Source organism: Helicoverpa zea, chromosome 5 (assembly GCF_022581195.2).
Source record: "Helicoverpa zea isolate HzStark_Cry1AcR chromosome 5, ilHelZeax1.1, whole genome shotgun sequence".
Lineage (NCBI taxonomy): Eukaryota > Metazoa > Arthropoda > Insecta > Lepidoptera > Noctuidae > Helicoverpa > Helicoverpa zea.
In genome coordinates, this window is record NC_061456.1 from 11,169,706 (window position 1) to 11,223,949 (window position 54,244).

Below are 54,244 nucleotides of genomic sequence, written 5' to 3' on the forward strand. Positions count from 1 at the left end.
TAGTATAGTAGTAGTAGTATAGTAGTAGTAGTATAGTAGTAGTAGTATAGTAGTAGTAGTAGTATAGTAGTAGTAGTATAGTAGTAGTAGTATAGTAGTAGTAGTAGTAGTAGTATAGTAGTAGTAGTATAGTAGTAGTAGTATAGTAGTAGTAGTATAGTAGTAGTAGTATAGTAGTAGTAGTAGTAGTAGTATAGTAGTAGTAGTATAGTAGTAGTAGTATAGTAGTAGTAGTATAGTAGTAGTAGTATAGTAGTAGTAGTAGTAGTAGTGGGATAGAAAGTTACCTATAGCCTCCCTCAATAAATGGGCTATCTACCGCTGAAATAATTTTTCAACTTGAACCAGTACTTCTCCTTAATACAAACAAACTTTTCAACAATCTCGTATAGATTAAAAACCGGATTGCCTTTTTAATTTAGATATGACTAGATTTGAAATACTCTAAATTATACTTACTTGGTAAAAGATGACAATATTTTGGGCACCTACACAACCAAGATAGCCTGGTATTATTTTCAACATTACTTTTAAGTATATAATCGCAAATAAAACGTGTTAAAGGCACGTAAAACGCCAAGGAAGCTACATGAACATTAACAGTAAGAGCTGAAGATTCTACGATGTGTATTATAGGTAATTGTATTAGCAATTAACCAGAGATTAGCTAATAGTCCATTACGTTGGTTGTTATTGCCGCTGAAATCATAACAAGCCTGCTTAGCCTTGCTTTCGAGAGCTTCTAAAATTATGTGCGGAGCTTAGCCACAGTACCTAGTATTGTACTTCAATAGTGTACTTACGCACATAAGTTGAGGTAAACAAACTTGATAAGACTTTGTATACAAATAAATAACAAAATAAATAAACGGCTGCTTAAAAAAAAATATTCAATAGATTAAGTAATTGTTATTGACATTGTTATTAGCGGACTTTGTTATTTAAACGTTAAGATTGTTTTTATCTTTAGTTAAGTGCCTTCTATAAGGAAGTAAAGGAAGTATAGTAACCACAGATTACTATAGCATTGCCTAGTATTTGGTTGTTGAACAACTTGAATAGCGTTTCAGGTGAAATGTCTTTGCAAATAATCCCTCTATACTTACCCACATAAACTACTCTATAAATTCCGGCAATCGATTTCTGGTTTCATCCATTTCAAAACTGAATAATTTTCGGTTAGCTTCGTCTATGTTCGCTGAGCTTGAGAAATGCAAGCTATTAATCAGTAACTGTCAAATTTTTAATTTCCAATTTTACCCTAAGAATTTGAATACAACAGGGAAAATAGATGAAATTAATCAGCTCCTACAGGAAACAGTTTTAGTGAATCCAGTGATTTTTTAAACCATAAAGAAGAAAGTGATTGTGGCGCGCCTATTATATTATACCTAAAGTTTTTCTAATTTTCAATCAAGAACTACTTTTTTTAGGACCTTCTGACATCCATGTACCAGGTACTCTGATAATATCAACTTCTTCATGGGATATTAAGAAAATGGACTGTCTGTTATTTAAGCATAATTCTAACCTCCATATTTACACACGTGTACACTCCAAGTAAATTCAAATACTTCAGACGCCTTCAAAAAACTGCGAACAAACTTGGTTCGTCTCCGCTAACGAGGCGTCGCGCGTCGCTCACGACTATTAAGCGAGTATCAGACTGACTTGCCTGTTATTCTCTACAATATTAATTTCGCGAAGCCGCCACCACCCCCTTTTAATTACATTTAATGAATAAGCGAAAATTACCTTTTGTATTATTCGAAAACCCTTTATGTGGAAGCTTGCCTATCTTAATGAGGTTTTCGAATTTTAAATACTCTGGTTTGAAAATTAACGATCCGGCTTGAATGATCTGAGGTTGAAATGATTTATTTTCGGTTATTGTGCTGTGGTGGTTATTGGTTTAAGGTGAGACGTCTCTCTTTATTAGCAGTCTTTTGTAAGATCAGCATCTGTTTACTAAAGAATTGCAAGTTTTAGGTTTATTTTAAACGTAGGCCTACATTTGTGTTTCTTACGAAGTTGTTCTGTTAGGTGATCATAAAGCTAAGGACGTATTTTTCTCGTACTAAAAGGGGTTATGATAATGTGTAAAGTAGAACAGCCCTTCAAAACAGACTTGGCTTACAATCATAACCTGAAGATTTATTCCGAGACAACTCGGTTCCTAACGGGTAGTATTATGAGTAACGATAATATAATGCTAATGTAGTCAATTTCTAGTAGTTTCGTATAAGCTTTTAGTCCATCATCGGTCTAGCCTTTTCCCAACTATTTTAGAAATGGGCAGCGATCTAATCGGAGGTAAGGTAGGTAAAGTAGGTATCAGTGTTCTACATTAAAAGACTGCCTATCTGACCTCCTCAATCTAGTTAACAGAGCACCCCGATACCCCTTGATTGGTAGTCAAGACTTTCTGGCTTCGGACTACCCGAAGCCCCCGCCAAAGATGTTCAATGGCAGCTTACATAATCCTTCATCATATAGTGAATGCTTCGACATCAATTATATTAAAGAATAACTTAAGTCTCACAACTTACGCACATCTTTACTTAGACGGCAAAAAACTCTCACTAAAATATCGCCCTCAGAATAAGTCCCACCTACGAGTATGTATCGCAACCGCAGCCGAAGTTATCTGTATAATTCGCACAGCAAAACCCGGAATATATAATTGTACGTAGTTAGGTACAGCCATTATTTAGATTTAGGCAAATCAGACCGCACAAAACATTGCTTTTCACTTACACTCGTGTCGTTTGTCACGAGTTTTTGGTGTCTTACGAAGTTAGGAATAGATTGGGGTTGTGTTCTAGTGGTAGATTCGCGATGGAGAGATATCTACGAAGCGATATATAGTTTTTTTCTGGGATATAGAACATTTTGGTGATGAATAATGATGTTTAGTATTTCTTGATGCAGTATGATAGTGACCAAAGTGTACCTAGAGTAACGACCAAGTATATGTTCTTCTCATGAATGCTGTTATAAAACACTGGTAACTTAGCTGCATGGGTGAGACTGGAAGCCGACCCCAACATACATAGTTTAGAAAAGGCTCGGGAGATGGAGTGCTGTTATAAAATCTGTTAAGCAAATAAAATATTTAATCCAGTTAAAATGCACTGAAGTAAACACAGCTTTGACAAATTAAGGCCATTTCTGCAAAACCGCAACAAAATACAGTAATTAAAAACTGGATTTAATTTTTACACGAATATTGGCGAGCTAATTAACAGCAAATGAGGTGGGTATTTATTTCGAAAATCTGTTCAAAATTCATCGCACATTATATTGAATTTTAACTTTAGTACAGGTGAAATATATTCGAGGTTTAATTACTGCTCTTGTCATTTCAATTGACAATGTTATGATGACCCGTCTCATGCAGTGGATGATATACTTTTAATGCAATTAAGGCGAGGAAGTGGTCAACAATAATTCCATAACCGGCACGCGCATCTAAGGCGCCAAAAGGGGTCGGAGCGTCTGAGCGGGGCGAGGATAACAATACGCGCGCTAGCTTATAACTAAAAGTCGTAAGCGACAAAATGGTTTTGTAATTTTAATATTTAGAAATGATAATTTAATAAAAATTCCTACTACCATTTTAAAGAGTATGTATATACTCAACTACTAAAAAAGTTAAGAGGCTTAAATCGGTCCCGTTTGCCCATAATATGTGAATCTCTTTTTAAAAAGAGGTATGTTTGATATATTTTTCTCTGTTATAAAAGTTACCTAATCATGTTTCTACAACTAACAAAATAAGGCTTATATCATGAACTTTCAGGTAACCAAGTTGTATTTTGATCCGTTTTGTATTTACTGAGAAAAATTGACATCCTTGGCGCCAAAAATTCCAATTCGTCCTCTTAAGTTTATTGATTTATATGGTAAAGAAGTGATAAAAAATTAATTGATATCTATAGGCTACTAGAAATAATCAAAGTAAGTTGTCAGTGAAATTCCAAAAAAATAAGACAACCACGGCAGCCAACCTATCCAGATAGTCTCAAACGGAAATATTTTGTGGGGATTTCTAAAGTTCTGTATTTTTGACAAGTACCTAATAACCGGATAGAATATTAATAAAAAAAAATTTGATAAATAATAAATGCCAGAATAAAATAATACATCTCCAAAACCAATGATAAGAAAATGATCTTAAACTTTTTTTTCATTTTCAGCTCGTCACTAAAACGTCTTCGCTATAAATTAAATCCATCGCCTCGCTTACACATCACCGCCTACCTTATTCCACCGAGCAATTATTTCCATACCGAGTGTGAGACTTAATTAACTCGAATACCATATCTTTACTGATTAACTTCGTCTCTAAACTCGGTTTGTATTACGAATAAATTACAAGTTTACTCAATTATTCTGATTAGGGGTAACGCGTCAAGTTTGAGGAGTTGAGGTCAATTTCGAAGGCGTTTGACGTGTGAGGTCTGAAGATAGGTAGCTGGGAGGAGTAATTTTGTTTGTGTACCTATTGATTATGAGTTCTGAATGATTTGTTTAATCGTTGGTTGGAAATAGACTGTATTTTAGAGTTAACAGTGTTTTCAGACTAGCAGATTTTTCAATCGTAAGGGACGGTGTCGAAATGTGTTGTAAAAAACTGAGTGAAAATTCCGATGGTGTATTGGAAGTTAAAAACATAAAACACTTGTGTCGATAGCTAAATCTATTTATTCTTTTTTCAATAAAGGCTATTTTCACCCTGTCAAAATACGATTAAATCTACAAAATCACTTTACCAAAAACTGGTGCCAACTAAACCCTCTAATCTTAACAAACAAAACACCCGCTTTGAATAAATCACAGCTGTTAAAACTAATCTATTGATTTTATTCAAAAAGTTTTATGATATCACAGGGAACACAAACAACCGAGCTAACTGACCGTATCAATACTGTAAAACAATTTCAAAACGCCTACGTATACATTAAAATTCTATCGATGGCCGTAGAAATCACATTCGTATATCGGCCACTATGTGCTCACAAATAACGAAAAAAGCGATAACAAAAAAATAAAAAAAATATCAGAGTATCACCAAAAAATTGTTCTCTTTTGAATATATATTTGATTTAGAGAGCGCACACTACACACTTTTAGTCGGCCGATAGTTTGTTTCGGCTCATAAATCAGTATGAAGATGAACGGTAGTACGCACCATTACAAAGATCTGGTATTTACCTCGTATCAGACCGACTGCATACTTTGATTGGAATCACGATATTCTTTACAAAAATAAAATGCCAGCCATCGGGTCAACTGTCGGCCGACTGTTCAGTCTACAGTATGCTCTTACTGTATAAAAAAAAAGAATACTAACTTGGTTAGTATGACAGTCAAAAGGCCAATTACTGCGAATAGAATTCGTAATGCTTAAGGTTCTGTGCAAATATTTGGATAGTGCCGTAAAGTGCTTTTGACTAATAATAATACTAGTGTTGTACTTCGGTTTAGTTTGGAACTCTTGCTATTTCAGTCGGCTCTCGAAGGTAGATGCTAGTTTTTAATGAATTAATTTAGTTTGGTTTTGAGTTGGTTTAATTTGCTGATATGTTTTGGTAAAGTATTTTAAGTTGGTCATTCAATGTGGACAACTAAAACAAAATGATGTTAATTAGTCGAAAGGGCTCAATGTAAAGAAATCAGTTGTATAATGAAATTTACTTACATCTGTTTTTTCTATTACTTAGTGGTGAAGTTGTAGCATATTTTTTATATTATTAGGGAAACTAATTGACTGGAAATCATCGCAACAGAGATTTCGATTCTGGACTGAAGAAATCCGGCATGAAAAAGCACTAAGTTACTTTGCAGTAAAGATACTCATCAAGACAGCCTGAACTAATCCACTGCTGGACTAAAGGCTCCTTCAAGCTGGGGGGATTAGCCCATACTCACTATGCTGGGCACACCTTCCTTTTCGTAACTATGTTGGGATCGGCTTCCAGTCTATCCGAATGCAGCTGAGCACCACTGTTAATGACCTAAATACCTTACTTGTATGTTTTAAATCGTATTAGCATTTGTTACTAAACCAAATCCATTATCCTTCATTAAAACAATCGCACGAACCGTTTACAAGGCAATGAATCCCATAGCTTGTTGAGACCTCTAATTTACGGTGACATGGCCACAGGTACATGCGAGTACACCGTAAATATCACTTTAGTGGAACACCGCGTCATGCACTGTTGGTCTCGTATATCCGAATTACATCATTTACGTTTTGCGTACTTTGGTACAGTTGCGTGCTAACGTGTTTCAATCATATTTCGGGTGAGGTTGGTAATGCAGAATTTGGTCTGATGTCTGGGAATGAGCATTTCAATGGTATACTATCTCGATAAGCTTAAGAGTACTCGCATACTGCAAACTTTTTGTCAGTTTTTTAATCCCAAAAATCAGTATGAAGATACATAGGTAATACCTACGCACATTACAAAGATCCGGTATTTAGCTGGTGTCAGACCGAATACAAACTTTGGAATAAAGAGTTTCTTAAAAAAATACATTTGACAACCATCGGATCAACTATCGGCCGACTGTTTAATCGGGTCATTCGTCATCTCGACACACTTAACTCACCACGAATGTGTCCACTTGGTGAAACTCAAAATTTTAACATTTATCATGTCGTCAACTCGACACGGCAAGATTTTGATGCGTGTCCAGTTAGTGAAACTTAAATAATTCACTTTATGTTTTCACCAAGACACGTTTTAGAATTTAACCCGATTTCAAGCGAAAAGTACAGTCAACAAATGAATGTATTCATTTTCTGTGTCACAAACATCACCAGCCACTGAACGTCCGCTTAGCAGACGCTTCAAACGCGAACATGGACACCCAAACTACTTAGTACAAGTACTAGGAAATCATAAGTGCATTGAAGCCAGATGCTAGCAACTTTTATTTAATACTGTTCTACAATAAAATAATGGAATTGAAATCGAATCATTGTTTGTCACAAGTACTAGGGTAACAGAACTGAACAGAAGATATTCTATCTTCAATATAAATCGGATTGCTAAGTAATGCATAATAGTCTGTTTTTTTACAATTTATCGACAGAAGACTTTTCAAGTATTGTCTGTAATTCATAATACTTTGTTTTTATTTGAGGTTTACTGAAAATCACCAACTGTTTGATTTTCATTATTCCTCACATACTATGTTCTTTTTCTTTCTCACTATATGGTCTACTACTGCCATTCCGTTTGCTTGTCAGGTTCATAATCGCAATCGTAATAATATCACAATCATTTTACTCAGACTAAGATAATAACTACACAGATCAATAAAATCAACATTAGAAAGAGAATATTTAAGTTATACCACAATCATGTCGTGACAAAGCAAACGAAAATTGAATGTAAGGAATAATGGAAATCAAACTGTTGGTGATTTTCAGTATACCTCAATCAAAGAAAAACATGATTAAAAAAACAAAGTATGATGAATAAATATTACAGAAGGTATTTGAAAAGTCTTTTGTCGATAAGTTGAAGAAAAAGTGCATTACTTAGTAATCCGGTAGCAAATATCTTCTGTTAAGTTATGTCACCCTAGTACTAGTGACAAAAAATGATTCGATTTCAATACCATTATTTGAGTGTAAAACATTATTAAAAGTTGCTAATGCATCTGGCTTCAATGCACTTATGATTTCCTAGTACTTGTACTAAGTAGTTTGGGAGTCCATGTTCGCGTTTGAAGCGTTTGCTAAGCGGACGTTCAGAGGCCGATGATGTTTGTGACACAGAAAATGAATACATTCATTTGTTGACTGTACTTTTTGCTTGAAATCGGGTTGAATTCTAAAACGTGTCGAGTTGGTGAAAACATAAAAGTTTATAATTTAAGTTTCACTAACTGGACACGCATCAAAATCTTAACGTGTCGAGTTGACGACAAGATAAATGTTAAAATTTTGAGTTTCACCAAGTGGACACATTCGTCGTGAGTTAAGTGTGTCGAGATGACGAATGACCCATTTAATCTGCAGTATACCTCTCTTAATGAGCATTTCAAATGAAACTATCCTGGCAATTTAAGGAGGAATACTGTAGGAAAAATAAAAAGTATTTACTTATTAACGCATATAATAAAATCAATACAAGTATTTAAAACAAAACAATGTGAAGACAATAAATTATTTTAAATATGGTAATACTTCATATAAAAATAATAGTTTTTAAAGTTCTAAAAAGAAGGCATAACATACAGGTGCAGCTGCTTATATGCTCCAATTATTCACATACAATTTAAATAGGTAATGGTTTCATTATTTAATGTTTGAATATAGAAAAAAAATACTTCGCGAAAAACGATAAATATGACGTTTTAACAAATGCAAGTGATTTAATTTATTTGTTGTATTTTCTTTTAAGAAATGACCTTGATTGGTTTGAAGTCTCATAAAAACACATCTTATTAACACTTATGCTTTGAGATACGTGGAGTATCACAAAAGAAACTATTGTTTACTGAGAGAAATAGTGTAAGTAAACATAGCTTTGAATAGGAACCTAACATAAACTAAATCTTAACTGTAGGTAATTCAATTTTAAACAAACCTTAGGATCTGAACCTTGAAGTGTCAAACTATTTGTACGCAGAAAGTTAACAAAGATCGTTCTGTACCATACTTCAAGGTCAAGGGCAAAATATCCTTTAGAATCAAGAGTTAACTATTAGCGAGACACGTGAGAAGACTTTAGTGAATTAACTGATATGTAGTCGTATTGTCTTTGAATAAAGTTCCAAGGTCAAGGTCAAATGGGGATTACATTTATTTTCGAGGAGAATTTTCTTCTTTATAATGTGCTTTAATAGTATTGTTTAAGCAGGAGCTACTGGGACATCTGCAGGCAGCGGCGGAGTATTGGGCATATTAATATTCAGTCTTTTCTCTTTCTCGTCTTGTTTGTGTTGATAGTAGAACCATCTGGAAAATAAGAAACATATATTAAATCATACATACATAATATTGTGGTGTCGAGTTATTCTTAATCTATATAGTCTTTTGTTTTTCTCGAGTAGGTACAAAACTTTAAGCTTAAGAAGATCTAAACCGCAATAGTGGTTTAAGTTTCTAGGATAAACTGTCGTGTTGCATCACAATCCTGTAATGAGAAGCCATCGTAGGTACGTACCAATTATGAAAACAACGAGCATTGGATTAGCATTTTGAAAACATTTGAAGTTTACAAATACTGCTGAAGACATACCACAACAAGACATACTTGACTTTATTATTGTTTTACTGTTATTATTATGTAGTGTGTGAAATATGATCAGTTCCGCCATACATTAGAGATAAAATTGTATTTATAATTTTCACATAACTTTAAAGTTATGTCTACTTATCACTTTACTGTCTACGATGTTTGTAACCTGTGCCATTTATCCACGATTTTACTCGTGATTTCATGTGAACTTGACCTTGAAACTCAGAAGAGCTTTTAATATATTTTTTCTCTGATAAATAAATGTAAAAATATACCGCAGATGTTAGCTCAATACTTAAGCTCTGAGAAAACAGGTCCTTTCGACATCTGGCGCCGAATAACGCATTATCAATTGTCGCCGAATAAATAAATGGATAAAACTTCTAGAGATTTCTGTTTACCGTGTGTTAAGCAACATTTTAAGGCTTTTTGGTTGTTAAGCTATATTCACTCGTGAAAAAATAAGTGTCAGTTGATGCCAATTTTCGAAAATGTTCTGCATACATGATCCCTTCTCTCATTGCTAAATATTTAATAAAACTTTCTGTTTAATGTAGGAAAGTTTACTAAACGAATTGCTGGGATGAGATATCTGCCTACTAGTAATATAACCAGTACGCCAATACAGCCAAAAAATAGACAGCAATAAATAGAGTTACTAGAAGCCATCATCATCCTCATCATCCTCCGAGCCTTTTTCCCAAACTATGTTGGGGTCGGCTTCCAGTCTAACCGGATTCAGCTGAGTACCAGTGCTTTACAAGAAGCGACTGCCTATCTGACCTCCTCAACCCAGTTACCCGGGCAACCCGATACCCCTTGGTTAGACTGGTGTCAGACTTACTGGCTTCTGACTACCCGTAACGACTGCCAACGATGTTCAATGACAGCCGGGACCTACAGTTTAACGTGCCATCCGAAACACAATCATTGGTGTCTAACGGCCAGTTTCTTCATCAAAAGTTAAAGTTAAAGTAATGTCTAAAGTAAAAGTAACGGTCAAATTCGATTTTTCAAGGCTAAAGTGACAGTAAAACTAATAGAAAAATTGAATTTAACCGTTACTTTTACTTTAGACATTACTTTAGCCATAACTTTAACTTTAACTTTTGATGAAGAAACTGGCCGTTAGATATATTTAGAAAGTACATACAAACTTAGAAAAGTTGCATTGGTACTTGCCTGACCTGGAATCGAACCCGCGCCCTCATACTCGAGAGGTTGGTTCTTTGCCCACTAGGCCACCACGACTTTTTACTACCAAACCAAAGACTACTTACGAAGAGAGTTACTAGAAGCCACAGACTACCAAAACCAAAGGTCTATAGAATACATCGATAGAATACTAAAATCAAAAGGATCCATTTCAGCTTCTAGGAAATAGGGATTATTTCCAACTAATCGGGTTTTTTGGTCTAAAATGTATACAAACAATGACTGAGTATTGAATCTGTCAAAGGGTACAACATTGCTGTTAGTAGCCTTATGGAATCAATTATGTAGTTAGGTTTAGTTATACATGATCAACTAACTATCTGTTAGGCTTGTATTGTTTTGAGGTACTCTGTTCAGTATATATTATGTATAATGTTTGAGTGTAGGTAAGTACAATAGGAGGAAAATGAATCCCAGTCAGTCACTATCTCACAAGCAATATTGGGGTATTTATTTTTTGGATAGATAAAGTTACCTCTACTTTTTTATGCCAAAATCGGTCGTGGAGGTATAAAAAGTATACTATACTCTATGATTTCCTCATAATATTACGTTACTTCTGATGACATAACCACAAAGTAAATAAATGAATGCTAGCCATATCTCTTCCATCAAAAACAATGGTAAATAAATAACAAAGTACATATAAATATATAAATTTAGGAGTTCCATCATTGCTTTGGAATGCGACAGTCCAACTTGTTTACTGTAAAGTTATGCTTATTATATACTAGCCTCTGGCTGCGGTTTAAAAGGGAACTACTTCCCGTCCTCGGATAAATAGTTGACTATATTGTAATTCTGATATCCCACCCAAAACAAAAATGTGAAAGGTTGCCAAGTTCGATAATATGGGAATGCTTCGCCTATAAAAGAAGTGAGATCTGAATAAGTACCAGGTTCCATACAAATACCTCAGTTAAAAATAGTTACTTTTTAATGATGGTTCTTGGCAAGTTTTCACACACCTTGTTATAAACCTACTAAACGCAATGAATCAAGTATACTATTTTCTATTAAAACTTGCCAAGTAACATCATTAAAAAGTAACTATTTTTAACTTAGGTATTTGTATGGAACTTGGTACTTATTCAGATCTCACTTCTTTTATAGGCGAAGCATTCCCATATTATCGAACTTGGCAACCTTTCACATTTTTGTTTTGGGTGGGATTTCATTTATTTTTGTAAGGTTGTTTATTTTATTTTTTCCTTATGATTAAGTTACTTAAGGAAATGTCTCATTTATACTATCTTTCAGATTTTTGAATATGCACTATGCTTCTTACAAAGAAATGAACTAGATTAACTAAATGGACTAGATTTACCAACTGACTGACATGACATGTTATCATATATTATGTTCGTGGATCAAAGTTACACATTCGTTATTTTCGAAAGTGACTCACACTTGGCCGTTTTCAGATTTTTACTTTACTTTGACTAAATACAAACCTTTGTAACGAATTTCAGATCGGTACGACCATTCGAAGATATATTATATAAATATAGATAAAGGACAATGCCAGGGTCTGGGCTCAAAGTTTGCCCAGCAGTGGGAGTAGTTCCAACTGGTTCCATAGTGCACTCTGAACATGAAATCCAAATATTTTTGAAATCGGTCCCAGAGGTCCCGAGAAAAACCGGTTCAAATGTTCTCCATAGATAGTCACTTAACAAAGCCTGAGCCATTTGCCCAGTAGTAAAAGTGGTCGAAATAGGTTCTTTACTGCACTGTTAACACGAAATCTAAATATTTTGGAAATCGGTCCAAGAGGTCCCGAGAAAAACCGGTTCTAATGTTCAACTTGAACAGTCACTTTACAAAGCCCAAGCCGTTTGCCCAGTAGTGGAAATAGTTAAAATAGGTTCCTTACTTCACTCTTAACACGGAATCCAAATATTTTTGAAATCGGTCCCAGAGGTCCCGAGAAAAACCGGTTCAAATGTTCTCCATAGATAGTCACTTAACAAAGCCTGAGCCATTTGCCCAGTAGTGAAAGTGGTCGAAATAGGTTCTTTACTGCACTGTTAACACGAAATCCAAATATTTTTGAAATCGGTCCCTGAGGTCCTGAGAAAAACCGGTTCAAATGTTCTCCATAGATAGTCACTTAACAAAGCCTGAGCCATTTGCCCAGTAGTGAAAGTGGTCGAAATAGGTTCTTTACTGCACTGTTAATACGAAATCCAAATATTTTGGAAATCGGTCCCAGAGGTCCCGAGAAAAACCGGTTATAACGTTAAACTTGAACAGTCACTTTATAAAGCCCAAGCCATTTGCCCAGTAGTGGGAATGGTTAGAATAGGTTCTTTACTTCACTCTTAAGACGGAATCCAAATATTTTTGAAATCGGTCCCAGAGGTCCCGAGAAGAACCGGTTCAAATGTTCTCCATAGATAGTCACTTAACAAAGCCTGAGCCATTTGCCCAGTAGTGAAAGTGGTCGAAATAGGTTCTTTACTGCACTGTTAACACGAAATCCAAATATTTTGGAAATCGGTCCCAGAGGTCCCGAAAAAAACCGGTTATAATGTTAAACTTGAACAGTCACTTTATAAAGCCCAAGCCATTTGCCCAGTAGTGGGAATGGTTAGAATAGGTTCTTTACTTCACTCTTAAGACGGACTCCAAATATTTTTGAAATCGGTCCCAGAGGTCAAGAGAAAAACCGGTTCTCATGTTAGCCAGCCATTGTTAGCTAGCCATTTTAAGCAGCCACAAACCTAACAACCTTCTTTTCTTGAAATAACATTCAGATAGTTAGTGGTTTCACTGTTAACAGGATAAAATAACAGAAATAGACGTTTAAAGGTAATTGTTGTTTCTCTTGCTTTTCAGTCTCTATCTACTACAATCAGTCCTAAGTTCGTGTAGCGTCATGCAATTAATATCCGTAATGGCAATGGAAAAATCTTATCAGGACGAATTAAATAAGCTCGAACACGAGGTAGTAAATAGTTATCGTTGAGGAGTTCCCTCGTCTCACTGTCGTCTCCATCGGCAGGTCAGGTCTTAACCTCCACAGTTTTGTGGTGTCGGAGACATATACCCGAATGACAAGTTTTTATTCGATATGTGCTTACAATTTCCGAGAGTTCCCTATTGTTTTAAGGTTTCTATCACCAGACCCTGGACCGAATAACAAAGGAACTATTTGGAAAGTAAATCCTTTCAAACAATAAAATGATTGTTTAAATCGGTTTTTTTTACTTACGTAAAAAGAATACAAACGAACTGAGTGAGAAACTCCTCCATTTTTTGAAGTCGTTAAAAAAATTCTCGTTCAATACCTCGTATTTGTCGATTAATATTATAATGCATTTCAATTAAGGTAATAAAAGTGGAATAGTTAAGAGTTCGTAAGGATGTTTTTCGTAATATTGAATAAGAGTCAAACCAGTTTTTCTCAGGACTCCCGGGATAGATTTCGAAATATTTCGGTCTGGGACCTATTATAAGCCTATGGAACATAATACACTATGCAGTTACTGTGGGCAACTCTTGAGCCCAACTTCCATACAAAGAATAGCATTGTCCTTTAGTTCGTTTTAGTTCCTTAGGGGTATAAATTTACACCGGGTATAAAACACCCTCATTATTTTGAAACTGACTCACACTTGGCCATTTTCAGATTTTTCTCTTTACCTTGACATAAAGACCTACCTCCATGCCAAATTTCAAGTCAATTCGACCATTGGAAGTGGTCTAGGTTTTTGATGAGTGAGTCAGTCAGTCAGTCAGTGAGTGTATAGTAAAAATAGCAATTTTCTGACGTCAATATCTCAAGACCTACAAAAGATATATTAATGAAATTTTGTATTTTAGATAAATGAGGGGGTCTCAACAGATACTAGAAATTTGATATGCGTAAATAAAATAGATTTTGAGTTATAGGGGGGTAGAATTTGGCCCGAAATGGTTCGTGTAATATAACCCACGGCCGGTGTGTCGCTTTTTTTTGCTCGAACTTGGCGGACACACTGCCGTGTGTCTAGATATGAGGTATATTACTGACAAGTTCCATTTAACTTTATTAGGTGGTTTTTGAGTGAAAGAGGAACAAACAAACATCCATCTATAGACATACAAACTTTAGCGTTTATAGTAGGATTATTTATGCTATATGAGTGTATTTGTGCTCGGAAATTAGTTACGAGCCGCCATAAAGATTGCTGTTAACTAAACAAAGGTAAGAAAAGTTCCTCACCCAAATATGCCAAGAGCAGGTATAGTAGCCGTCACACTCACGAGGAACACAGTTCCTGGCAGCACATTCAGTGTAGCGATGTATACCCTGGAGTATAGTGGAGCGAATATTATGGGCATCATGGTTTCTGCCACGCCGAACAGCGAGTATACTTTACCTGGAAGAAGGATTTTGTGTGTTAAAAGAGGTTTTTACATAGGTGCTTTAGTTAGGACATAATTTCACGCTAATATTTTATCTAATGAATTAATTGGGATTAGAAATTATTCCAGTCATAGTAATAGTTTTTATCACCGCCAACTCCCAGACTTCAGGCTTCTCCGCTCAAGTTTCGTAAAAATTGACAAAGGTGGCCCGACCCGGGGGTCAAACCTGAGACACCGTTCGGTTTGGCACTAGAAAAGTGGTGCCTAATTCCCTCATACCACATTTGTAAATTACACATTAAATATACTTGGAAGTTTTATTTAATTGAATCAGTTTTTGTGCAACTTACCTAATTCTTGAGAGGAGACTAGTTTGGATGCGATCGACCTAAGAGCGATCGTTGTGGTACCGTTTAAGATTTCTAAGAGTGGAGCTGAAAAATATAATTTAGACTTCAAAAAAAAAAAACGATGTGAACAATTAAGCCGATTGGTAAATTTCATGAAGAATGGTTAGGGTTTATTAAAAAAAATATAATGTTGACTTGTAATTGCTGCCTTATGTTTTGCGCTTTTCATACAAATAATGTTTTTACTTTCCATTATATACTACACAATCATGCTCAATAAGGTATACGAGTAATAGATGTGCCCCGTGGTTCCACCAGCATCAAGAGGAAACACTTTATCGTTTCAAAATCATTAATCGAAAATCAGTTTAGTACCTAGTTTAGTCATAATACTGTAGAGACAGACGGTTACATTTTCATTTATGACATGAATAAGGAAATACCAATAAACTTACATACTGTTACCGCCTTTTTATGAAGAGAGTGATATCGCACGAAATCAATTCGGTTTTATGCCTGGTCGGAGTACAACGGACGCTATATTCTGTATTCGCCAATTGTGCGAAAAGTACAGGGGTGCACACAAAAACTTGCATATGGTGTTCGTTGACCTCGAGAAGGCATATGACCGGGTGCCTCGTGAGGTTTTGTGGTGGGCCCTTGAGGAGAAAGGTATACCAGGGAAGTATGTGCAGTTGATCCGAGCGATGTACGGCAGATGCCGTACAGAAGTCCGGTCCGCAGCGGGCACTACCACCAGCTTCAGTGTAGGTGTTGGCTTACATCAGGGGTCGGCCCTCAGCCCGTATCTCTTCCTGCTTGTAATGGACGCGCTTACGGCAGATATACGGGAGGAGGCACCCTGGTGTATGCTTTTCGCCGATGACATTGTTCTGGTGGGGGAGAGTGGGCCAGAGGTCCAGAGTAGACTGGAGGCATGGCGGCTGAGACTGGAGACAGTGGGTTTAAAGGTGAGCAGGAGTAAAACCGAATACCTTCATTGTGATTTTGGCGGTATTTCGGGACCCATGACCATAACCCTAGCCGGCATGCCCCTACCAGTTTGCTCCGACTTCCGGTACCTTGGTTCACTCGTCCAAAGTGACGGTGAGGTGAACAGGGACGTTACGCATCGGATCAATACTGGATGGATGAAGTGGCGACAGGTAACTAGCGCTATTTGTGACCCGCGGATGCCCCTCAAACTGAAGGGCAAAATTTACAAATCCGTCATTAGACCTGTCGTCCTGTATGGATCGGAGTGTTGGGCATTGAAAAAGAGGGACGAGAAGAGAGTGCATGTAACAGAAATGAGAATGCTGAGATGGATGTGTGGTGTTACAAGAATGGATAAAGTGAGGAATGATTACATTAGAGGAAGTCTGAAAGTAGCGCCAGTTACAGAAAAGATGAGAAGTAGAAGATTGTCGTGGTATGGACATGTAATGAGGAGGGATGATACGCATGCAACAAAGTGTGTGCTAAGTATGAATGTAGATGGATGGAGAGGAAGAGGAAGACCTAAGAAAAGATGGATGGATTGCCTGAAAGATGATATGAATAGGAAGGGAGTGAGTGTCAGTATGACGAGTGACAGGGGAAAATGGAAGAAAATGACATATTGCGCCGACCCCAAGTAATATTTGGGAACAGGGCAGGAGAAAGAAAGAAAGTTACCGCCTTTTTATCGTCTCACTGCTGGGCACAAGCCTACTCTCACACGGAGAAGGATTGAGCATTAATCACCACGCTTGCTCAATGCGGGTTGGTGATTTCAGACTTTATAGTCCAGGTTTCCTCAAGATGTTTTCCTTCACCTTTATATCAGCCATTGGTGACCAATACTTAGAAATTACATAAAAACTTAGAAAACTCACATAAGTACGCTTCAACATCAGTCCTAGCGAAGGCCAGCATCAGGGCGCCACAGATTTTACTGCTGGTGGATATCATGCCCAGCACCGCGTCATCTGCCTTCAGCTTCCTACTGAACACGCTGATTGAGAATAGTGTGCCTAAAAAGAGTATTATTCATATTATTTATTTGCATTCCACAATGTATAGGGTACGTGTGACAATATGGCCTAGAGCTAAGTACAATTGTGGACCCTGTAGGGCACAACAAAATAAATTGGTAAAATCTGAATTTATAGTCCAGGTTTTCTCAAGATGTTTCAATTCACCTTAACTCACTCGTTAGTATTTAAGATATACTTGAGAGTACTAAGCACTTTTGAAAGTTACGTTACGTTAAGTTTTGTGGCCGTATTTTTTAATTAAACGAAGTATAATTTTTGTCTGAAAAACCTCAAAAGGTTGCTATTTTTTTTAATATCTTCTGCTACTATTTACTATCAAAAAAACTGCTAATTAAAATCGCCGATTAACTTTGTTCTAACTACGAAATGTCTTCTTACGATAAATATTTATTTGGTACACTTGTACTAAACTGAGATATAATGTTGTTATTAGTGTCGAGAGAGTAATTTGTTTCAACTCGACCTTTTGGGGTGAAACTCTACATTATTCAGAATTAAGCGATGTGACAACTACTAGAGGCAACAGATGTTGCGAAAATCATGGAAGATATTTATTTATTAATATTTGTAACAGTACTTGTTGTATTAACTATTTCTTTAGTTTTTTATACCATTTTGGGAGATCAGATAAGAAATACAACGTGGAAAAAATGAGATGAAATATGGGCTTGAGAATGAAGTGAAACATCAATGGGCAGCAAAATGGCTGGGTCTTGGAGGCCGATTTTTCTAAAGACAGTCACCGAAAAGCATACCATCCCCACTTCCTATGAGTTTTTGATGGACAGAAGAATAGTGGAACAAACTCCCCAGTTAAGTCAGTATATATAACTTTACAGTCACCTATGCAGTTCTGTGTGTATGGTGACGGTTCTACAAATAGAAATACATAAAGCATACATTATATTAAAATTTTAAACATAGGTATTGGCTCGCTCCTTTTGAGTTAAGTATTCGAACACATACATACGGTAGAGATTTCAATAATCTGTACGAATAACAACAAGCCTGTCGGTCATTGATGACCTTCACTGGTACTTACCAACAGAATGCGTGATGAGACTATACGTGGAATAGATGCTGTACTTCACTTCATCCCAATTGAACCGGTACCGCGCGAATATGTACATCACACTTAGCTCACCTGTAAAAACATCTATTGTTAATATACATAATAGGGTAGGTAGTTTCGCCAGTAAATTCAGAGTACGCATTAGCCTTCCGCACCTTTGCCACTCATTGATCTTAAAATAATATAGAATCACTTATATATAAATTTCAAACGGCTGTTTAGGTATCTGATCTATTCAACCCAGCTGCCTGAGTAAATCTGTACTACTACCAAAAATCATCATCATCATCATCTCAGCCATAGGACATCTACTGATGAACGCAGGTACCGATTGGAAGCGACCAAAAATGTAATGAAGATATTCCTCAGTTAGAGCTCTTGCACACTGCAAACATTTAGTCAATCGATAGTTTCATCGGGCATATAAATCAGTATGGAGATGAATGATAGTGCGCATATTACCATGATTATGTATCTGACTTGAAAGTTGGATTAGATTCACGATAACCTTAAGATCAAACTGTCGTCCACCCATCGGACTAACTATAGGCCGACAGTTTAGCCTGCAGTGTGTGGTCTAATACTCTTATTATGAAAATACAATATTAAAGAGTACCTACAGTCTGTTATTATCTTTCGACAAAGTGATAACTTCATATTATAATAATATAGGACCTAGTTGTCACACGTATTGTCTCAATTTAATAGAAGATAAATCTATACAAATATGCAGATAACATTAAAGGGTTTGTGTGTTATCTAATCTAATAGTTTCTTGCGCTTTTCTTAGAAACCTTTTCTTAGAAAGATAGTCGCGAGTCCATAGACACTATTCGTATCAATGCTATAAAAATTCAATTTTGGATGTGTTGATACTTCGTTACGGGATACTCTTTTTCGAAAAAAAATGCAAAGAAATTAACAAAATTTGGCAATTATACCACCTGTATTAACAATAACACATGGTAACGTTTTAAACCAGTTCCCTTGGGTTTCAGCGAATCTGAAAAAAACATTTTTCTGAAATTGTACGCAGGATGTGTGTCTACAGTCACTTACATAGAGAATTGCTTGCACGACCTAACCTTTAAAAGCCGTCAAAGACTCAATTAACAAAACATTAAATTCCCAAACCAATTTACATCTTTCACATCACATAACCTTACAAATAAAACTACAAAGAAGTTATGAAAATGTAAATAATAACTAGTACTACCGTATGATGTAAATTTTGAACTTTAGTAAAGCAATCACTGCCTAGGTCGGCTCGCTAGTAATTTCCCATGAGGTCCTACAAACTAACTCCACTATGAATGACGACTTACTACTTTAAAGATTTTGATATATTTTCTTTGGTTCATATTTGACTTATCCCCCGGTAGGGGAACGGATTAAAAGTTGCTCAATTTTGTATATTTCCTTTTCTACTGAGATTATTTTTTCAGACCTTTTCCTAATCTTGTAGTGTGTAAAAAATATAGTAAAGTCAAATACTACAAAGCCACTAAGTTATTTATCTGAATCTTACAATATTTTCACACAAGTGGTAAGCATTATAGTGTTTGTAAGGTTTGTAATAATACATTTATTATCTAACGAGCATAATGATGTATACACACAATGCATTTTGTTTACTTTTACTTCATTGTTGAAGATACTGTTTGTAAATAAACTAATACTAATCCTCCTATATCATAATAATTTATCGACAATATCATTTAAACGAATAACTTCCAATGATGAGCATTTTATTGTTTTTTTTTCATGTATTTAGTTACCGAGGGGATAAACAAGTTTTTTTTTTACGTATAGATTATTAAGTAAAAACTGCACGTATCGATTGATCGGAAATGTAAGCAACACGGGGCACGGTCGGACCATCTTGTCATAGAAAGATTAGATAGGAATCCGAACACAATATATTTGGAAAAGGCTAGGCAGATGATGATGAAGAACCATTCGATAATGTGACAAGAAGTATCATAATGAGTACAGGAAATCAGTCATTGTCGTTATGAATGAAGTCATCGGAAATTGTCATTACGTAAGTAAATTATCTAGAAAACCTCTTAAAGTTGTCTAGTTTCTGATAAACATGTATTTTGAAATAATAAGTATAAGATAGTTATTTGTCATCATGTTTTTATAGGTATTTTGTGGTAAAACGCAACAGTGATAGGTAGTAAGGTATTTTTTTATTATGAAATACGATCAATATTATTTTTATAGGTACTAGTTTATACCTCTATTATTAAACTTTATAGATGGCCTAAAAACTGACCACAAATAATCATACACTGGAAATAAAAACCAAGAAAATGGTGCAAGAATTTCATTGTTTCTATAACTTTTTAAGAATTATTACTAACTTTAACTTGCCTATGGCATTTTTTAATAGTTTAAGAATAAAATATACATGTGACAAAAAATATTAAGAATCTGGTAACATACATCATCTTCCGAGCCTTTTTCCCAACTATGTTGGTGGTGGCTTCCAGTCTATCCGGATGCAGCTGAGTACCAGTGTTTTACAAGGAGCGACTGCCTATCTGACGTCCTCCACCCAGCAACCCGGGCAACCCGATACCCCTTAGACTAGAGCTAGACTTACTGGCTTCTGACTACCCGTAACGATTGCCAAGAATGTTCAACGACAGCTGGGACTTACAGTTTAACGTGCCATCCGAAACACAGTCATTGGTGTCTAAGATAATCTTGTAACATTACGTAAAATTAAATTAAAATGCCTATTGAAAAATGCTGCAGAACCATATTATTTTTGAGTGCATACTTCATATTGGTTTATTATATTTCGCTGACCATATGTACAAATTCTGAATATATTAAATGGAATGGAAACATTTAATTTTGGTTTTAAATAGCGGCAGTATTTTAAAACCAGATTCATAATTAAGTCGGGAAAATGTTATTAATAAAATTGAATTTTAATATAGCCTCAAAATACCGATGGAAAGATCTTAATTATCATCTACACTAATATTATAAAGTAAGTATCTTTGGATCCACTGAACTAAATTATAAAATCTTCTACCAATACATTTTTTTTACTGGAAATAAACAATATTTGTTAAAAGAAAGCCGTTTTATTTGGGAATGTCATAATATCATATAGCCTATCCGGGTGCGGAAAAAGGTCTCTTGGGACGCGGGTAAAACCGCGAGAATTATCTAGTTTAAACGTGATGCAGACATTAAAATCCAGTTTTAAGGATTTAATGATTTTTATTATTTAGTTGCCATAATATTGTGAAATACTAAACTTCAAGGTTTCTAAAATAACGTGGAAGTCTAGAATATTCAAAGAAAAACAAAACAATAACATACTGTTAAATATGTAAATTCTTTCGTCCTAGTTCGAACCGGCCAGACAGCCAATTGGAACGTCAACTGTCAGTATTCATTCATCAAAATTCAAATGGCTTATAGCCAATTATTTAATTTAAATATATGAATGATGGGTCTTTATACATATACAACATATGTATCTAAGATTTATCTGGGAAGTTAGAACATATGCTCACGAAACGTTTGACATACGGGAAGGTTCATATCTGAAGGAAAATGCGTTGAGCGTATCACGAAAGACGTAAAAAGAAGTAAAGGTCTCTGCACACAGCGGGCGCGGCGCGACAGTTACCGTCGCGCCGAGCGGGACGGCTCTGTGTGACGTCGTCCGTAATATCTAGTACATTACAACTGCTCAGCGTCGCGTCGCCGTCCCGTCCCGTCGCGCCCCGCCCGCTGTGTGCAGCGACCATTAGGGAAGGTTCATATCAGACGGAAAATGCGTATCGTAAATGTATGATCGACGCACTAACGCATCATCGGTTAGGTGTGAATGATCGAATGTTTAAACGTATATTGGCGTTACGCGTCCGACAATACGCGACTCATGTTTCATTAGATATGTACCTTTCATTAAGGAAAGGTAAGATTTGTCAAGCCGAAGATCTTATAGTGGCGACTTGGTTGAAATTGTTCGCGGATATTTGCACGCAAATTGAAAACTGGTTATTCCAGTAATATTTATAGAAAATTAATTCTGTGGAGTATTGTTGTTTTCTGACATAATGATGATAATTAAACTGACTACGTCTATAATGTCTTGTTATATGTACGTAGACTAGAATATATCTTATTATCAATCTCGTAAAACGTCATACACCCTGACTGTCTGTAGAACATAGTAGACAGAAAAGTATATTGTGATTACGATATATTTATTGAGGTGGTAGGTAAAAGTTAGTAGGAAAATATGCCAAATACTGGAATTTCAAGTTTGCGTAACATGTTTTTTTCATTAATTCGGTTTAACGAGAAAATATGATTTCACAGTAGGTAGTAATTTTATCCTTTTATTAATAACCATTCGTATGTTTTACATTGTATGATTCTATTCACTTTTATAGGTATTTTTTTTGTTTCGACGAATGAAAAATAATATAATTTGAACATGGAATGAAAAACAAAAAAAAAATCGCGTTCAAATCGATGTGTAACATAAGGTTTATTTACAACTAGCTTCCGCCAGCGGTTTTACCCGCGTCCCATATGAACTACTAAGAGCACCCGGATCTAAAGAAGCTTGTAGTATTTTTCAATAAATAGGCTAACGAACACTGAAAGAATATTTCAAATCGGTCTCACAGTTCAAATTAATAAAATCCTCAGCTTTATTAGATACGTATGAATTCAATATTTTATTTATAAATACAATAACGCATCTTTACAATATGTCTAATTAACTTGAATGAATTGAAAATTCTTATCTGCCATGTTATTCTCAATATACTAATAAACTTATATTTGCTTGACAATCATAGTAAATATTACACAACGACAGACAAACGAACGAGTACCTGCAATGAGAATTTATCGCATGTCGATGATATTACGTTTTATTTAATGTTCGTATTGGTTTTAGATAGAATACAGCTGTGGAAAGTTTTTTCGATACTTTGGGTACCAATTTTTAGTTTTCAATGATAGATGAACAGACAAAATACTAGAGAAAGTTGGGAAGAAAGGTTGATGTAGATTTTTATCATCAAATGACGCCACCCGCTGTGGGTGCAGAATGAGGGAGTGTCCAGACTCTTACTGGCTTAAACCCACCATGTTCCTTCTTCAGCCCTTTATGTACCAGCCCTTTATGTACCAGAAAATCCTCGCAGCCCTGGCTCTTTTGGAATCTACTAAAGAGGTTGATATAGACTTGTATACACAACTTTACGTACAGAAAGACGGATAGAAGGATAGCGAAGTCTTAGTAACAGGGTTCCGTTTCATAGTTTTATGGAAATATCGATAATACGGAAGCCGACCCCAACATAGTTGGGAAAAAGGATCAATAATAATCATCAAAATCTCGATAATAACAACTAGGTATTTCGGTATTTTATCTGGGGAAGCCCACCTAAGCTAATAGTGACATAGCGTCTAAGCGCTAATTGGACAGATGTATGCCATCATAGTTTGAACAAATATTATTCGTAGGTTTCCACACTTAAAGGTCAAAATAACGTATTCTATGAAGTCTTCAAATTAAGGCTCTTTAGCGATGTTTGTGTAAAATGATTAGGGACCTAGTGGTCGAATGGAAACGAAAAATAAGTTATTCCCTTTATCAACTATAAAGATTAAAATAATTGCTAGGTAATTAAATTGTTATTTTTGTTATTAGTTTTCTTAATATTAACATTGCGCACTGAAAGTTTTAAGAATGTTCAATCTTTTGTACTGCGTATATATTTCACAATATTATCCAAACCACAAAATATAATAATATTATAGATTCTGTAGCGACTTTACAAGTTTTGAAGAAGGAGCATCGATATCAAATAATCATTAGGTATAGACTTTATTTCTAGAACTAATATCTCATTATAAGGGTAATAATGTTCGGTAGTAAGGAAGCTATATTATTTGTCTAAGGAATCTATAGGTACCTAAGCACATCATAACATCGGTTAAAGACAAAACATCGTAGGATATTAATGTACCTACTTTCTAGGTGTTTCAAAATATTTTCAAAGACCTTCACATTTTCTTTATATATTGTCATTAAATAGGATCTGCGATCACCTGCATTCTACTGCCGGTTAGTCGGCTGATAGATCAGGCTCATTATATAGTATCGAGATGAATGAACACATTACAAAGGTCAGGTATCCGGCCAGTATAAGGCATAAGGTATTGAGAATATGATAAGTTTAGGCAATGGCTCTAATTAATCATCAATATGCATATATCGATACGTTCATATTTACACTAGTATCTATCTACATACAAACAATGCATAGTTTACATACCCCACATCGGTCCAAACACCAAACAGACCACAGTCAAAACGAGACATATACGCAGTCTTCTATTATTCGGGCCTTTCTTGAAAGCAATCTCAACGGTCTCTTTTAGACTGTGGAAGTCGAAAAACTCCAGAAGAAAACCGGTACAACCAGTTCGTTTCACCTAAAAATTGTATGAAAGTCTAGTAATTTTGTCTAGCAAAGTGCACTCAAAAGATTCGTCAAGAAATCATAAGTACAATAATAGTCTAGGTTCGTACATAAGAACCGTTATCTTTAGTCATAACACAATAATAATAGAACTGATTGATAGCAAACTATCTGAAGAGTAAGTAACAAAACAAATAGATACAAACCTTGTCTTTGTTCTCGAGCCAAGTGTGATCGTCAATAAAGAACAACACATAACAGAAATTGATAAACTGCAATAGAGCAGATATAGAGAATACTCCATAGTATCCTAGATATCGTAATAAGATGCCACTCAAGCCCATTCCTATGGGAAATCCTACTGTCATACATAAGTTCAGCAGCCCCATTCGGAATGTCCTTGTATCTTTAGAAGTGATGTCGCCTAAATAACTAAAAGTACCGAGGAACATCGTGTACCATCCTCCGGTCAGAGATGGGAATATGACCTCCATAAACACCGTCCATTCCACTGGGACTTCATAGAAGAAGTACGTGTTTATCATGTTTAATACACACGTCATGAACTCCCCGAAGATTGGCATCAACATACATATCTTTCGCTTCCCTGTTTTGTCGCTCCATGCTCCTATGAAGAGCATCAAGAGTGTCGGTACTGCTGTATGTACAACACTTTTCCATGCTTGCACTGATGCTATCAGTTTCTGTACTTCTTCTTCTTCAAATGTGTAATTGGCGCGCTTTCTCAGCCTCAGAGCAGTGCACGCTCCATCGCCGAATCCTAAGTTAACCATGCATGCTTTCTCTAAATTCAAATTCTGCGTCGCTAACATAGCCAACACACTCGGCATCACAAATAGAGCTAAAACCGGTTCTACCGTTATATTCGATTTAATGAATTTCATCTTCTCAAAAAAGGTCATATTTTGCGTGTCATTCTTAGCTTCTGTTTTAAGAGGCAGCTCCTCCGTCGTCTCTTCGCGAGACATTTTCTCGTCAGTCTTTTCTGTTTTATCCATTTTCGTAGTTTTCTATCGACGTGCTTTATAAAATTTCAAATATAAAATCAATACTCACTGGAGATTGAAATACGGAACAAGGAATGTATACCTCGCCTGAGATCCGAGTAAATCTTCAAAGTTGGGTCACATTGTGGTTATATTGGAGAGCACATCCTCACAGCACCAAGATAAATACAGTATAATATTGAATTACTGGTAAGCCGGCGGCGCTGGGTCGTCGCTAGCGTCCTATTGTTCGTCTGTATGTAAGCAAACACTCTTATGTTGCCATATCAGTCTTTAATGCGTCCACAAACACACTCGGAGAAATCGAAAATAAACTTAACACGTTACTGAAGTCAAACAGTGGGCGATCCGTCGCGTACTGTCACTATGTTAATGTAAACATCCGATTGTTTTCGCGTTAAAAATTCGAATAAAAGCCAAGTTGAAACTCGACAGGTTTTTATTAAACATTCACACTTTATTCAAAACACTGTATAATGTCCAATAACACTTTCACTAATAATAAATGCTTTGAGTTGGATGTCTGGCGCTATACGTCTTTATTGACGTTCTCCATCTCGGCGACTTGTTTGGTGTCCTCCCTTTGTTCGAAATACATCCATCTGAAACGAATGAATGGACTATTATCGTTTCGAGAGGAAAATGTCAATAGTACACTTGTGACGAGTGTAAGGATCGATTGTAAAATGCTCTGATGGACAATTTCGAAAGCGTAATATAAAATGTGATATCGTGTACAGTCGCGGAGAGAAGTTTTTGTACTGAAACCTGTTTGCGTTTAGTTGTTATTTTTTACTTCCTCGTCGCGTGTTTAGCATTGTAATAAAAAAGCTACTCAGTGGTCATCACTAGATGTTTCCTATTTAATATTGAATGTCGATTGGTTGTGGATTGTAGCTATTAATGTAACGATGCAATTTGGAGGTTTTAAAGCTAAATGGATTTGAATGTTCCGAGTACTAATCATAGTTTTTTAGTTTTGTTTTTAATTCGGTAAAATAATGCAGTCTCCCATTAAAATTTAGCGAGACCTGTTTGCGTCGAAACCGCAAATAATTTTAGCCGCAAATTATTTTCTGCCAGACCATGTTTCTAATAATATTTTGAACAGATTGTAAACATTTTGAACTAAGTTTAAGCAGCCAGATGTGGCCTTAAGTTTCTTGTTTTATCACTTAAATCGATATTGACAAGTACAGGGTTATACTCTTACTACGTAGATAGTAGTTTTGGCAAACTTTAGTACTAAGTTTGTTGTTATTGGGCCTGCATTGACCACAAATGCCTATAAATAGCGAAAGGGTATAGTTTACGCCGATTTTAGAAGCTAACTTTATGGAGGTATTGTTATGTTTTCACATAAAATCGGTGTGATAAATAAAATATTATATCTTAAGGTTTAGTAGTGTTGCAAAAGGTTATTTAGTTAATTATTAATTTTGACTCAAACTGAGTTTTAGGGTGGTAAGGAGAGGTGATCAAGATACAAAAGTTTCAATTTACAAATTATAAAGTATAATAGAAAATTGATATTTTAGCGCTCTTTACGTTATTATACAATTCATCTTGATTATGAGGGACATATAATTATTTCTGACATGCTCGTAACCGTGAAGGTTAATGAGCAAAAACTATACCTAGCCTAGGTATTGCAGATTTTATTTCATGTTGTATGTTATTTTGTTTAAAAAAAAAACACCATAATTTTATAACATTGTGATTTAAATAAAATTAAGTAAATATATTTTAGACACCAATGGCTGATAAAAAGGTGAAGGAAAACATCTTGAGAAAACCTGGACTATAAAGTCTGAAATCACCAACCCGCATTGAGCAAGCGTGGTGATTAATGCTCAATCCTTCTCCGCGTGAGAGGAGGCCTGTGCCCAGCAGTGAGACGATAAAAAGGCTGTAACTATAACTGTAACTGTAAGTAAATACATAAAAGTGGTGTATGAATTCTCTTCATAACTGTACCTTTCTACAAGTAATGCACGGTATTACCCACTTAAAGTAATCTTTTAAGGGAAATGACGAAATGAAACAATTGACCGTTTATGTCTCATAACATTGGCATGTTCTACCGCTGGTTTCAAACGTTGGCTCCAACATTATTTGTCCAACGTGTGTATCTACCACGAACCGACTAATGTCAAGGACCAAGAATATGGTACATAGTAGGTCTCAATAATCCAAAAATCTAAACATACCAATTATATTGTGTAAGATTTATTCAAAATTTGCATTAGATACGATGTTTCAGTAGTTGTTCGTGCTACTTCTTACATCTCTATGGTGGTATCCTAAGAGTCTGAGAACACAATAAAATTCTCTCACCAACATTGAAACATTGATAGTTGGCCATTTTATTGGTTACCAACAGTAGCCATTTAACAGCTTTGGAATATTATTGGCGCCAATATTTGGAGTGTTTCGGTCATTGTCTATTACTGATCTATGTGGCTATCAGAGTAACACTTGAGTGGACACAAGGCTGGTATCGGATACCGTGACGATACTGTACCAGTACTTAGTACATTTGTGATCACGTCTGAATTTAATTAAGCAAGATTTTTAAACTGTTATAATTTCTTCTGTGCTGTGCTCCAGGCAACTGAAGAAAAAAAAGGTAAAAGTACTTTAAAATAACCTGGTGACTTGAAATCTTGAGTGTCTATGGTACCCAATCTTTAGGTGGAAGACCATTGAAAGTAGGTACTGAGAACCTCCTATTTGTTACGATGGTTACATACATTTTAATTACCTCTTTTTTCTAACCGAACCTCACTACCTATAAGTAGAATTTTTTTGTATCTAGTCATAACATACCTCCGTATAGACGTCCAGTTTTTACCTCTATTATTAAATTGTTCATATAATACACAGTAAGTACTTGTCTTTGTTTGTGCATATACATAACGACTTTACCGTGTACTGACAATCAAATATCATCAGTACACATCAATATCATGTGCGAAGGTCAAAAGCAAAAACGTGCAAAAACATAGAACGTCTTCATTGTATGGGAATTTTTAAATTTAATATTTTTACGTAAATAGTCACCTAGTTAGCTTAAGGTATAATTCTTATTATGTTTTTGTGGTACTTTCAGCTCTTTCAGCTCAGTTACTAACAGAGAAATTTCTTCGATTTTTCTTAGATGTTTTTCATTTTGTTGCAGATCAACATTTATAAACAAATGTGGTACCTAATACGTGTTAGACATCGCTGCGAGGGATTTGCTAAAGTTTTCTAATCTATTTTTCGATGAGGAAATAATAACACCAACATGCTAATTCTGTTAATTCCTAGTAAATTGAAGCTATAAAAACCGGATCTAAGTTTTTTCTTAGAATTCCCACCATCGCAGGTTTTTAAAGTAGGTATACAGGATGGTGTTAATCGTAAGTGTTTACAAAGGCTTGCAGTTATATTTTGGCCCGGACGATGAATAAAGTCAAATTAAGAATTATGTAATTAATATACCTACTACTATCTGACTAATAATAATATAAGTTTTTGTTTTTTTATGACAACTGTAATGGTACGTTCACACGCGCGCGTTCAAATCGACATTCAACGGGCACAGTCACGTTCACGAGCGTGTAAACGGTACGCCCGAGCCCGTGAACGTGCCCGTGCCCGTGAATGCCGCGAACCGGTCGAGTGTCGGTTTTTTGGCAAAGTTCAAAGGATGAATGTGCGGGCGCCCGGCGACTGTTTACACGCGCGCGGGCAGTCAGTCTCTCCTGCGCTTTCGTGACGATTAAACGTTCTAAGAAAGTCGCTACGATCGGAGATTACAACATGGCGGAATGGTTAACGTCGTTCATCATTTTGATTCTTTTTCCAATAAAAATAAGTTAATCCAAAGGCTATGACAGCAACAACACCGAGATCCTCTCTGCTCGCCATTCTTGCACTGACTGACATGACGGCGCGCGTGTGAACAGCTTGAATGTCCACCTGCCCGCGACGGGCTGCACGCCGCGCAGCCCCCCAGGCAGCCCGCCGGGCTGCGCGGCGCGCGTTTAAACGTAGCATAACATTTTATTATGTCAGTGTTATTTTGTAAATCAATTAAGTTGTTCGAAGTAGAAGTCTTCGTTGAAAATACACAGCTGAGTTCTCTCGATCACGATTTGATGAACGATTCACAGAATTGTAGGGATCGACTGAGATATTGCGAACGATTCCGATAAATCTGTTGATCTTTCTTGTTTATACTGACGCTGTATTAGAAAAATAAAAGAATATAATATAGAGGAATAAATAACAGAACCAATAAAATGCGTTTTCGTCAACGCACAGAATTTGTTTTTGTAAGAATTCAGTTCTTTTTCGAGTTGTTTTTATTCTGATTCAATTCAACTGATAGAAACAGCATATTATTTGATTGTCTATATAAGAACATCCTGTATATGATCTTGTTGTATGTGGACTGATCAAAGTGTGTTAATATAAACCACAGAATAAGTTAAGAATGATGCAGCATTTTTGGTGATAATTTCGTAATCATGAATTAATTAATTATAACAAACTATGGAACTTTTACAACATTATAAAAAGAAGCATTTTCCTCCTTTTTATTTTTGTAAATATGTAGGTATGTATTAGATTTAATTTGTAATCCAAACTAATATTATAAATGCGAAAGTAACTCTGTCTGTCTGTCTGTCTGTCTTTCTGTCTGTCTGTCTGTCTTTTCTTCACGCCTAAACTACTGAACCGATTTGTGTGAAATTTGGTACAGACATAGTTTGAAACTTGTGAAAGGACATAGGATAGTTTTTATTACAAAAATAAAAATAAAAAAATAAAATTTATTACGGACATACAGTGCCATCTATTGGTCAAATGTCGAACTGTTCCTATGCTCCGTAGATAGATGGCGTTAATCGCGCAATGGTGTCATTACACGTGTTCGGTTCATGTTATTGTTTTAATTCGTCGGAAAATCCATCAGAAAAATGCAAATAAACAGTAAAAAGGTGTAAAAAAATTAATATTAATTTAATAAAAGTTTTACTACAAAGAACTAACGGAGTATAGATAATTCTATTAGTCTATTGGATGAAATTTGGTACAGACATAGTTTGGAACTCGAGAAAGGGCATAGGATAGTTTTTATCCCAAAAATCCTGCGGGAGCGGGAACTTCTCAAAAATCCCGCGAGATCGGGAACTATGTGGGTAAAACCAAAAATCTGCCGGAAGTCACTATTCCACGCGAACGAAGTCGCGGGCAAAAGCTAGTATAGGCATGAATTTAGAAGAATAATTGCTTGGTTTGTCTCTGCCCTATAGGCTCCAGACCTACTGAACCTAAAAATCTTTGACGGTTGGAAAGCTACACTATCCCCTATTGACATAGGCTATAGTATATCCTAGTACGGGTAGAGGATCACTGGGACGCAAGTAGGTATACAATACACAGCTAGTATCCAATCATCCAATAAAATTTATAGTGATGCAGAGGAATACTTCAACGCCTACTTGTTGTTCTTAATTATAAATATTTTAGTTTTTAAAGATAGTTTCAGTTTATTTATATAGTGTGTAAATATATAAAATAAATAATAATTACCCAAATATAGCCACAGCAGGTACAGTCATGGCCGCGCCCAGCAGGAACACAGCGCCCGGGAGTACAGTCAGCGTCGCCATGTAGACCCGGGAGTATAGTGGACCGTAGACCAGAGGCATCATGGCCTCTGCTAGACCGAAGAGGGAGTTCACTTTACCTGTGGAGGGAAATAGGGTTTAGAATGTAAATTGTAGAGTTGTGTATGTGAGGCTTTTTACTCAGGTTAAGGTACGTTTTGGATCAAAACTTCAGCAGTACGTGCCTTCAGCGGTTGGCAGTTGCAGCCGGCAGCTTCCCCCCAAAACGTACTTTTATGGTAAATAGCTGATTAAAATTGAAAAGTAAATACCTATATCTAGCTTTAGGAATGCGTTCGAAATAATCAGAACTCCGCCTTTGTTGTGAGAAATTGACTTATATATACTTACTAATTGTTAATTGAGTTATACGTAGCTTCAGAAATACGCATAGCAAGACTTCTAGACAAATTCCTTATCATAAAACCCATTTCTACCAACAGCAAAGACGACCAAAATCCCCGTGAAATTCCCATACATTTTTTTTAAAGAAACCCTGTTAACCGCGTCTCTTAAACCCCTGGAGCACTGACCCTATAACAATATGTTGACCTCACTCCTAAAGTCCTGCCTACCCAATTACTCGCTATACTGAGTTCCGCACATGGAGAACAAAATCTCTAGCGGAGGTGCCATAATGGAAAATCTCCTAAAAAATGCGGGTGAATAGGGCACGAGGAACGTTACTGTCTTCGTCCTTCTTTGGACACAATAATTTTTCGTAATACCAAAAATCGTTGACAACAGATGTGTCAAAGAACTCAAACGCCTCGTTAGCTCACTCGTAACTGATCGCTTTCGGTCATGCCCACCGTACGTATTGACTTACAGGCGCCTGACCTATCTACATTAAGTATAGCATCTCCACTCTTTATGTACTCTGTGGATCCTCATATCCCCGGAATCTGTCGCGAAATGATTCCGCTTAACTTGAGGTTAGCTTAAGGTCAAGAGGGACCATGTTTAATGACGCGCTTTGGACCTCTCCCAGGGCTCTAATACGTTCAATGTTAAGTTCCATTAACTTAAGTTTAATTAGGTAAAGTTTACATTTTGTTTTGGTGGGATTGAAGGTGGAAGTGGTGGGGGACGCGAGTATTTAAAGATCACGTCTTGACGACTGTATGAAACTATTTATTAAAGTGTCCGAAGAAATAAGTAGTTGATTGCCTTTTCTGGTTTTAAGAAATAGCAAAGTTTTGCGTTTAAACAACGTGATCAATAAAATATAAGTAACCACTTTTAAAAAGTTACATGAATTCAATTCCGAGGACAAACATTTCACTACTAAAATATTGGCATCTTTACTTTTCCTTATAAATAAAATTGGTATTATACTGCTACATATTTGATGAATACCTCTACACTCACACAAACATTTTACTATTAAAATGAAACCATCTTTTCTTTTCCTTATAAACAAAATTGGTATTATAATACTACATAATAATATTTTAAAATTCGCGTCATCAGGAATTTATTCATAATATCCATTATAGTCTTAAATAGGTTATTGGCAAGACCCATGACAAATGGATCTCCTGTTTACGCAATAAAAAGATTAAAATAACCACAATAATCCCACTATTACGAACTACTTTTCCTTATCCTTTCAGTATTTCCAAATTTAGATCCGCGCTAAATAATAATTCATGCCGATTGACACGTATTCTACAAATGTTACCTATCTATGAAAAATAGTCATGATGAATAAGTTCGTCATTGTAGTATTTTGTTTTATAATAGGTATGTTTATGCTAAAGTTTAAGCAAAGCAATTTAGGGCATTTTCGGCAATGTAAAGGCCGTATTTGACCTTCGTTTTAGATTAAACTAGGAGCCTGATCTTTTTTTGCGACACTAGTTAAGCATTGACAAACATTGACTGTTCGAACTTTAGAGTATTTATAAGCGAAGGTTTAAATACAGTACCTATATTTCAAAATTAATAATTATGTATAGGCATTCACTTATCGATCTCAGTGGCGTGCACTTGGAGAGGCCTATGTCCAGCAGTGGACTGCGATAGGCTGATAATGATGATGATTCACTTAAAGGAGATATGACATTAAATATGAAACTTACCCAACTCCTCACTGTTGACAAGTTTCGATGCAATGGAACGCATCGCGATGAATGATGTCCCGTTGAAGATTTCTACCAAAGGCGCTGCGACAAATAAGATTATTTTCAACTTTGTTGCTATTATATTTAAAGTACGGATTTATGAAAGATTCTTCAAAAAGAATATACTGTACTTAATCAAGTATTGAAACTATTCAATTATTAGTTAGCAAGATATTTTTTGCCATTATTTGTGTCCATCCTATCATGAAGCTGGCTGATAGAAACATTAACTTTGGCGGTTGCAAATCACTTCAGCAGCGAATTGCAATGAATGAAGTTACTAATAACAATGTGGAACGGAGTTTATAAAGTTAGTATTATTCATTAAAAAGTTCATTACTTAAAGTTTTCTACTATAATTTATAACCAACATATAACTTACCAATATAAATCTCAGTGGTGGTAGTAGCAAACGCGAAGATGAAAGAAGCAAGAATCTTACTGGTGCACGATATTATCCCCACCACCGTGTCATCCAGCTTCATGAAGTCGCTGAAGATGCTGATGGAGAATAGTGTACCTTGGAGAAGAATGAAACAGGTTTAGAGAAGAAGTACTTCTAATAAGACAGTGGCTTAAGCCAACACTGGGTTAAGCTCGCCGTTGTATATAAACTCGGTTTTGTGTGTTAAAAATGTATTTGTGTGCAATTAAGATAATACCTAAAGGCTATGAATAAAATAGGGTAGGATAATTATTTCGATCCTTATACATTGACGTATTGACGTCATACGATTGAAAGAGTTAGATAATTAAGTGTGAGTTTAATTAAGACATTTGGACACCAGGATTATTCTGTAAGGCTGCTAATAAAATAGCTGACTATTTATGACTTTCATTTATTTAATACACTATGGAAGACTTACACCTATGTGAAAAGTAACCAAAGAAAGAATTCATAGACGACCGAATATACAAATACATAATTGAATATTTCATAGTAATATTTAATGGAACCATTTTGTTTAGAGATTTAATTACGCATGTAAATTAAAACTTGCAAAAATATTCAGTATTGCGTTTATGAAATAAAATGAGCAAAAACAATTTATATAATTATCAACAGTGAAAAATAAGTAAACGCCACAAAATACCGAAACGATTTTAATTGCACCTCTCATAATCAATTTTGATTGCAATACAAAATACTTGTATGTCACCAGGATTTCATTCGAATAAATAGTAATAATAAAGAGAGATAATTTCGATATTCCATACCACAGAATTGTAAATCAAATTAGTACAGACACGACAAGTCATCATTGTCAAATTGATATTCTTGATGTGAAGAAAGTTTTCATAATTAAATTACTATAGTAAAACAGAGACTAATTTTACTGTTATAGCCTTTTTATCGTCCCACCGCTGGGCTCAGGCCTCCTCTCACACGGAGAAGGATTGAGCAGTAATCAACATGCTTGCTCAGGTTTCCTCAAGATGTTTTCCTTCACCTTTTTACCAGCCATTGGTGTCTACGATATACTTAGAAAGTACATACAAAAGCGAAGCTGCATTGGTACTTGCCTGAACTGGAATTGAACCCACACCCGTACTCGAGAGATTGGTCTTTACTCACTAGGCCACCACGACTTATTTTATTGCAATTTAATAATAATATGAGAACATAAAAATCATGTGGGTTTTTTTCGGTGCGTACTGTATATCCCTTATATGTAGAGCTTATCTTATAGTTAAAGGATTTCAACCAAATATGTAGGTATAGAAAAGCCGAGCCGAAAATAGATCTCAGTTTCGTGCACTTGGAGAGGCCTATGTCCAGAAGTGGACTGCGATAGGCTTATGATGATGATGCTGATGTAGGTATTAGATACTATTTTGTAATCTGTGTTTTTATGCTTAATATGTTAAAGAACTAATTAACAGGAAAGGAAATTATTACAGAAATAAATTCATGAGTACTAGTACTCAGCGGTTGGACAAGCTATTCGCAACACATTGATAAATCCTGAATCAAATCTATTTACGGTGTAATTAAATTTTCTGTTTTCAGGATACACGATCTGTAAGTAATTTATCGGTATTTTGGGTCTCTTTTAGACAGAATATTCAACAGAGCATAGTAAATTAATGTAGAGGAAATTCAAAACAAATATAGTATTTTAATTAAAACAAATAGACTGTTGTTCATACGATGGAATCTATACCTACTGACATAATAAAGAGGAAACATTTATTGTTTTTTTTTGTACACTAAAAGGCTCCGAAACTATTGAACGATTTTGAAAAACTCGTTCACTTTTGGAAAGCTACAGTCTTCCCGAGCAACATAGGCTATATTTTATCCCGGTCCGGGTAGTAGTTCCCACGGGACGCGAGTGAAATCGCGGGAAAACGGCTTGTTTATATCATAAAATTCAATGCAATATTGTCAATTATGCAAAATCAGAAATCAGAATGAAGTCATTATTATCAGTACCATTTATTTAATTGATCAATCAGTGGTTTCTAGTCAATGGGGCGTTGATTTCAAAACTAGCCAAACATAATGTTTGCGTGCCGATAATTTTTGAACTAATTACAAATTTAAACTAGACCGCAAATCGTGGGATAATTTATTTATGGCAAAATTTATTTGTTTACAGATTTAGCATGTTAATGTTTTGAGTTAATTACTAACAAAGTCATTTGCTTCGAGTTATTTTATGAGCTCCAAAAAAGTAACTTTTGGTTTTCAGTTTTTTTTTTAATTAGTATATTTTTCTAGTTTAATTATATTGTTTTGTCGTAACAAGGTTCATAACTAAAATATTTCGGTTAGTGAGTCTCTTTAGAAGACTTTAGGTTTAAGCCTTGAATAAAGTCTGCACGACACATACACTAAAGATTTTCATAATATTTTTTTTCTATAATATATAACAATCTCTATTTGAATTTTTTGACGCTTTTTAGTTATAGGTAGTGTTTTTTTTGTTTGTTTGTTTTACTAGGATAGTTTTTGATATGTATTGTAAATATGTTAATATCTATGTAAAAAAAAGATAATCACAACATAGCTAGATAATATATATAGTTTTATTATTCAATAAACTGAGTGTATGTAAAATAAGAAGTTTATTTGGTTAAATTAAGGAAGAACAATCTCTGTTAAGAGGTACTTACCCACTAAATTGGTGATGATGCTGTAAGTACAGAACATACTGAACTGCACCTCGTCCCAGTTAAACCTGTACCTCATGAACAGGTACAGCACGTTCATTTCACCTACAAGGCATACAGTTTGTTAGGAAACCCATCATCGACATACGGTGAATTTCTGTAATTTACCTATCTGTTGATTACTGATTGTATTTTAACGTTAGCTGGATAAAATTTATGTGGCAATCTCTAATCGTAAGTGAATGGAGATAGGTTACAGAAATCCGAAAATAATCGGCTAAAATAAAGACATTCATTATTTTTCAGAGAGATTGATTAATTTAGGTTGAAGAGGTATTTGCAACTGGCGTTGAGTCATAAGACTGAGTAAGATGTGTTAAACACTTCCCTTGGAATATACCACCCTCCTTCAAAGTGCAGTCGATTAAAAAGTTGATATTTAACAATCTTCCTATCATTAATTTGTATCATAATATATAGTGTCATTATTTTGTTTAACTTATAGGTTAGGTGTCTTTTACAAACCTCAGTTATAGATTACCATTAATAGCAGGAATCTTTAAATATTTCCCCAGAAATTATATTTTATTTGCACTCGTATTTAGTTATTTAAATATCGGTAGCTATTCCGCTGGTATAATTACTTCCAGCGAAGTGAAGCATCAAAGAACCTTATTTCAAAGAAACAAAATAAATTTGATTATTTGCACACTCCTAATTTAGAACGTAAAGCATTCCTTTCATATCCTTTTACGTTTTCATCGGTCAATAGAAAGTATTTTGTCTTTATTATGTGCAAAAGAAATAATTGTGTAAAACTTGTTACAGGATTTGGAATTCTTAAGAAGTAGCATTTCGTCAATATTATATTTATAAAAAATACAGAATATTTTCTTCAGATTGTGGTCTGCGTTCTTGATTATTGCAGACTAAACAGTCGGCTCACAGTTGAACAAAAATTGCTTGATTGTAGTCAAAGATTTCAGTCATTGTGTTACCGGCTCTAAATTCCTAGCGCTTGTAATGTGCATTCATCTTCATAATGATTTATGAGCCCAAACCAACTTTCGGCCGAAAAAAAGTTTACAGTGTGCACTCTAAACTTTTACGTTTAATACTTAGCTCAGGTATATAAAAATTATGTCTGTTCGAACATAGATAGGAATATTTCCTAAAGCCTAACCTACCAAAGCTCTTCTACTGAGTCTGTTCTCTGTTTGTTTCTATAAATAATTCAGTATAAGTCGGTAGCTACAAGGTACAGGGGATTGGCTCGTATGGTAAATAAACCGCTTTCAATGTTACAACTTTCCTCATATTAGCTACACGAGGCAAGGATTTGCAGGATTGACATAACCTTTGTAACACGTGTACTGTATAATAGCCATAAATGAATAATAAAATTATGTATGTAGTTAGTTGTAGAACTAATTCGGAGATTGTAATATGTTGAGACACGATGTTGAAAACTTCTCATGAGCAAAGACTTTTTGGCTTTAATCTCGGGTAATTTGAAGGTGCATGACGTGAAACTAGTCGGTCGGCTCCGTATCCCTATGTCAAACAATTATTTTATATCAAAACAGCGTGTAAGTATAATGCTACCAACTAACCATGTAGAGGTCCAAATATAACACACACGACGACAATTAGCAACGAGACCCTGAGCCTCCTTCTCCTCGGGCCAGTCCTGAAGGCGACAGTCAGCGTCTCCCGCACGTGGCGCGCGTCGAAGAACGAGCACACCCAGCCTCGGCAGCCCACGGGCTGTTCCTGGAATTTCAAGAAAAAATAATAATGGCGTCCAAGGCTCATTTCGGCTACAGCGGCTGCTCTTATATGAGGAGATCAGCCAACTACGCAGGATATGATAGTGCACAAGCATTCACGCAGACACAAGTGCACTCACTATTCCTTCACTCTTTTAGACCGACACGATCGGAGAGAGATGAGGTGCAGGGCCGACATTTACGTGCTCTCCGATGCACGGGCGAATCAATTACCAACTTCCAGACTACGGGCTGCTTTGTGAAGTTCTAAAACCCACAGTGCTTATCCGGGAATCAAACCCGAGACCACGTGCACAGCAGTCGCGCTTTCGACCACTAGACCAGTGAGGCAGTCAATTAGAAGTAATGAGTGTTTGGTATGGAACCCACGTGGGTTTGTAAACAAGGGGATATGTGGGCATGTCAATGTCATTGTGCCATTTAACATCCTTTAACTAGAGGCCAGTAAGTCTGACACCAGTCTTACTAAGGGGTATCGGGTTGCCCGGGTAACTAGGTTGAGGAGGTCAGATAGGCAGTCTCTCCTTGTAAAACACTGGCACTCAGCTGCATCCAGTAAGACTGGAAGCCGACCCCATAGTTGGGAAAGGCTCGGGAGACGATGATGTGGGTGAATGTCGTTAGAATAGTTTTAGTTGTATCTTTTTGGTATAGTTCTGTTGATAGGTTAGTTTGGTGAAGAAGAGTGCGTTTTTGAAAATTGAATGAAGTTAATCCTTATTAAAACGCATACCCAACCTCAACAGCCCACGGGCTGGAATCATGTTCCTGGAATTAGAAATAATGAGTGTCTGGTACCCACGTGTGTTTGTATACAAGGGGATTATGTGGGCGAATGTCGTTGGGAGGAGAGAAGGTCGAGTCTATATTTTTACAGTTCTGATTATCAGTACAGTCCGATATGACTATCAGTCAGTCTTGAAGAGTTGTAATTTTGGAAATTAATAATATACAAGTTACAGAGGAACAATTATTTCATAAAAAAATATTTGTGCAAAAATAAATACTATACAGGAATGAATTTTAACAAAAAAAACTGGTGGTCCAGAATCGTTAACAGAACATATCTGCATCATCAGTAAAAATTTTTTTTTCATTCTTTTGTCCGCCCTAAAATCAACAAAATATGGATACCAACTATTCTTACGCGCGCCGAGCGGAGCTCCGTCAGTAAACCGGTTTCGCGTTGTCGCCGTGCATACTATGACGATTGTGACCGTACTATCGGTTATAAAATAAACATCTTTCGATATCAATAACTTTTCTTTTTTGTACTAAAACACTACAAAATAAAAATATACGTATCAAACTTATTTAACTATAAGTTGACAAAGTGTGCGCACTGGATAAAATTCATTCCTGTATATAGCGGTAAATTCGTTTGAGTATCGAGGAGGTGCGAAATTGATCGAGGTGTACAGAATGGGTGTAATAACATAAGTTGATGAAAGACTTGCAGAATAGAACTAGGTTTAATTCAGAGGAATTTCTAAGGCTAAATTACAGTTGAGATCTTATCAGCATCTACTGTAATAAACTGAATAAATATGGGTTGTATGTAATCAGCTAAGATTATAGTAGTTCACAATCACAACGAATAATTGTGCATATAGGAAGATAATCAGTTGACCACTAGTTTCTTTCTTCCTGAATAGAAGTCAAGGATTTTGTTAACGTTTCTCATATAATAATCATAAAATAAAAAAGTTTCAAATTATTGATTGGGAATTTGAACGAAAAGACAGTGAAAGGCTATTGTCGTAGGGAGAAATCTTTATCCTCTGAACAAACCTAAACTTTAGAACTTATTAAATGAGTTTATTAAACAAAAATATCAACACCCAATTCATTTTAGATAAACACTAAACAAAGAGACAACGCAGTCACTAGAAATCCCCCGACGTTCATAATACAAAGATAAAATTTAAATTCACATAAATTCATTATAAAGCGTAGTGAATTTAATTTACCCCCGGCCGGGACGAACGAGTGAATAAGTGCAATTTCAGGTTTCAAACAAAATCCCGCAATAATCCCCACTTTATTTTCGTGTAGCCTTTAGCATACAAAATGCACATAGATTGTGTTTACAACGCTTTTGATGAGCAACTGCCAGGGGAGAGATTCGCAAAAAGATAATTTTCAACAAAAAAGATACAATCAAAACTTTGCCGGATGAAAAGAACAAAAAAGACACATTTGGCAAAGTCTACCACAATTTTTCATACGTAACATTTTTACGGCGAAAATCGTAAAATATTACGAACGTACAAAAAACCGGCCAAATGCGAGTCGGACCCGCGCACCGAGGGTTCCGTACAAATGCTGTATAGATAAAAAGTGAGTTTCGCGCCAACCGTTCAGTTTAGAACAATCATAGTTATGGTAATTTCGTGAGAGTCAAAATAGTTAATATTTTTTATTTTATAATATAACTAAAATAGTAGGCCAGTACCTTGTAAAAGTTATTTTATTGAAGTTATTTATAAACAACATTTTATAGTCATCATTCAGAAATCTGATTGAAAATAACTAATTATGTCTTAAAGGTCATGGGGCATATCTGATCCGCTTTGTAAAAAGTGGCGGACATGAATCAAAGTAGTTTTAAATCGTGGAGAATGGTATGACGTTTCTTTGAATATAAATATTTTATTAAAATTCCATGGAGACGAATGTCCAGGATCGTTTGAAAAATATAAAAGACAAGCAGTTTCAGAGGATTGTACAGGTTGCAATGCTAGTTTTTATTGTTAAAGACATTTCATAAAGAAGGAAGGTGCCAATCCGGATGACCAGGATCTGATGAGGATCTGGAAACCCTGAGAAATTGAGGGCAACTCTTAAATATTGTAGGCACGCATCGAGTCATAACCAGACATGTGAGTGTATTTTTGAGGGTACTGGTAAACAGTGAAGGTTTGGAGCTGATTTGATTATGGAGACTACAGAGAGTCAAGGGAACTCCCGAACGGTATGTTGCAACTACCACGTGTTTGGGCTTATTTTATTCGTATTGGCGAAGACTTTCCACAAAGATAGGTTTGACTGCCATTGTGGGATCGACAGCTAAGATCAGATATAGTTATGGGAACTCCTTTACAATTTATAACGTAACCTTGTGTTGGAGCTTATTTTATTTTAGGTGATGAGAATTCACTACTAACTTGGGTTAAAGCAGCCATTGCAGGAATGGGATCTTTTATTTTTGAGGGATTAATCACCTAAAGAGCCCCAGTTTCAGGTTTTTTTCGAAACCGCCTGACGACTTGTAGCTGTCGAATTGTAACAACGACTTCTAGAGAGTAGGATTCGGGGCTGCTGGCTTTACGTTTCTAGAGCCTTGACAAAAGTGTAATTCTGTCCCTTTCTTTGTTTTATAAAGTCGGCATTATTTTATTTTGTAGCATTTTAAAAAACAAATCCAACTTCAAACATATAAAAAAGCAACAAGAAAACAAAAGCAAGAAAGAAATTAAAAAGATGTTAGGTGCATCGGTCTAGAAATCGGTGTCTAGAGGATGCATCTATATTTATTTAACCACCGAGATCTAGACCGATGCATATAAACAGTTTTCTTGTTGTTTTAGAAGTTGTTTTTTTTTTGTAAAAAGTTTTTATTTTTAACTTTTGTGAAAAGTTCTCGTCAATACGAATAATATAAGCCCAAACACGACGTAACTAAACATACCGAGTTCTCTCGACTTTCTCACGTCTCCATCATCAGATAAGCTCTAAACCTTCACTGTTTGATAGTATCACCAGACATACATCTGAGAATCAAGTTTTAATCCTATGCATGCCTACAATTTCTGATAGTTGCCCTCGATTTCTCAGGATTTCCATCATCAGATCCTGACCTGATGACAATGGAAATAAACGGCGAGTATACTCTTTCACTACAAAGAAATGATTTCTCAAATCCGTCAAACGTGGTCGTTTAAATTCCCCATTGAAATGAGGAAAATATTTGATGTTTACACCTGATTTTCTCTAGATTCCCATGGTTCACATTGATGCGACTAATGCCATAGTAAATCAGAGCCTTTATCATTATACTGTGCTATATTTCGTTCGTATCCGCCGTGGGTATGGTTTCCATACTAAGGTGCCCAATGACCTTTGAATGATTTAAAATTTTTCACAGTTTAGAGGCCATTATATTTAAGAAGTGTTTGATATGAATTTCACTTTTTATTCAAAACTTTAATATCTCTACGCGTTCATGTGAAAAAGGGTAGGTAGTAAGTTTATAATTATTAAAAAAATATTTTATGTCATGTAAGCAAAAATAATATTTTAATATTTTATGTAACTTCAAATTTATCATTTTCGCAATTTTTCCTTTATCTGTACTATATAACGTTGCTTCGTGCCGAATTTTAAGATTCTGAGTTCACGGGAAGTACCTTGTAGGTTTTGATTCCCTAGCGTGTGACGGAAATTCGTCTAAGGTGTTGGTAAAACTGCTGTATCTTTTGATCGCGTTAACTTAGAAGTTTGATTTTTCATTGCTTAAAGGGACAATAGACCTAGGTATTTGGTATAAATTTCAATTTGGTACCTTTATTCGTTCCTGAGAAATAAGGTAGTAAGTTTCATTTTATTAAAATATTTTTATTATATTATATAACAAAAAAAATGAGATTTTCGCAATTTTTCCTATATTTGCATTATATAACAATGCTTCATGCCAAATTTCAAGATTCTGAGTTTACGGGAAGTACCCTGTAGGTTTTGATTCCTTTGCGAGTGTCGAGAATTTGTTGAAAATATCGACATAATCCGTTGTATCTTTTGATTGGCTTGGCTTAGAAGCTTGATATTTTCACAGCCTAAAGGGACAATAGACCCGAGTATTTCATGTGAATTTCAGCTTGATACGTCCACGCGTTCTTAAGATAAAGGGTCTTGACAGACAGACAGACAGACAGACAGACAGACGGACAACAAAGTGATCCTATAAGGGTTCCGTTTTTTCCTTTCGAGGTACGGAACCCTAAAAACAGAAAAAAATATATCTCATAGAGTTCGATTCGACGCAACTGCTATCATCAATCACTGTAGAAAAACTATTAAAAATGTGCTGGAAAACGTAACAATGTATCACATGGTGGGTCGAGCAGTATTAGTGACAATGTCAAAGGATCGAAGGGATATAAATCCAAGTCGACACCTATGCGAGCCTCGCGTAAAATCGCTGATTGCGTTACGATGTCCCCCTTCGTTCGAATTTGCGTAGTGGGCGCGCGGCAATTTATCACTTAGACATAGGACTAACCGGGCTGTCGTGCTACTCTGCAAATGATGTATGGCCTCAACGCGCCTTATCGGGACACATTCCAATACTCCATTAACCCTAGACTTTGATCTAAAATCTGTCAGCAGTAATAAGGACCCCCATTAATTATTCCCGCCAAAATTAACGAAGATACAGTACTATGTTCAATAAATGAAATACTTACTCTTTGTCTATCTGAAGATATGACTGGATCCTTCAATCGTATGTATCCATATATCAAACTCGTCAGATACAGACAGTTTGATATTAAAAATATGCCGTAGTAACCTATTTGTTGCAGCAGTATGCCACTAAGGGACATGCCTATAGGTATTCCGAGGGACATACACAGATTGGCCACTCCTACTCTAAATGTCCTCATTTCTTTCGTCGTTACATCACCAATATAGCTGAATACACCGACGCACACTGTTATCCATCCTCCGGTTAGTGACGGAAACAGATCTGAGAGGGCCGTTATCTCCAAAGGTAGTTCGTAGAAGAAATATGTGTTTAGGATGAAACTCGTGCAGCACAACACTTCCCCTACTATGGGCAATAGTATGCACGCCTTCCTTTTCCCCGTTTTATCGCTCCACGAACCTACAAACAATACTAAAATACACGGAAATGCGGTTTGGACAATATTTTTCCACGCCTGGACTGACGCGGTCAACTTCTGGACTTCTGACTCTTGTAACGTATAGTTCTCTGTTTGCCGCCTATTTAACGCGGAACACACTTCATCATCATACCCTAAGTTAACTCTACATGCTTTTTCCAAATTTAAATTCTGCACTGCAAGTCCTGAGAACACGTTGGACATTATATAACAAGCTATGATGGGCTCCACGGTTATATTCGACCGGATCTGCATTAGCTTCTCCTTAACCCCTGTTCTTTTGGCTTTGGGTTCATCCTTCAAGGGTGTTTCAACTCCGGTCGCCGGCTTCTCAGCCGTCGCGCTTATCCCATTCATGATGTCCAATTTGATCCTTCACTTTAAAGTTCAATCAATCATCGTTAGTGATATTCTTTAACTTGGGTTATGGAGGTTCCCACGAGGTGAGATATCGGAGCGCACATATAGCACTGCGTTCATTGTTCACATATTAGAATCACTCGCTAACAATCACTGGGTATCACTGGTTCTGGTCCACAGCAATCCACTAACGGTGCGATAGTGTCGGCCCGCCGAGCAGACTGAAGGATCCTCTTGTCTTAAGAGTTGATTGGACGGATACGCGTTCGAGTGGTGTCATTAGAGGCAATTGGCCGGGCGTAGTGTCGGCTCACGGCGGCGGACTGGCCCGCAGCCCGCAATACTGCCTGGATCGTCGTCACAACCTTGCAATAAGTAGGCGTTTATCCCATTGGAGCGATCACTGTCATTATATGAAACAGTGGGTACGCGCGCGGCCCTATTAGTGCACGGTCAAGGTACGCTCTATGCGAGGGCGACGATTTTCATTTCGTTTTCATTGTACTGTAGGTTTTTTTCCGAGTGCAGTATGTGGCGGTACAAAGCAAAAGGAAATTGAGGAATTTCATTTTGAAGTTATATTTTCTGTGTCAGAGTTACTTTTTAAAAACATAGTCGAAATTAATTAGGTATTTACCTACAAAGTCACCAATAAAATACAATAGCCCCTGTTTTTCTCAGGGACATCAGAATTTTCCTCAAAAAATAAACCCTTACCCTCTTTATTTACCAACACAAAAGTCCCACAAAAAAGCGTTCGAAGATAATTTTTACCGTTTCGTCGATCCGAAGCTACTTTAGTTACAAATATCTTCCAGGAGGATAGTAGTCCGTAATAAAGGGGCTACGAGGAAACATTAGTCAATATGAATGGTTTCCCCTGCAGGCCCTTGCCAAAACTATTGGCTAACTACTTCTGCTTCGTCGGCTAGTGAGCTCAAATTAAAAAGGAATATGCTAGTGGGTCGATCTTTTGGGTTGTTTGTTGCGGGGTTTAAGACGTTAAGACATCGTGTGTGAAAAATGGGACGGTAGTTAAATTTCTTGTTCATTTCTTCCTAGTTTCGAACGTTATGAATTTCATTTAGGCTTGTTGAGTAGGTATGCTAATACTTGTTAGGTTAGCATTGGAAAATAAAAACTACAATCTACAATCTGATTGAAGAAGCATTTAGGTTTTGGTGTAGCTAAAGTTACACCAAACAGGATTTTGTTTTTTTTGTGTACCTCTGAATCTACTGAACCGATTCGAAAAATTCTTACACTTTTTGGAAGGTACACTAGCCCCTGGTGACATAGCTATAATTTATCCGGGTAAGAGAAAAATAGCTTTAAATAAAATGTTCGTGTTTGCAATGAAAATATAACTGTTATTGAACATTAGAGATTATGTGGGCCGGGTCAGCTTAGTTCCTCTTGCACATCACCCACGATTTGTTTACCTAAGGTTACTGAATCGCCCACTAGCAATTTACTCTATTCCTTGAATGGATAATATAAACATTATCTATCCGTGTTTATTTTTAACCCTGTTTTTTAATATTATGTTGCAGTGTATCTTAAGTTGTGCGAAATATAAAGATACTGTTAAAAATGTAATATTTACTGCAGCTTGTTTGTAAAGGTTTGAAAGACTGTATGAATCACGGAGTCATTCAAACCCATTGAAAAGTGGGTGTGTCATTTTAGCACTCTCACTTTTCAGTCACAAGCATAGACGTAATATAGTAACATCTATGGTCACAAGTGACTTAGACGTTTTCCCATAACCAATTTTCGACCAGGCTTCAAAGAGGTAAACACAGATTCACAACAAGAAAGGGCTTCAATCAAAGCGCCATTTATCAAGGACAGGAGATAAAATCCTTTATCACAACTGATTTATTCAGCCATTTAGCTTCGAGTAAATCATAATAGGCCACTTTTGTTTTTATTAAACCTTTTTTGTAATCATTGTTCGAACGTCACGCATAATATTTCGAAACGTTTATGGTAGATTAGGACTGTGTTCGTTTTTTAAATCTGTTTTCAACGCGTTTTCGTTTTTTGATTTTCAGCTGTCTTTTGTTTTGTAATATTTTGTTTTTTACGACGGATTATGATGACGTGAATGTTTTGTGATGGTGTCATTTTACATGGTGTTGAAACCTATAAAGCGTTTGATATTAAATATACAAGGGCTTTTACTTGGTTCCTATATTATATTGTTATATCATAACTTACAAATACAAGGTGTTGATTTGCATTTGTGCCATACGTCAGGAGGAGGACATGAAATACGTAAATAATCGATTGGAATTACAGTAGACGGGAAATAGCTAATACGCACGGCTTTTTTTGTCATTGTAATGTCGTAGCATTTCAAAAGTAATCCAATTTTATGAATGAAATTTATGAATGATCGTTACGTATGCTTTCTGTTTGGGTTTGTGTGAGGGCGCAGCACGGTTTTAAGGCCAGTAACACACGCGCCAAGTTTAAATACGGCTAGATAACATTGACGGATTTCCGAAAAAAAAATTAAAATCAAAAAAGTAAAATCAAAAATTTTCCTGCCGATTTTTTTGTTGATTTGGGTTGAGAATCATTAGTATAATTACGTCCTTGAATATGGCACGGATGCAAATCAACAGCTTGTATAACACTTATTACATTCTATGAAGTACAAATTCCGGAAAATTACTAGTACATAAAATGTACTTTTAATAGATTACAGATTCTCTTAAAAAAGCAAGCGCTGAGTAAACACTGGAACTAAGTATTAAATTGACCTAAATTACATAATGGGAGGTCCCTAGTTCGTGTCTAGCAAACACCATAATGACTTACTATCCCTAGTTAGCATTTACGACTCAAAGAAAACAAGTAAATTCATTAAATTTAAATTGTTTGTTTCCTGCTAGAAGTGTGCTACTTTGTTATTCTACAATCTACAGTGTTGGTTTTAATTCAATTTGCTTGTTTTTTTTTCTTCTGTAAAAGCTTTATTAATTTGGTTTACTATTGCAGCTAATTGAGAATGCAGTGCAAGGATTAAACTTATTAAAACAGTAGCTAACTCTTGTACATATGTAATTTGTTGTTACTTGCGTTTTCAGATACAATCGGATAGAAAATCGCATTGTATACTTTAGACAATCTGAGTACAGAATTCCATTTAAAGAGGCTCAGTAGTTTGGCATGAAAGTGCGACAAACATTTAGACAAACTTACTTTCACATTTATAATTTAATTACTTTAGGATATGTAAACCTAAAATCAATCAATGAATAAAAAAAAACATGTGTTTTATTTGATCGGATTTTTACACCAAAATTACATCAAATTCATAAGAATGCTCAAAACATAATATTGTCTAACCGTAATGTACCTACATAAGTACAATCGCGAAACCTAAAGTAATCCTCAGTGGGTCGTAAAAATTTAACACAACGGCACTCCAGGGCGTAATTATACCAGTGATAAAATTTCAACAGATTCCTCTACATGTGTTGACGTTGTTTTGGTTGGTTCCAAATAATGTTATGAGGTTATTCTCTTTTTCTGAAATAGTTTAATAATGAGTTCTTTCTAGAAATACATACAATTCTACACTTATGCCATCACCTGCCTAGCCTCTTGCATGCTATGTTTGGGGCATCTTTCAGTCTATCTGGATGCAGCTGGGTTTTGCCAGTGTTTTACGTAGAGTTGCTGTCAATCTCGTGGTCAACAAGACATACTAGTGGTTGGACTTTCTGATTTTTGCATTTTGTGGGTGCTAAAAAAAATTGGTTATATGGGGAGGCTCATGGATACAATGGCTTGATTAGCAGAATAAAACGGTGTGGTAATTGCGGCCAGCAACGTATACTGAAACCGGCTAAATCTAATCCAGGGCTACATCGTCAGGTCACCCTATTTATAGCACCTTTCACAAGAAACACTATTTCATTAAATTAATGGCTAACAAAAAACTATTTGGGCGTCGTACAAGAAACACGTAGGAACGTTTAAACGCCAGCAATTTTATTGGGACCGGTTCGTTACAGAGCAACTTTTGTGAGACTCCCTACCTCCGCAAATTGCCTCGACGTGAGCTCACTGGCTTATTAACCTAGCACATATATTGGATGTATCGGCTGTAAGTCAGCAGAATCGACTGTTGAAACTATTTTTGGGATTTTTCTATTGATGCCATGATAGGATCGTTTTTGGTTTCACGGTACGGCTCTCGCAGATTCTAGAAAGAAATGTTGTTACTGAGTATTTCGTCATTAGGATCCGAATTTTACTGAGTATTCTGCTATGTAACTCTACGTGCTTCCATCACATTATTCGGTATCTGGATCGAAAGCGATATCCTTTTAACTTTGAGTATTTCTTTTAAAGCCCCGTGTACCGAGTCTTACATTTTGGGCAACAAACTCTTAAGTAAAATCTTTTGAGTAAATCCTTTCAAAAAAATCATCCGCCAATTAAGACAACTCCCAAAGTTACCAAAAATATATCCCCCTAACATAACTGCCCCAAACCGCCCTATACATCTTCTAAACGGTACATAAACTGTACATAACAACGGAGCCATATTGTACCGAACACTGAACACATATCAGGATTACAAAGGATTTCACCACAAATGAATCGTTTACCTATTCCCTCGCATGGTAATCCTCGATGGATGCTTCGAGCAATTTGGCAGTTCTAAGATTGGGTTCCTTTTGGATAGGATTATGGAATACATTCTTGTCTGGGTGTCAATCAGGTGGGAAGATGTTCAGAAATATTTTTATAACTTGGGAAGATGGTTAGTCAAATATGGTTACTTTATGGCTGTTATGTAATAATAGAAACGTCAATGGCAAGCGCAAACAATCAATATCGTCCCAATAGTTATTTCCTCTACGGGTATTATACCGAAAAGTTTAAAACGTAGTCTAGACATCCTCCAGATCCCACAATTCATATCCCACATCCTCCAGAAAGTCTTCATATTAAATACTTGTCGAATTACCAGAAAATTCCTAACAACATCATCCGTATCATCCACCTATTCTATTTCATAATCCCCCAATCACGCTTGGCTATGGCCCGTGTGGTTGGAACTTATACCCCTCCCGAGGGAGACAAAAAAACATAAAAAATAAAATAATAATAATAATAAGCCCCGCAGGGCATCTGCTGCTCATCACACAAATGTCGACCGAACCGGGAATCGAACCCGGGACCTCAGGTCCGGCAGTCCGGCATGGTGACCATTGCGCCATCGAGGTCGTCAAAATCGAGCAATGGTGCTAAAAAACGACAACTGTGATGTTGATGTGGGAAAAGGTTAGGCTTCCGCGTAATTAGAAAGGTATTGGTAACTTGCTGTCAAGTCATAACTCAGATACCGCTCTCTCACTGCAACCCGGATAACATATTTTTCTTGGCAACTATAATTAGCAGACAGCTCACTGTCAGCGCGCTTACCTCCTTACACTGACATATCGTAAGTATAAAGCTCATCATTGAACAGTTATATTATTATGTATATGAAATCAATTATACATATATTATTAAACACACAAACTGAATCTTTTTCCCTTACTTTTTTCTTAACAAATACTACATTAAAATCTCAGAAAAAATATTTGTAACAGGTATTTTTAATATCAGGAAAACAGCAGCCCTCTCATAAGAAACCATGGAGCCTCTTAGACCCAAACATACAAACCATAATATACCATAGGGATCTACACTTAATCGCTATATCGAAGACTTAAGCATCCAATCAAGGGCTCCGAAGGGACGATATGATTATCGACCACCCCGTCAAACCTTATGTACCTTAGTACACTGTGCTGCATAAAATATGGGCACAGGAGTTTTAATGGCATTAAAAAAGGGTCTTAATTTAGTTACGTCTTTTTTTATTTCCGCAATTTTTCATTCGATTATAATGAATTGATGGTTTATGGGAGTTTTGTTTTTTGTGTAATGATTAACATTATTATCCTCTGTTATTGATCATTCAGCTTTCACCTGCGACTTCACGTAGATTGTCTGAAAACATTTTGTCGAAACTGTAATACCGGAAAGCTGTATACCTATATTGTTCGGTTTACAGATGTCTTTTTTACTGGAAATGCAGATTTTTCTTTAGAAATTGAAATGGAAAGACTGCATTACGAGGGCTTGTATTACCATAATAGATTTTCAATTAATGAATAGCGATGTTCTGGCGAAAAGATACCAATATTGCTTTATGTAAAATGACAACTATAAACTATATGACGCATCCCACATGAAACAGAGTGTATATGATGTTTTATTCGAAAGATAGAAGACCACTGTCGTTAATCCTACTAAACAGAGGTTTTCGGTGTGTCTGTCTGTGTTACGTAATAATTTGTACATGTGTGAGTGTATGAGTACGTGGCGTGTGAGTTGTTACTAGGTAATTAATTTGAAGGATTGGCAGATATCTGATGAGACTTTTGGCAGAAGATCCGTCCTTTAGAAGGATTCGTTTTGGCTACGAAGAGATCCGAAGACTGAACAATGCTTGGCTTATTTAAGATTGTTTAATGGGACCCAATTCTTATATATTTTTATTTCTTTTCTTTTATCTAAAGATTTGATATAGCAATAGCGAGGAAGACCCCAATTGCATCATCAAGGTAGACAGACACACATAGATTGCCAAGAGATTAAATGCATTCTCTTTGGATGAATCAAAGAAAAGAGCAGAATGGTACAATTGCCAGAAATCTCCACACTAAAATTAACCGTAGTTTTCCCACCAACAATCATCAACCGTAAAATAAAACGCGTCCAAAAATTAATTTGCCTTCACATAAACGCGAAACGGAAACAATTAGTGACATACATACATATTATAGGGTGCCGTGTTCGCACAAATAATGTTCTTATGTCCGTCACGGTTCATCGTAAACCGTGTTTATGGTCTCGCAAATTGTAGGGGCTTCCTCGTTCCTTCCTAGTGACCCTAGGTCGGATTGCCAGAGTCGTGAAGTGAAATGGGAGTTAGGGGTATTTTAATTTTGTGATTTGTTATGTTTATTTTATTTGTTTTGTGGGTAGAGTAAATTTTTATGGCAGTAATTAAATTTTGGCTTAATAAAAAGCTGTTTTAATATAGATAACAATGTTATTAACTATGTATGTCTGCCCTTACACCTCTTGATTGAATATGTTTACAACTGTGTGTATTAAAATATCTTAGACAAAGATTTATTGAAAAAGATACCGAAGACATTTGCCATATGCGCGACGCCAGTGAAAATACCAGCTTAATCACTCAACTCCTCAAACCCCAACTTCAAAATTCTCCCTAAAATTTGGGAAACATAACTGGCAACCCAGCACCTACCTCATATTGGACTATGAACGAAGGCTGTAACAATTGCGTAGTGATGGCCACGAGACCTGTCGAGAGGGGAAACTCGGCTGCGTATTATATAATTTAGCCACACACTAGGAAATTGAATCCGTCGGCTGCTGAATTTGATGCGGGCACTTGTTGACCTATATCATGCGTGCTTTGATTTACGTGGGAACTTTTTGGAGCTGGTTAAACTGAAAGTTGCATGCAAAATGTTGTACTGTGTCATGGGTTTAAGGTGCAAACATAATCTATAGGTAAATACTTAGAAAATATTTTTGAGTAAATGAAGCATCATTTATTACATCGAGTCTTTCAGGAGGATTTATAGATCGTAATGACTTCCTGAATGCCCACTGATGCAAAAACTACTGGTAGTCTGTAGTCAGTAGCAAGAATCAAATCATACCTTTTTTGAAATCCCCTCCCGCTGTGGGTTAACAGCAGTGAGGTAGTGTCAGACTTTTAATGACTGAAAACATACCTTAAAAATAAACTTCACTAATATCACAGATTATATAATAGTTTAATATCTACCCTACGTGCATAGGTATGTACTAAACACACAGCATAAACTATTTCAATCAACATTAAAGTACTGCACCCACGTTATACGGTACCATTCCATTCAGTAATATTTCTAAACCAAATTGAAAGTAAAAAGTCACGCATGGACTATTACTTCGATATTCGCGGGAAAACTTTAACTTCATAGAACTGGGTTTACTTAAGAATATTGCAATATTTAGATACGATGGCTTTGTAATATCGATATTGGAGATTATTTTTGTGTTTGGTTAGAACGCATTATGATTATTTGTTGCAAAGGAGAAATACTCTATTTTTATTATATAAAATCTAGTAAGTTAAAATTATACAGTTTTCCGGAGGAATTTCTTTCTAAAGTTAAATCTAGTCTATGATAATGACAGATAACTAGGCTTTCAATTTTTAAAGAATTTTCACTTATAATACCTTGAGGAAATGCCAGATAATTATGAAGCTCGTGTGGTATTCGGGAGATTATTTTTCCGTCCCAAATGTCGGCCACAACCTGTCAGTTTGACGTAGCAACGACCAGAGAAAATATTCAAAAAATTTTCAGTATAATACCATGTAGGTTGTACCACGTGACGTCGAATGGTGCAATTCTATTGGTCGATATTTGGGTCGGAAAAATAATCAAAATGATTTCTGAGGACCCTAAGATTATCCCCTAAAATCCGTCACATGCTTTCCCTTCTTCACAATTATGGATAACAATAGCAGAAACATATAGTACCTCAATTAATAACACACATAACTTAAAAATCTACATTTCCAAATAAAACTAATCAGTTAGCCAATATCGCCCAAAAACTTACAAAACCTACCCGACTAACAATCTGAGCTCGTTGGTCCAGACAAGTTTGCAATATCTAAATGGAAAGAGCGGTCTGCATAAAACACTTACCTAAATGCTTTACAGGTTACCGACATGTTTATTGGGAATACAAACATAGGCTAGGGGTGCTACTGATACACCTGGGTAAGGATAATATATCCTTTTTCTTAATATCATCTTGCTTCGGCCGTGTATGGGGTGGGTCCCCAAATCTTTCACAAGAATCAGTCTGTCTAGTAGTGAAAATAGCATGAAGATCTGTATAGTTTTCGTAGCGGACTGTTTTGTGTGAAACTCTTCAGTAATATAGATTATTTATAACATACAGGTCGCTTTTATATTATATGCCAGAAGTAGTTCCTTCGGGATGCTTTTGAAACGTGGCGAGTGGAAGATACGGATAATGAAGTGCGATCTTAGAAGTGATTCATGAGTAATAGGTATCTTTTTAATCTACTACAAACAATATTACTTATTTATTTGTTCTTACGCAAGAAATAATTTTTCAAGGCATTTTTTACAGGTAGCAACCCTAAATCTATACCGCCAATGTGCATCGAAACGAAATAAATAAAGCGGACGGCCATAGTTCGGAATTTGCAGGCGAACTCGTATTTACATCATCGGAACATTCTGGAATTTGGGAGAACTTTACCGAACTAAGAACTCGGCTGGCTTTCTGTTTTGTGGATTAATTTTGTACTCATACATGGAGAGGTTTGATTGTATT

General features: G+C 35.9%; 2 protein-coding genes across 2 annotated transcripts; both read right to left on the bottom strand.

Annotated features, from left to right (window-relative positions):
- Nucleotides 1–8,120: 8,120 nt before the first annotated feature.
- On the bottom strand, nucleotides 8,121–26,565 carry LOC124630530 (proton-coupled folate transporter-like). The gene is made up of 7 exons (XM_047164477.1): nucleotides 24,984–26,565; nucleotides 24,631–24,790; nucleotides 18,269–18,370; nucleotides 17,065–17,202; nucleotides 15,188–15,271; nucleotides 14,692–14,848; nucleotides 8,121–8,983 (listed from the first exon to the last, which is right to left on the bottom strand). Exons 1-7 carry the CDS (start codon nucleotides 25,794–25,796, stop codon nucleotides 8,878–8,880), a joined length of 1,560 nt encoding a protein of 519 aa, XP_047020433.1. The 5' UTR covers nucleotides 25,797–26,565; the 3' UTR covers nucleotides 8,121–8,877.
- Nucleotides 26,227–45,062, bottom strand: LOC124630531 (proton-coupled folate transporter-like). Its single transcript, XM_047164478.1, has 7 exons — nucleotides 43,967–45,062; nucleotides 38,325–38,484; nucleotides 36,715–36,816; nucleotides 33,977–34,114; nucleotides 33,553–33,636; nucleotides 31,392–31,548; nucleotides 26,227–26,407 (listed from the first exon to the last, which is right to left on the bottom strand). Exons 1-7 carry the CDS (start codon nucleotides 44,759–44,761, stop codon nucleotides 26,335–26,337), a joined length of 1,509 nt encoding a protein of 502 aa, XP_047020434.1. The 5' UTR covers nucleotides 44,762–45,062; the 3' UTR covers nucleotides 26,227–26,334.
- Nucleotides 45,063–54,244: the final 9,182 nt, after the last annotated feature.

What these genes read in the sequence shown, in the direction of transcription:
- LOC124630530 (XM_047164477.1), bottom strand. Translation starts at nt 25,796, where the DNA reads ATGGATAAAACAGAAAAGACTGACGAGAAAATGTCTCGCGAAGAGACG. An exon ending in GGCTCGAGAACAAAGACAAG is followed by an intron (nt 24,791 to 24,983) that starts GTTTGTATCTAT and finishes TACAATTTTTAG; the next exon opens with GTGAAACGAACTGGTTGTAC. An exon ending in AGTCTCCTCTCAAGAATTAG is followed by an intron (nt 14,849 to 15,187) that starts GTAAGTTGCACA and finishes TCCTTCTTCCAG; the next exon opens with GTAAAGTATACTCGCTGTTC.
- LOC124630531 (XM_047164478.1), bottom strand. Translation starts at nt 44,761, where the DNA reads ATGAATGGGATAAGCGCGACGGCTGAGAAGCCGGCGACCGGAGTTGAA. An exon ending in TATATTTGGACCTCTACATG is followed by an intron (nt 36,817 to 38,324) that starts GTTAGTTGGTAG and finishes TATGCCTTGTAG; the next exon opens with GTGAAATGAACGTGCTGTAC. An exon ending in CACCACTGAGATTTATATTG is followed by an intron (nt 33,637 to 33,976) that starts GTAAGTTATATG and finishes TATTTGTCGCAG; the next exon opens with CGCCTTTGGTAGAAATCTTC.